This window comes from Nelumbo lutea, chromosome 4, assembly GCF_056320005.1.
Source record: "Nelumbo lutea isolate HS-2025 chromosome 4, American lotus-T2T, whole genome shotgun sequence".
Taxonomy (NCBI): Eukaryota; Viridiplantae; Streptophyta; class Magnoliopsida; order Proteales; family Nelumbonaceae; genus Nelumbo; species Nelumbo lutea.
In genome coordinates, this window is record NC_142687.1 from 86,469,584 (window position 1) to 86,530,531 (window position 60,948).

The 60,948-nt window shown below is 37.8% G+C and overlaps 3 protein-coding genes across 4 annotated transcripts; 1 reads left to right on the forward strand and 2 right to left on the reverse strand.

The window, feature by feature from the left end:
• The first annotated feature begins 19,276 nt into the window (after positions 1–19,276).
• Positions 19,277–24,748, forward strand: LOC148861524 (uncharacterized). Its single transcript, XM_088982333.1, has 5 exons — positions 19,277–19,468; positions 22,298–22,351; positions 23,857–23,880; positions 23,992–24,034; positions 24,375–24,748. The coding sequence occupies exons 1-5, from the start codon at positions 19,292–19,294 to the stop codon at positions 24,518–24,520; spliced, it is 444 nt and encodes a 147-aa protein (XP_088838459.1). The 5' UTR covers positions 19,277–19,291; the 3' UTR covers positions 24,521–24,748.
• A 2,428-nt stretch (positions 24,749–27,176) lies between these two features.
• LOC148861525 (rapid alkalinization factor-like) lies at positions 27,177–27,809 on the reverse strand. Its single transcript, XM_088984764.1, has one exon. It carries the CDS (start codon positions 27,738–27,740, stop codon positions 27,387–27,389), a length of 354 nt encoding a protein of 117 aa, XP_088840890.1. The 5' UTR covers positions 27,741–27,809; the 3' UTR covers positions 27,177–27,386.
• Positions 27,810–42,269: 14,460 nt separating this feature from the next.
• On the reverse strand, positions 42,270–60,748 carry LPA1 (tetratricopeptide repeat (TPR)-containing protein). Of its 2 annotated transcripts, none has more exons than XR_016112877.1 (9): positions 60,343–60,686; positions 59,323–59,426; positions 58,850–58,985; positions 58,236–58,467; positions 57,365–57,522; positions 56,588–56,776; positions 55,909–56,005; positions 55,527–55,623; positions 42,270–42,643 (listed from the first exon to the last, which is right to left on the reverse strand). XR_016112877.1 is itself a non-coding variant. In XM_088984341.1 (9 exons), the coding sequence occupies exons 1-9, from the start codon at positions 60,565–60,567 to the stop codon at positions 42,569–42,571; spliced, it is 1,317 nt and encodes a 438-aa protein (XP_088840467.1). In that variant the 5' UTR covers positions 60,568–60,748; the 3' UTR covers positions 42,270–42,568. The 2 variants fall into 2 exon arrangements, 1 of the variants encoding a protein (XP_088840467.1); XM_088984341.1 differs by having other exon boundaries at positions 55,909–56,009; positions 60,343–60,748.
• Between the last annotated feature and the right edge of the window lie 200 nt (positions 60,749–60,948).

Sequence of the window (60,948 nt, forward strand, 5' to 3'; positions counted from 1 at the left end):
AAGATCACCCGAGTCCGACACCATTTACCCCATCGTCCTAAGACTCAAAATTGGAACCGATTTTGATCATCTGATGGGAGTCATTTTGATCATAAATCTCATTTCACATCAAATCATAAATCCAACACATAGGTATGTAGAGTCTGAAAATCCAAATCCGATGACACTAAGATCATCCAAATCTGACATCGTTTACCCATTCATCTCAAAACCCAAAGCTGGAATCGATTCCGATTGTCCGATTGGGATCATCTCTGATCCTAAATCCTATCCCCTAGAAAATCTGAAATCCAACTCTTTGGATGGATTGAGCTCGAAATTCCAAGTCCAATGATACCAAGATCATCCAATTCTGACACTGTTAACCCCTCCATCTTAAGACTTGAAGCTAGACTCGATCTAGGCCCTCCGTTTGGAATCCTATTCATAACAACTTCGACCTTAGGGCATCCCACGACCAAAACTTCCTCTCAGCCTCTAGAAACATCTTAGAAATCCAAGATTTGTCCAACTAGGAGCCTCCAATCAATCAAGCCAATCACCTAAACTTGGAATGTCCAATTTAGGTAATTGGTGAAATCTTCCACTCTTAGTCTTGATTGATTGAAATGATCTCTTCCAAAGCTGTCTTGATAGCAAATTCTCTCAATCAATCTCCCTCCAAAAATCCTTTAAACCTCATCCATTGATCTTCCTAATCTTCCATTCTCATCCCTCCATTCCCTTCTAAAATCTTTCCAAAAAATCTATAAATACCACTTCTTTCTCACAACCTAAACACAAGCTAGCTCAGGGAGAGAGCTCAATTCCCACAGCCATTACCCACATCCCAAAACCTCTCCACTTATTCTCCAACATCCCTATAGTCCCTCCATATCAGTTTGAAACCAAAGAACACCCTTAGTCATGCCTCAATTCAAGAAAAGACGTATGAAGCCTTCTTGAAGCAAAAATCATGTTGCAGAGATTCCACAGTCATCCAGCATGTTTCCCAACACTTGGGACACATAATCAGTATATATAACCACTCAAAATATTCATATGGTTGACAGATGTACGTGTGATTGGTGCAGTAAGGTCGGATCGATTGAGGAATTCAGCATTACAAACATAACCAAATCAACTATTTTAGATGGTTCGCGATTTAGGAATTTTCATTATTTCGATACTAGTGGTTTTTCTTAACATTTCTCTTTTCCTTTATTACTCGAGTAGTGTAGACGAAATCTCATTTCAGCATTTGTTTTGCATAGTAGTAGACCGTATATGTTAGCTAGAAGTTTACTTTCCATTACTCTTAGACTTATCATGTCTGCACATATGGCTTGCATATGATCACTTCATACTTTTATTTTTCCATCATTTGATCGTTCATTTTTACCTTATCATACAACTACTCTCCATTCATTTATCTTTCACTCATTATTAAGGATCATAGCACATGTCAGTCTTGAGTTTTGCATTCCTTTGTTCACATGATTAATAATTAAACATCTTACCAATTTTTTTGGGTTCATATCACAGACACCCCACTTTTGAATGCAGCGATCCTTCAAGAAACTTGATTTCTAATCAGATTTGCATGACCACCTTTTTTAGCATAGATACGTAGAGACTTCTGTTATTTCTCATTTATCTCCCTTTAAATTACTGGCTTATTTATCATGTTTTGACCAGCCTTTAAGCATTTCCCACGTTAGGTCATATTACCAACCGGTCTCACTGCATCTAGTCATAGGCATCTTTCAATTCATGGTATTAGTATGGTCCCATAACTGTTACGGGCCTTGGGCCTTGAGCTGAATTCATACTTAACCATTTGGGCCTTGGATGGCACCTAAGTCCGAGGTCACAAGACTCCCTACAACTACCTAAGTAAGGTTGCCTACTTCCCAACCCAACTACGGGTAACTTGAATATCGGTGCACCATGGGTTAGTCTTAATCACACATTTGACTTTGGCTTGAGCCAAGGCCTAATAATTTATCGCAATAACTTGATTTGTTGGATCCACCATGGGCTAGACTTAAACCCATATTTGTCCTTTGATCAATCAAAGGGCCTCACAATTTTTCAGAATTACTTGGCCCATCATGAGCTAAATTTCAGCTTATATCAAGCATAGGTCCAAATCTAGGGCCACACAGCTTTCAACTACATCAAAACTTTAAGCAAAACTCCCTTTATTCAAGCATGAAGCGGTTCGGCCAAGGAACCATTACTGATTTAGGCTCATGTCTAGAGCCTTCACATGTTTTGCAGGATGAAAACACTACCAGTCAAAGAAAACATCATGATCCAACTATATTAGCGTCACCCAATACTTCAAGCGCTCCCAATCAAGCAAAATACAAAGTCATGCATGATCCCCTTTTTCTAGTGGTTGTTTATCATCTTTACTTTTATCCCTTTATGTGGCCTAGTCAATAACTTTCATATTCAAATTGTTTTTGCATTTTTTCACTACTTTTCCCCATCCCCTATTAGGATGGACCCCTCTCTTCCCCGAACTCAACACCAGACATGATAAAAACAAAGAATGAAATCAAGGGGAGAGACTCACCTAGAATGAAAAGACCGATCTCACCGACTACACCAATGACTTCGACAACACCGAGCTCTATGATCTCAATGTGCACCAGAACTCTAGAGTTAGGGACGAGTTAAATGGGCCCCTGAGAGTCCTATTTATAGATAGTTGAACCGAGCTATGGATGGTTGAGATTGGTTGGATCCAACGGTTAGCAAGGGCACGATGGTTCGTATTCTAAGGCAAAATTAGTTTAGTGTGTTTTTTATGTCTGCGTAACCTAATGGCTGCATGGCATCCACGCATGCCTGGAACGCTACCTAATTCCTAAGTTGAACCAATCGAGCTAACTTGATCCTGAGCCATTGGTTGCACCATGATCAAAGTCGGAACTCAGACCAAATCACCTCGGGTTAATACTACCCCCTCACCGGACTGATCACACCGGACTAGAGAGTGGGGGGCAATTAATGAGGGGTGATTTGGTCTTCCAATGATATCACGACACATGACATTGTTGAATAATAGAGTGACACCTTGGCACCACGTAAACAGACCTCAAGAGCACTTTGAACACTTCACAATTGCCTTGACGACCTAGGCACCACTTTGGTAGGCTGAATTGCGAACGGCTAGACAAGACTTGCTTCCACTGATTTGACCTGACTTCAGTTAGCTACCTGCCTGACGCGTCGGGCAACCTCCTCCTTAAGTGGGCTATCATCTCCAACTTCCTCAGGATCACGAAGGCATATCAGAAGAGCCAGCTGTCACTCTACTTGCTTTGGGCACAATTGGATAAACATTACCCGCTTACGTAGAGCCCACCTCCAAGCGTGAAACCACCTCTAAACCAAACGGGCCAAAGATCTTGGACGCACTTCATGAGGCTCACAGTAGCTCACCTATAAAAAGGCCTCACCTTTAACCTCACAAGGTACACGCGATTTAGATTTCATATATTCTAGCTCTCTCACATTCTTGTAAACACATTATCCGTTCATTGACTTATGCATTGGAGTACCCACCCCGGATAAATGCATTGGAGTGTCCGCCAATCGAGAGCACCAGATCACACATCATTAATACCATTTATCAGCATTGCCACATAAACTTGCTGCGGAAGCCACCATTTATCCACTTAAAAAGAAAATAATCAATGTAAATTATACATTCGGTAGATAAATCACTCTACATTATGCGATTCAAGGTCTATCAACTGACGAAAGAATTTTCCAAGTTACTATTCATATGGGCTTCATACCTTAACTTTAGAGATGTCATAAGGAACTCTGGCAATGCAGTATTTTTTTTTTTTTTTGAATCCAGAATCATTTGATTGGCTCAAAATTTGGCCTGGGAGATGTCAGGGAACAAGTCCATAGGTGGTAGGACCCGTTTGGTGCGTCTTTCCATGCAGTCTTTCATTTGTTTACAAGTCAGGCAGACTGATTTTTGGTCTATTTCCGTTTGGCTCATGGAACATCTAGCCATGAAAAGCCCATTTTGGTTTGATTTCGGGAAATTCCAAATGAAGCTTTTCACGTCTTTCGTGTTGTATTCTCGCACGGAAAGACATGGAGAAATGCATAGAAAGACATGTATCTGCCAAATCTTCATGCAAAAACTTAATGCATCTTTTGAGTGTCGGAGCTATTAGAAGATTTCCCGAAAAGATGCACCAAATGGGCTCTAAGTCTATATAGATAAGACCCTGCCGTGTTGTCTATACGACACTTATTAGAGTATTTTTGGGCCAATTAGGTTTTGAGAGAGGATGGCAAGTAAAAGAAAGTAGAGGAAGTTTAGTGAAGTATTTTCGATAGGAATTTGTTACAATATAAAAGTTCAGGGTGGTCTTTGTTGCAAGTTAAAGTATAAGGTGTCTTTGTCATTGAACTTGAACTTATAGTAAAAGGGGGCTTTTGTAATATGATTTAAATTTTGAATTTTAAAATTCAAAATTTGAAGGACTTGGCTCAAATGATTGATTTGAATGGCTTACTGTCAGTTTGATTGTTTCCTTGCTTGGAGTTGGATTGACGATGTTTAACCAAATTCGGTATAAAATGCATCTGTCCTTGTCTTCGGGTCACGAATCAACCGATATGAAGCATTTGGCTAATCCTATATATAAAGCCATCCCCCGTTCAGCTTATCTGGATCCGGACTTGGACCCTATGGCATACGAGTAGTTACGATGCTGAATTAAGGGCATAATTGTGTTTTTGAAATATTTTTTTATAAGGAAAGTTTATGATGCAGAAAAGGTATGGTATGGGAAGAGTTTTACCAATCAAAATCCATCTAAGAATGGCAATAAGGCGGATTCAGGGCAGGGATTACATTCCCATCCTCGACCCCGCCCCCACCCCCAAATCACCCTTCATCCCTGTCCCCAATCCCTAACAGAGAAAAGAATCCCCCCTCCATCCCCGTCGGAGACCCAAATCCCCATCTTCTCTCTTTTTATTTTCTCATCATGGCATTAATTTTAAATTTATTCAAATAAAGAAATTTTATTTATTTAGTGCAAGATGTATGAGGTCAAATTTTATAAGTTAGTGAATGTGTGTGCTATTGGTTTGAACATGTAGGGTGTGGTCATGTTCTCTATGGAAGGCACAAAGGACCCATTAAATCATATTTAGAATCATGGACTTGAGGTATTAGTGATGGACAAGGCTTGTAATGCTAGCATTATTCATCATTTTGTAATAAGTGCCATAGGAGAATCATCTAGCTCCTTCTACAAACAAAACCTCATTTGACTTAAGCGGCAGCCACTCGTGGAGAGGAAAGGTAGGTGGAAGGTTAGGAAAGTAGCACAAATCCAAGTTTTCCTGCCTGTAGAGAGTTCGTAGTGGTTTCAAAAGGATCCTCTTCTTTGAATCTGATGTAGGATCTTTGCGATTCAGCAACTTCTCTTGCAATGAAACTCAGTTGCAGATATATAGATCAGAAACAAATAGCAAAGAAGAAGAAACAATAGAAGAGGTGGATGGATGTAAGACAATAACCCTAGGCAATCACACCTAATGATGAGGCCATTCATATCCTAAACTTGGCAATCACAACAAATTCTGCAGAGAAACTTTATTTGTTCATTATCCAAAAAAGCCTTTTGGCTAGGCAAAGACCTACAAAACGGCATAGCCTCCGATAAAGTTGTCAATCTCGAACTATTAGAAACTGACTGAGCCACCAAGAAAGAGCCATTGAAATCTGATCCAAAATACTAGCTAGCTTGAACATTGACCGAAAAAATTCCATCTGCCCAAGCTAAAGAAAAATGTATGTGAGGAGCACTATTCACAGCAACCGGGACTCTAGCAACACCTAGCACCTAAGTTTTCATGTTCCACTATGCTTTGACATTGTATCAATAGCATAAGCAGTTCAAGAGAGCACATCTAAGTTCCCTCATCACATTGTTGACCCTAAAATCACTCTTTAAAACCATGGAAACTCTATCTCCATAGATGACTCATTTGACTCCCTCCAACTTACGATTTCATGATGAGGGTGCTTCTGGAACAATTGAAACCAATTTGTCTCTCAAAATGTTTGGCTGGAAAATTTTTAATTATGAAAGCTTGACTAACAACCATTAATATATGTATATATGTACAGGTAAAGGAGTTCTGTTCTTGTAAATATTATTATTCTTATTACTGGTTGAACTGCAATTTCAATTCAAGTTCCTCTCCTATTAGTATTGACAGCCTTACACCAATACTTGTTGCCATTAACAAAAAAATAATAATTCCTTAATCTACAATATCATCATACAATTTGGTTGGAATATATATATTTTAATGGGCATCTAGATCTAAGAATGATAACAGGATAAATGCAGCAATGACCAATGTACAATTAAAATCATTGAAGAAGCAAAGACATTACTGTGATAGTGAAAAGAATGAGAACAAGGAAGCAAAATACTAACAACTTGGATAAAACATTAATTGATGCATACCTCTTCATGGTACAGATTTGGGATCAATTAATTTGATGCCTTAGCAGCTTGAAGCATCTCCACAATAAGAGTATCATTAGACAGGAAAACTATCCCAAATCAAATACTGCGTACAAGCATGAGGCTACAATTGGATTAGTTTGATCAATAAAAAAGCATTTTTCAACAAGTGAGTATCATAATACATATGAAAGAGTTTTAGCCACAGTTTTAACCAATCTGAGATCCCAGGATTAGAGCAAGCCAAGAGGATGCCCTTTCTGGTCCATGATTTCATGTAATAAGCATACTCAAGTCGCATCAACTCCACCTTTTATGTTGACACGAATCATGACACGTGGGGAAGATGTTGGCACCATTTGATACCACTTAAATTAAAATTGGAATTGGTGCTATCATCATGAACACAACTATAACACTAGATTCACAAGTATGCCCAACATGCAAGGTGCCTCTCTTAAGTATATGACTAGCATTGCTTTTTCCTTCCTGGAAAAGTGAACATGTTTATGTATAAAAACACATAGTATATTTTATTGCATGAGTTAGCTTTCACTTCACTGAAGCATTAAGGATGAGTTAATAGAATAGAATCAAATATCATTTGAACTTTTGATGGAAAGCAAACAAGGTGCAATTTGACAGGTTAAAACGGTTTTACAAGGGGAAGGGGTTATGAAACAGCAGTTTTAAGGGACAAAAATGGGATGTAATATTTCGGCTATGTTTCTTTGTAATTGCATCTTAAAACAACAGTCTTAAGGTACAATTTGACAGTTTTAACCGGCTCCATTTGTTTGAATGCAATTTCATTTGCTCTAATATAAATTGATGAAAAAAAAAAGCAAAATCTGGTCCACTTTTACTACAGGTTTACTTCTACAATGCAAATATGCAAAACAAGGCAAAATTTGAAGCAAAAGTGAAGCAGAGTCTACACTAAAATCATTTTCACTTCCATGGCTTTGCATCACTATAGATGAAATTGCATAGGGGCGAGAATGGGTCAGTTTGCGTCCTAGGTTTTTGCCAGAGATGGAAATACTTGTTAACAAGAAAGTATTCAATGATGGAACTACTTGTTAACAAAGAAAATATTCAAAAGAAGGAAATAGCCACATCACATGGAAATACTTGTTAAGAAAGAAAGTTTTCAAAATATCCACATCACATGGAAATACTTGTTAACAAAGAAAGTATTCAAATCTAAATTTTTAAGATCTTGTCTATCAAAAGATGGAACTATTTTTAAAATCAACGATATTGAACTTTTTTTTTCAGTTTTAATCAATAGTAAACTTTGATCAAGATTAAAAAAAGGATGAAAAATATGACCAAGTGAAACAAGATAAGTTCAACCAACATAAATACAACCAAATGGGAAACCAAACCGGTTTCTTGATGATAACTAAGAAGTTACAGGGACAAATTAGATAAACCAAAGACAAGAAAGAAGAGTATAGTTTGGGGAATTGCTCAATCCAAGTGTAGCAACTAACTTAAATTGAGAGGACTTTCTCAACTCCCAATGCCTAAGGGGGATGTGGGACTTTTGGTTTTCATTTTGGTTCAACCCTCTAGTCCCAACAATCCCTTTTGTCATAGAAGAATTCAATTAAGGGAGGATTGATGAGAAATACTGAAATACCTTGGATATGGAGACCCTTTAATGGGCTTTTGTCCGTATTTTCTCCATGAGAAATCATCTTGAAGCATACCTGCTAGATTGCTACTTATAGCAAGAACTTTGATTGTTTTCTTTATCCTTAGCTTCCTACCACCAATGAAAGAAGATTAAGTGACAACATAGGACATTAAGCAATTCAAGGAAAACTCTATGAAGAAATTAAATGGCAGCATAGAAAATTAAGCAATTCAAGAAGAAAATCTCTATCAGAAATGTGTTTAGCAACATTAATTGATCTTATACATGCATACAAGTCAAAAACAGAAGGAAGGTAAGTATATGAGGAATAATACCTTCACTTTGAGCAGTGACAAACTCCAACCTGTTTGAGTTGCAAAACTACATCCAAACCATCATTAATAGTCACTAAAATTTTCTCTTACATTGAAATAAAGATAGAACACAAGGGTGGTGATTACCTGACATAAGAAATGAAGAGAATGCTAAACAAAGTAAAAGAAACAAAGAGAATGTTAAACAATAGATTGGTTTCTAAAATCTGAATACACCAACCATGAAAAAAAAAAGGAAAAAAAAAAGACCAACTGACCAACCTACAATTGGTGTTTACTGTGTTAATGGAGATAGAGAGAGGGAGAGAGAGAGAGAGAGAGAGAGAGAGAGGAAGGGAGATTCAACACCACCAACATTGAAATTAAAATTTGTCTGACATTCAACACCAAGTAAAATGTTCTAAATTAAAAATAGTTTAACTTCAAAACAACCCTTTCATGGTTTATTATGACATCATAAAACATTCAAGTAGTCTAACTTGATTGAGATTGACTTGTCAAGAGACTTTCCTGCAAAAATTAAAGTAATTATCGATTACAAATACAAATAAGAATCACAAAATTCATGAACATCAATAATCAAATTAAAAAGCATATTTAATACCTCATCAACATCAGAATCATATTCAATTGTGCGGTAGTATGCATCTATAACTTTCGAATGAAGACCTAAAAATAAAATACAATAAAATAAAATTAAAGGCATCAAATTAGATATACATCAAAGAAAACTAATAGTTTATAATATTAATTCCAATACCTTGTACTTCCTTCAATAACCAATTTTGGGCACACATTAACGCTTCCAAAGTTCAACATGAAGTCTACTGCGATGAGGACTCACCAATCTACTAATGGTACTGAAAGCAGACTGGAAGCCACAGTTGAAATGGGAATAGCTAAAATGTCCCTAGCAAACTGCTGCAATGTTGGATACTTGATTCCATTGGACTTCCACCAAGCTAATATATCAAATCTGGATCTCTTGGCAAGGCTTTTTCCTCCAAATAATAATTCAACTCAAATTTCATCGTTGTATCATTAGAATCATCAATAAATGAATAATACACACAAAGAAAATTGGAATCTATAGAATCATTCATTGTTGGACAATGAGATGAAGATGAAGAAATTCACTTCTGTTGATGAGTATTCTTGTTAGAATTTGATCTTGATTGATACTCATTGAGTAAATCACAACAAAGTTGACGAACCCTCATAATTTCATATGAAGAAAAACTTCCATAAAGTCTGAAAGAAATACTCTAATAGCTTCAACTTGAACCTTGGATCCAAAACACATGCTACGACCATTACTCCATGAATGATGCACCAATACTTATCAAATTTCGCCAACATACTTGATGTCATTGTTCTAATAATCTCATTAGAACATGAGAGCCACTGAGATAATGAAAGTCTAATCTCACAAATCAATGGAAAGAACTTGTTTTCCATTGGATATTTAGTCCCAAAAAATATTTCAGTCACATTATAAAATACTTGCAACTTCTCACAAATCTTTTTAGCTAAATCCCAATCCTTATCAGTTGGCAAGCATTTATACAAAGGCTCTTGTTGTTTCAATCGATGAAACACATCTTTATAAATTAAAGCAACACTAAGTATCAAGTATGTCAAGTTCCATCGGGTCTTACAATCAATAACCAATTTTTTTAGCTTGATATTTGCAGCTAACGTGCTGCTTCTCTAAAAACTTGCTTTCTTTTGGGTGATGCTACCCAAAAAGCCACCCTATTTCTAACCCTTTTTATACCTTCTCCAATGATCCCCAAACCATCTTGGACAATCAAATTAAGAATATGAGCACAACACATGTGAAACAATTTCCCATCTAAAATAAATGCACTAATATTAAGCTTATTCAAGATAATCTCAATGAGGAAATCATTAGTGGAGCAATTATCAACTGTTATTATCGACAACTTCCTATAAATATATCAATCCATCATGCAATCGACTAAAACATTAGAAAGTGTTTCCAAAGTGTGTGGACAAAGCACATAAACAAACATAAAAATGCAATATTAATATACTAGTAAGAACAAGTCTCAAATATTTGTTTTAAAATCAAATTACTAATAATACAAAAAGAATTTTGACTATGTATTAAGAAAATTAAATTTTAAAATAGCGTGTTGAAAACTAAATACCTCATAATCCAACTTTGCATTTCCCAACTATCATCAATGAAATGTGTCGTGATAGCCATAAAACCTTTCTTTTGGTTGCTAGTCATCCACATATCAGTAGTTATTGCAACCCTACTAGGATTCTTCTCCAAAAAGTGCAATGTTTTTGATTTCTCATTGTCATATATCTTCAAAATGTCACTTTTGATAGTATTCCGAGAAGGAACCTTAAGTAGAGGTTGAAGACCAGTTGTGTATTTCCTAAATCCACAATGTTCAACCATTGAAAGTGGGTATTCATGTAAAATTATCATGGAGGCTAGGTCTTTCCTTGAAGCATCTTAATCAAAATGATAATTACTAACACAAACTTTCCCATCAGCCTTTCTCTATTCTTTTACTAGAACATGTTGCCTTATATCTTCAGAAGACCTTCTTGGACAAGTCTTATAATGGTCATGCAAATGAGTTGTCCCATTTTTACTATTGCCTCCAAGCTTTTTGTGACACTAATTACACTCCACCTTATCCACCCCAGTCACTTTTATCTTTTTGAAATGATTCCAAACAACAGATGTTAATTTCCTTTTTACACCAACAATAGCATTGGGGCTTGACTAGGTGAGTTTGAATCATCAACCAAATTTTCATTAGAATTTTGAGCAGGAGATTCAATAGGTGACTCACTTGGAGAACCAATTGGAGTTGATAAAGCTGGAGTTTGAGAGTGTTCAAGTTCAACTCCAATTGGAGATTGATGAGAGAGAGTCTGAAGGGTGAAAGCGACGACGACGAAGGTTGGAGGTCGGCGATTCGATGTCCGTGATGAAGACGAAGTCTCTTCCTTAGTTCTCTGGCCTTTGTGACTCGAGTACCTCTTCCTCTCCTCTGTTCAATGTCCGACAGGAGAGTGGGCAGTGGTGACAATCAGCGACGGTGGTCGACAAATCGGCAACGAAGATGAAACTAGGGTTTATTGGTTCTGTGGTTCAGTCGCCCCATGCCTCTCTTGAGTCTTCACTCTGTCGAAGAATGAAGACTTAATTAGTTGAGGGTTAAGGTTTTCTAACTTTTCTTAGATTTTGTTTTAGTTTTTATTGTTGTGTGAATAAATTAATAATTATTATACTTATATAATATATATAATATGATATAATATAATATTATATATATAATATTAATCGGGGATGGGTCACGGCAGGGATTGCATTCCTCGTCCCCGTCCCCGATCGGGGATTCATGGGTTGCCCCATCCCCGACCCCGACCCCGACAAGGCACCCCCTGTCCCCGACCCCATTGGGTCGGGAAGCCCAAGTACTCGTCGGGGATGGGGAAAATTGCCACCCCTATAACCGCCCATGAATTTTGATAAATAACACCTGATTGGCTACCAGGTTTATAATTTCAGTTAACTAGTAAGATGTTTTTCAGATATGATAACTTTTCCATATCATAGTTGAACCCTTTTTTATATTGGAAGGTAGTCTGCTTATCCCTTTTATTTTAGGGTAAAATACAAAAACTTTTCTTAAAGTTTTTGACAATCATAAAAATCTTCCCAATAATTTTACTTTAACAAAACCTCCCTTGAATTTTTTAAGAATTCCACAAAAACTTCGTTGCCTTAATGATTCACATGAAAAACGTCTATATTTACGAAATTACCTTTGAAACGACATTCAATCAATTTGTAAAATACCTTATTTTCCCTCAATGGAACATCTTATTCACATTTGTTGTTTTTTTTTTTTGTAAGAGCAAAAATATATCAAAAGAATATAAACCCTTACAATTGCAGTGGCGCTATTTCCATTTTTTCAGAATATTCCATCCATTTTTCCTACTTGATCGAAAAGTGTTATCTAACTCGATATTTATATACTATTCATCATCTCAAGTTCAGAAGCTATGACGTTTCTGTTGTACACCTTCCTACCCTCATACGTGTTAGAATGGATGAAGGAACAGGAGAAATGCCTTCCTCCCCCCATCCCCCGCCTCAAAAAGAAATACAAGTCAACAAATCAAAAGAAAACAACAGCCTTAAAATAAAGATTTTAGCATTTTAGGAATGACTGGAACTGGCGGCAATGGGAATGATGACCAATATGATGAGAATTTGGAGTAGAATCAACCCCACACACATCCACTTCCTGTTGCAGAGATGGTGGAATTTCGAAAGAGGAAAAAAGAGGTTGTCGGAGTGGAAAAAAATAGGGTAAATTTCTTAAACTACCCTTACTGTTTAACTAGTTGACTAACTCTACCCTTATTATTTAACTATTGACTTAGTGTACCCTTAAGTTTTCTGCCAATCAACTAAAACTTCTCCAACGTTAACTTTCCGTCACACTCAGTCACATATAACATCACATGACCAATGTATTTTTCAAAAGTCCCAAAAATACCCTATTTTCCAAAAACCCCAGCCACTATTGACAGAATTCCATTGTTGTCCAAAACCCCTCGGCCACCACTATTGTCCACGAGCGAACAGTCAACATGCAATGTTCTCCTTCTTGCATAGGGCGAACAGATAATTCATTGCTTGTGAACCCCTGTGCTTTTGCTTTTTCGTTTTTCCTTCCAACTTCTTTCATCTCTCTCAATCCATCGAACACAATGGATCAACAAAAATTTGACGAATTGATCTTCTGCGACCCAACTTGCCTGACAAAACTAAAGTTGGAGGAGTTCTTGAGGTAGATAATGGGGTCGAAGACCGACGAGAATGAGAACAAGAGCAACAGAGGAGAGAGCTAGAGAAGATAACATTCATAGAGCGAGAAAATCTAGAAAAAACGACGGCTTCTCCAAAGTCATGCTCTCTATGCCATAAACGATAGAGAACATGATCAGTGTGCGGGAAGCGATAGAAACAAGGTCGTACGGGCTGAGCCCCTCAAAATTTTCAATCGGCAAAGTTGCTTCTATTGAAATGGGGAAGTTGCTTCCCCACCAGCGATGGAGAATAGAGGGATATAGGAGAGTAGGACGGGAACCAAAGGGAAGTTCTTCGAAATTCATAGTCAATGATAATAAAACAAGGGGAGAGAGAGAGAGAGAGAGAAGACCTAGTGCGAAACTGACTCACACCACTGTTGTTAGTTGGTTACATCCAATAAGGCTTCATCTCTGGTCTCTATGCATTATACAGAAATGAAGAAGATGATGTTCAAGGCTTCGTCTTTGGTCTTTGGTTTTTGTTGGGCAGTGTTGTTGACTGGCAAGTTTAGGACTTGGAGGCATTAAAAGATCACCCTTTTAGTGAACGATTACAAGATATATATACAAAGTTAGAGTTAGAGTTAACTCCTAAACGAAGATGGAAACCAAACCCAAAAACAACTAAGATAAGGTTTATACAAGATAAGGCTCAATACCCCCCCCCCTCAAGTTGGTGCATGTAAATGGGAAATGCCCAACTTGGTAATAAGATGTTCGAATTGTGGCCTGCCCAGGGCCTTTGTAAATATATCAGCAAGTTTCTTGGAAGTCCGGATGTAGGAGGGCCGTATATTCCCATTTTGGATTTCACCGCGGACAAAGTGACAGTCTACTTCAATGTGTTTAGTCCTCTCATGGAAGACCGGATTCGCAGCAATATGCAAAGTTGCTTGACTATCACAGTATAATCGCATAGGGTCAGGATGACCAACACCTAATGAATGCAACAACCCTTTTAACCATTTCAATTCACATGCAGCTGTTGCAATAGACCTATATTCCACCTCAGTCGATGATCTGGACACTGTATGCTGCTTCTTTGTCTTCTACGAGATAGGTGTTTGTCCCAATAAAACAAAGTATCCGGTGAGAGAGCGTCGTGTCAATGGACAATCGGTCCAGTCAGAATTACAATAAGCATACAATCGAAGATCACTGTCAGTTGGAAGAAGATTCCCTGTCCCGGGTTACCTTTCAAATATTGCACCACACATAAAGCCGCCTCCCAGTGTTCTTCACGGGGGGGTGTGCATAAATTGAGCGAGCACATGCACACAATAGGACAACTCAGGACGGGTAATGGTCAAGTAAATCAAACGACCCACTAGCCTCCTGTAAATCTCCTGCTTTATCATCATAGAACCATCTGCCATAACTAAATTATGATTTTGTTCTAGGGGAAGCCCAACTGGCTTAGCTCCTTACAATCCAGTTTCTGATAGGATACCCAAAGCATACTTCCGCTAACAAAGAAAAATACCTTCCTGGCTTCTGGTGACCTCCACTCCTAAAAAATATTTCAAAGCTCCCAAGTCCTTCATGTGGAAGCATTGGCTCAGATACTTCTTGAATTTCCAAATGGCATTGCCATTATTTCCGGAGATGACAAAATCATCCACGTAAACTAAGATATTTAACTGTTCCTACTTACTCGAAGCGTAAACAAAAAGTAATCAAATTGCGACTAGGTAAAATCATATTGTTAAAAGGTTGTCATTAGTTTAGCAAACCAGCAACGAGGGGCCTATTTCAAACCATAAAGTGACTTATGCAGCTTGCACACCTTTCTAGGCAATCTTGAAGCAAATCCAAGAGGCATCTTCATATAGACTTCTTCTTGCAAATCTCCATGAAGAAATGCATTTTGCACATCCATTTGATGCAGTTCCCAATTTTTAGCTGCAGCAACTGCAAGGAATGTACGAATTGTAACCATCTTTGCCATAGGCGCAAACGTTTCATTGTAGTCTATCCTTTCAACCTGTTTGTTTCCGAATATCACTAAACGCGCCTTGTACCGTTCTATTGTGCCATTTGAGTTGTACTATATCTTATAGATCCATTTACTTCCGAGAGCCTTTTTCCTTGGTGGCAAGTTCTCCACTGTCCAGGTTCTATTGTTTTCTAAAGCTTCAATTTCCTTTCTCATTGCTTCTCTCCAACGAGAGTCCTTGACAGCCTCTGAATAACACTGTGGCTCATGACTAGCTGTGACAACTGCTAAGAAAGAGCGATGTCGCAAAGAAAATTTATCACAATTCACATAATGTGTTATAGGATAGGGAGTACCTGAAGAGTAGGATTGGAGAGATGAACTGGCAAAAGGGCTCAGACTTTGGTTGGAACACCAAGTTGTGTGTATGACATAATCCTTGAGACGAGTGGAAGGATGCTTCACTCTATGACCTTGTCCAAGTTGCTCATTCCCTGCATTCGTTTCTACCATAGAACCCCCCCCCCCCTTACATCATATTCCACTTCATTATTTTCACACCTGTCGCCTATACTATCACCCCTTCCTCTTATACTTTCATTATCTTCTTCGCCATACACTTTAGTCTCCACCTGGTTATAATCAAGATCGCCATCATTGTGTTTGACTTGTTTTTCTTCAATAGCATACGGAAACTCAGTTTCTGAAAACACCACATCCCTAGAAACAAAATATTCATTTTTCTCCAAGTCATAAACTCTCCACCCCTTCTTGCCAAAGGGGTATCCCACAAAGACAACGTTTGGCTTTACTGGCAAACTTGTCCCTGGTACGATTTAGGCTTCGCGCATAACACAAACACCCAAACGTTCGTATATGTTTGTAGCTAGGTTTCTGCCCATACAACATCTCATACGGTGATTTTCCCAAAAGAAGAGTGGAGGGGGTCCTGTTGATCAAATAACCAATCGTCATAACACACTCTCCCCAAAACTCAATAGGGAGATTAGCCTGAAATCTAAGGGCTTTGGAAACATTCAGTATATGTCTATGCTTTCTCTCGACATGTCCATTCTGTTGTAGTGTTTCAACACATGAGGTCTGATGTATTATACCTTGCTCAGAAAAATATTCCTTCAAGCAAGTAAATTCAGTACCATTGTCACTTCTAACTATCCTTGCCAATTTATCATATTGGTGTTTAACCATAGTGAAGAAGTTCCGCAACGTTTTGCCCACTTCACTTTTATCATTAAGTAAGAAAATCCAAACAGTTCTTGAGAAGTCATCAACAATAGTCAAAAAATACGTGGCACCACAAGACGCACGTACAGAGTACGAACCCCATAAATCACAATGAATCAAATCGAAAATTCCTTTAGCATTATTTTCACTAGAATCAAATGTACCTCTTGTTTGTTTGGCTTTTGAACAAACACCACAAATCTTGTTTCCACTACCATATCTAATGTTCAAATTATGAAGAAATTTAATTACTTTCTCAGAGGGATGACCCATTCTCTTGTGCCATAACTCGTATGAAGCTTCAACCTTTGCCTTGTGAACTTTGCTTGAGAACACACCTTTGAAGTAGTAGAGCCCAGTTCACTCGCACCAATCACCATCCTCGAAGTGCAGTCATGTACAACACAAAACTTATTAGTGAATTGGATATTACAATCTGACTCCTCTAATAGTTGTGACATAGATATTAGGTTACAATTCAAACGAGGAACATAAAGCACGTTAGTAAGCTTCATGTGTTTGTTTAAAATGTTTGTCCCTTTCTTTATTGCCATGACGCGCTTTTCATCGGGCAATCCAACTTGACAACTAGTCACGATCTCGGGATCATGCAAGTGGTCCAGGTTCCCGGTCATATGGTGTGAAGCTCCTGTATCAATTATCTAATTCATACTTGTCAACTTCTCATTTGTGTTGGGTTTGCAAGAATTCAAGAGATTAAGAAAAGTGGACCACTGTTCATTAGTCAATCCACCGAATGTTGCGCGATCTCCCTTTGTCGCGCAGATTGGTTCAGAGGTTTGTCCTACCGCTTGTGCAGCATTTCTCTCTATACACCTCCACGTCCACGACCAGTTTTGCCTTGTGTTCCTCGGCCTCGTGCTTTCCCACTTCTAGTAGATCTCGGCCGGTCTCCCTACCAGTCTTTCAATTTCAGTGAATCATCTGCGGGCTAAGAAATAGTCCCTTCGAGAAATACGATCTTCTTCTTGGCTTGGAGCGCCTTCCGCATTGCTCGAGCCCATTCTTCGTAATTATCTCCTTTCAATTGAACTTGGGTAATTATATTACCCGGGTTGTTGTTGGCAGTCAAGTAGTACGGTGAAACTACCTTTCTACTTCCGCCCTCACCTTCATTCTTCTTCTCTCTTCCATCCGCCATTATCGATCAACCAAAGCTTGAAGACAATAATCCGGTCGGGTTGTAAAACACAGTAAGCTATTAAAATCAACGACCAGCCAATATTCTCACCTGCTCAAGGGAGTGTCTCGTCGATCCTGTTTAAGACTCTGGCGGGTGCAACAACGTCAGTGACAAAGCCACCTCAAGAGAGTGTCTCGTCGATCCTGTTTAAGACTACGGCAGGTGCAACAGCATCAATGACAGAGCCACCACCTCCGAGACTGGCAGGGTTGAAGAGGTTTGCGTTGGGTCGGAGATCCGAAACATGGGTCGCTGATGATCTGGATAAGGCATTCGGTCATGAGAGTATACGGCAACGACGAAACCTAGACTAACCCAAGGCTTGATTGCCGTCAAAAGTGGGGGGGTTGCGGAACCTGCTTCCGTCTGATAATTGTGCTGATTACGCGGCAGCAGCGTTGGATGAAAGACTGGCTCTGATACCAAGAGAAACTTCAAGCCGAAGGAGAAAGATTTTCTTTTGTATCCCTTTTAGCGAACGATTACAAGATATATATACAGAGTTAGAATTAAAGTTAACTCCTAAACGAAGATGGAAACCAAACCCAAAAACAACTAAAATACATACATGATAAGGCTACGCTAAGATAAGGTTTATACAAAAGGCTCAATAGTTTCCAACAAAAAGGTGATTCATAGCAGTAATGGGAATATTACAAGAGAAGATTGAGGATATGGATGGTGGAGATGGGTTAAATGGCAACGAAGGTATTAGCTCGAACAACTTCTTCAATAGTAGTGGTGATGGTGGCGAGGACGGTGATGACGATGACGACAGATCGAGAAATGCCCCTTCTTCTTCTTCTTCTTCTTCTTCTTCTTCTTCTTCTTCTTTTTCTTTAGAAATGGAGATTGCAGCAACATGCTCATTAAAAACACCAGCAACAGCGAAGAACATCGACGGATCTGCCCTTCTCTTTTTTTTCCTATGTGTTTTGGCCAAACCAAGAAGTTGATCGAGTATCGACGGATCTCCCCTGTTCATCTTGTTGAAGCTCTCCGAAAACTGGCAGATCCGCCACTACTCTTCGTCGCTTGGTCTGACCAAAACACACAACAAAGCAACAGCTGATTTCCTATGTCTGTTACTCTGTCCATGAACCCAACAAACGATGGAAAAAAGGAGAGAGAAAGAGGGAGAAGTCGATGGGGAAAAGAGAGAAAAATAAGGGTTGTGAGAGAAACAAATCTAAAGGGTAAAATAGTCTTTTACCTTTTGTTAACGGGAAATTAAGGGGTATTAACGATACGCAAAATATTTGTCAATTATAGAATCAGTAGGGGTAGCATTAGTCAATTTTCAAACAATAAAGGTACACTTAGTCAATTCACTAAACGATAAGGGTAGTTTAAGAAATTTACCCAAAAAAATAATAGGTCGATTTCAATATAAATGTATGCAAATAAATTTACAAAATGGTAAAATGGGTATTTGGAATGACGTTTTCTGTTTGGGTCATGGACTAAAAGAAGGTTTTTGTCAAGTTCTTTAAAAATATAGGGAGGTTATTGCTAAAAAAAATTATATATAGTGAGGTTATGATTGTCAGAAACTTTAGGGGAGGTTTTTATATTTTACCATTTATTTTATATAAATGTGCGGTGAGTTCCTGTTACTTTCTTTTAACTTTTGAATTTGTTGGAGCAGCTCCCGTCGCTGGAGAGAGGAAGAGGAAGAGGAAACTCAGGAAAGAGAGGTTACGCAGGAACAAAATGGTAGGTTTTCTTGTTTATTCTAGCCCAGATAAATGATCGATCATGTCTATCTTCTTTCTTTAAGTTTTTGTCTGTAGAACTAGCGATCGATAAAATGTGTCTTGCTCTTTAAATTTTCTCACAAATTGCTTGATGCATATTATCAATTGGTACTTGTACCTGATACTGAGTTAGGGTTTTGATAAGTTCTGAGTTCATTTTTTATAGTTCAACGTCTCTGGTTAAAACCATTGATCATTGTATCATGTTTAACTACTTCCGTAGATGCCATCTTTACTCTTTAGGAAGCCAAACCTCACTTTTCTCTTACTTTAACTTCACTGGTTTAGTCATCTTATCATTCTTTTTCTGTATTTACACGTAAATAGAAATTTAGACATCCTTGGTTGGCAGCTTTGTTAAGTTGAATCATGTAGAATTGCCTTTTTTTGAGTGTTGTAGTTGTAGATTGTAAAGAGTTTGAGGAGTAATCATGCCCCCCAATTGCAGAGTGACGGTGGGAAAGGGTTCCTTGATCATTTTGGGGAAATTGATGGGTTACCCCATTTCTGAAGACATACTTTACATACATAAATTACACGTATAATGCATTAAAATCGAAATGCCCTAAGCGCCGGTGTATATTTGATTAGTCTAATTTGAATGTAACTTGTGGCCTATCCTCTATGGAACCGTCAAGTTTGTTTTGTTCCTTGAGCGAATTATTATTCTATTTCTGCTAAGCGCAGATCATGCGGCAATGCTTATATGAAAAACGCTGAATACCTTGGTTATTCGTTTTGAACCAACATATGGATCAATCACAATTTCAGCTCATTAATAGTGAACAGCAATATAGGTTGCACCACGTGATCAGAAATTCCTAGTAATGCTTCATTTTTTTCTTACTTGTAATGTTTATTTCTCTTGATTCTTTCTGATAGTTTTTGACATATAAGCAGTGTTTCATGGACATGGGCACGGGAATCAGAACCTGGCATGTGTCCAGGAGTCTGGCTAAGTGAACCCAAAAAACTAGGATTCATAGACACATCTCACAAATAATATTTTATTTATACATAAAAAATTATGAATTTTATTCTTAGAATCCAAAGAACTTGTAAATATAACAACTTAAATAGCTAAATTACAATTTACATTGACAAGTTAAACTCACAAGCTTTGCCTATTTGTCATGTTGCCGCACTAATTGCTTTCATTGCTTTCCTCATTTTAATGTTAACTGGAAAAGATCCAATAAATGATGTGTTGTAAGTTATGGGTAAACTGGAAGAATACAAATGCTAGGGTCACCTATTGAACAGTTTAAGTGGTTAAACCACTGTTATATAGAGATGTATTGAAAGTGAGGATTTGTAATTTTGGAGAGTCAACACAGCAGACATTTTTTGGCAAATCTGCCTTTGCATTGTAGCTGAGTCCAGCACATATTTATAAGATCCAGATCAATCAACTCATGGTCATGGACACATGTCAGTTGGCGTGTACCCTTCAAAAGGTGGTGTGTCCATGTAATGATTTCTATAAATAGAAACTTTACAGAAATCCCTAGTACCTTTTCTCTGTGATATCATGTGAAATTCCTTGTACTCGATTTTTATGATATTTTAATTTTTAACGTATAAACTAAAACCTTCCTGCTTTTTTTTTCTTTCCCCCCTCTTTCTGAAGATAAGTTGAAGAGGTGCAAGTAAGGGTTCAAGAATTAGCATTTGCTTTGGATTTGGGTAGCACCCTAGTGATGGAGTTCTGTTCAATGGTTGAACCACAATTATATGTTTACAAGTATTTGAGTTGGTCCAATTGAGTTGATTATATTATTATCTACTTACATTGGTGTTATATGAACTGCTTACTGAGAAGAAAAGATTGTTGAAAAGAAAAACATTCCTACAATCAAAAATTGTTTCCCATATCAAGTGTAGTGGCCCGGGAAGGAAATTGAAGTACGACTTATGGAGTTTTTCTTTATCTTATTTCTCTCTAAAATAGGAATGTAGTTGCCACCTGTCCTCAATCACAACTCACTAGGTCAACTGCAGTGATCCCTCGCCTCAAAGTGAATGCACCCATTCAAATATAAAGTGTCAACCTGGTAAAGCAGAAGCCATAGATTTAATTAACAAGTTGCTCTGGTTGGGCAAGTACTTAAATTGCTATTATTAGAAGCATCTTTTGTTTTTCTTTGTTAAAGAGATAAGTTGCTTTACTGGCAGAAAGTATTTGAATCAAGAAGAAATGTCATGCAATAAATGCAACCAGAAAAGGAGTAATGTGGTAAAGCATTTTTAATTATCAAAGTTAGTGCTGAAGGGATGCTCTATTAACACTATTTCTCGATCTTCTAGAACAGACTTGTGATGGTAAAATCATAATTTTGAACTGACGTGAATAGTAGTTAATTCTTGTGATGGCAAAATCTTGGGCTGACAAATGTGAGAATCTTAGTAGTTCTAGTCTGAGGACTGCCATTTTGTGAAAAATTGGTAGTTAGGTTTTATCCAGTACACCCTTCCCAAGACCTTGGATAGTCAGAACCAGCATGGAGTAATGGCTTCTTTCTTCATGGTTGACATGCAATCCGAGGCGTTATGCAGCTTTTCTTTAAATTAGTTAGGTTGTATTCTAAACATCGCACACTTGGGACAGGTCGACCTGATTGCATGATCCCAATCATTATAATCTCTTTTGTCATATCTTTATACGGGACTTAAGATTTTGAGTTTGTTTCAGTTCAGAACTCAAGCTTATTTTATATGTTATTCCAAGCTGTGGCTATTTTTCAAGTATATATGTTCTGTAGGATAATCTTATGAGTTTTGGTGGCAGGATGGACACGATTCAGAAGATCCTAAGCAAAGCACTGCAGATATGACAGTTTTTGTAAGTTCCTTAAGATTTTATATTATGAATACTTGGTTTCTATGCCTCCTTTTTTCTTTGTGGGAGAGGGGGTTCCAAATGCCCATTATCTGGCCTTGAGGATGGACTTGTCATGATTAAGTGGCCCGTCTCAGAATATAAAGGTTCTCCTTGTCAACTGTCAATCGGGTTGAGAGCCTTGAGTTATGTTACTGCATATTTTACATATTCAAGCTATTAGATTAGGAGATTTCCTGTGTGTGTCCCAAATAGACTAAGAACATTGATTGTCCCAAACAGTTGCTATTGTATCTGCACATACCTTTTTTTTTTTCTTTTTTTTGCTTCATGGGACTACACAATGGGGAGTAACCCATCCTCCACTCCCTTAAACCCGCCAACCCTGGTGGCAGCAAGATTTGATCCCAGGTCTCTGCCAGGAGTCAGAGATCCTACCAACTGAGCCACCATCAGTTGGTGTGCATTTTCAATTTATGGCAACCTAAAAGTCTTTAACTATTATTTTTGGGTCCCCAAGGGGAGTGGTCCAGTATAGGATAGCCAAATCATGGTGTACTGTGTACGGGTGCCAAATGGGTCGGGTTCAGTTGGGAATTTATTAAATTTTTAATGGGCCGAAGCCCTAACCTGAACATGATGTAATTGAAATTCTTCAAATTGGGCAACCTGAGTTGCAGCCCTAGTACCGGGCATATATCTATGTATACCTTGTTTATATTTTATTCTTTCAATAATGATCAACAAAAATGATCAGTTACCAATAAAATAAAGATAAAAAGTTTAAACATTAGGAAACTAATTATTGAAGGAGACTCCAAGCTGTTTGTGGGTTGAGGAAGCAAAGTTGTGGAAGTACAATAATGAAAGAAAGAAGTTCAGGTGGTTGACAAAGGACATGGAAGGTGAGGCTCCATTGGGTCAAAAAGTGCTAATTCTTTAGCAGATGCCTTAGCCAAGCAAGGGGTGGGGAGAGATCAATTCTTTTGGGTACAATTGTAAGAAAAAGGAAGAATTTTTAGGGGAGAGAGAAGTGATTTTATCAATCATAACTTTGTATTTTCACTCTATACTCGGTTTATATTTCGTCATTGATAAAATTCAAAGTTATTGATAAAAAATAAAATAAAATAAAGATATGATTGATGCAAAAAAAAAAAAAGTGAAAATCACATTCACTTGAGGTTCAAATTTATTTGGACTTTGGAGAAAAAACTTGCATTGCCTGCGACTGTAGTCACTTAACAACTCAGCAATCCCAGTGAAAAATAAACACAACACTGCTTTCAATAAATCAACACATTACATCAGTTAGTTTTTAATTTCAAGCGGTTTCATGTTCACATTTCACTGGGGATTGCTGAATTGTTCTGCAACGATGGTTGCAGGTAATGTTTTCTCTTGGAGAAAATCCTTGTTCTGTTTGTATCATGCATATGCTTACTTGTTTATTGGGTTTATTAGAGCATAGCTTTGGGCTTAACCGTATATTTTACTTGTTTTTCCAGGTGCAAAACCTTCTTCGACAGATGGTGAGTTTCTTATCCCATGTGTTTGCACTGCTATTTACACCTGGAGTCCCCATCACCTATATTTCTTTTAGACTGCTCATTTGTTACTAAAATGTAGTTGTGGTCTTGCAGCAATCCAGATTCCAGACAATGTCTGATTCCATTGTCTCAAAGAATATCCTTTTCAATATAAATTCTATTTTCTCAAAGAATACCAGGGGCAACTTCATTATTCTGATGGACATGGTAAGAAGTCTGGTAGATAGGTAACTGCTTGGTGTGCAACTTGGGTCAGGTAAAAGGGCCATTAGCCTATGCTGGTACTGGCTCTCGGGGCATTCTCCTGAGATATGATATAAATGTGTTGCATATGCCGGGTGGGGGGTGATCACTGATCAGGGCTGTAATCCAGTGGGTCTCTCCCTGATGACAAACAAGTAATTTAAATTTAGTTTTTGGCACTGGGAATAATGTGAATGGAGAAAATGTCCTTGGTTTCTTTAACTGCAGTGCACTCGATGAGATGGGTCACCGAATAGATGAGCTGGAGCAAAGCATCAACGACCTAAGAAACGAGATGGGTACTGAGGGCTCTCCTTCCCCTGTGGCTCCTCCTAAGCCAAATCCGGAAGAGGCCAAGTCATCAGATGTCCCTGCGTGATACACTGATACTAGGATCGTACTATGTGAAATTTGAAGGACCGAGTCCACCAACCCAATGCATTGTTTGTTTGTGTTCACAGGATTCTTTGAAAATTCAGTACTGCTTTAAAGTTTAAGCCACACATATATGTGCCAAAATTTCTGGAGAATCCACTCCCAACGCTTGAATAATATCTGTTTGTCAAAATTTTGCAGAGACAAAAACTAAGATTTGGAATTTGGATGATGTGCTAATCTGTGATTAGGGCCTAATAAGTTTTATAGGTAGTATCTGCCAATTGTCAAGTGCCCATTTGGCTATGAATTCAGCCAAGCAGACTACACTCGACTCAGTCGTAGGCGACACGATCAAACTCCCCCATTTTTCAATATCTGAAGCATGAAGAGGAAAGGAAGAATTATTTTTGGCCTAATTAGGATGACCTTTGTCTGATATGGGAGAGTACACATGAATATGTGGGGTATTCCATTTCATGGTCAGATTGAATATTTGAACTTTTCATACAGCACATATGGCCAACCAGCTGATCAAAGTGGAGCATGAGTAGCAGAGCATCCAGTTGGTGGGCCACCTGTTAGGTGTGATTTGAAATGGAATAGGCCCAAAAGTCGAGAGTTCCAGGATCTTTCCTCAAATCCTAACTTCCACGCATGTGGCGTGTGAAGTTAGAAAATTTTCCGTTCAGCAGAGGCCTCATGGGCCAAGGCTGGCCGTTGGAAGTGTCGGTTGGCCCGACATGATCCATCTCTCATGCCCTACACAGGCTCTCTTTTCGTGCAATTGATTTAGGTACCCTGCCCGCATCTCTGTATGTACTCCTGATCTGACGTTAAAATAGGCTATGCTGACGTGTTATCCCTACTGAATCAAATTCCGTAGTCAGCAATCACAGCGTTGAAATTGGAATAGAAGTTTTAGTCCAAAATTAAGGCTGTGTTTGGTAAACATTACTGTCTTTATCTTAAACGTTTAGGGTTTGATCAAAACAAATTGATATTAGGCCCCGTTTGTTTACTGTTATTTAATTTAATTGCGGTATATTGGGTCTTACACTTAAACAAAGTTTCCATAAGAATAAAAGTTACTTGGGCAATTGATGGTAAAAGCAAACTCGGTAGAAAGGGGCATTACCGGCATAGTAGTCCAGTTTTGAAATGGCCCAATTTTCTGCATGATAACATAAGAGTACATAACTAGAATTTTCAGCCCAATTCTAAATGGACAGAGAAGCAGCCAAAAACATTTAAATAGAAGGCTCTCCAAACAGAACTCGTCCTCAGCTTTTAATAAGAAGAACCTCCCCCCTCGCTCTTTAAAAAAGCTTTTAATTTAATTTATTGAGGAAAGTAGAAAGGACTGATCAGTAACAACTCATTTTGTGAAAGAAAAGACTAAACAACTAACAACTAGCTCTGTAAATAATTTGATCATGTAAGAGCCCACTTTTAATAATTGAGTGGGCAATGTGTCAAATATTGGCCCCACTGATAGTTGGCGTTGATTTTGTAGGTGTTATGCCTCCATCATTAACAACCCCCACTACCACATAAAGAAATTAAGCAGCATCTTTCCTTTTCTTTATCAATATTAAGCATCTTTCCTGATTAGACCAGGGCCAGAGAAATTTGCTTGAGCCTTGAGTGAAATCCCAAAGCACAGATTTTTTTAAAGCAAAGGATATCACAGAACGCAATAGCAGCCGTCGATTCTTGACAAACATTGATTGTGATTTTGTGATTTAATCTAAAAAATAAATGATTTGTGGGTCCATTGCCTCATCACCATTACAGATTTTCTTTTTCATTGTCCCCCATATCCATGATGAATGACGGATTGACAGAGACATAGAAAGTTTCCATAAGGATGAGGTGGAGGTTACCAATTACCATTCCTGATCACAAAAGAAGGAAGAGATTTTCAAATTTTCAAAAATGTTTCTTAGAACTATTTTGCTGCTACACCTTCTGTACTGTCTAAAATCTAAATATAACCCAAAACTAATATATGCGTGTATCCTACTTAAATTTATCTTCGTATTTGTGGTCATTATTAGATTTAGATCCCTAATTTTGAGCTCTCCACGCATCAACCCTATCACCTCTGCTCCTGGAAAATAGTCAAAACGGCTTCTTTCATGGATTTTACTTGCCAAAGCAAGCTTACTTCTTGCTTAAAAACTTGAGGAAGACGAATTAATGGTGTCCACTGTCCACTGTTCTGTTCCTGATTTCTATATAGATTTGCTTAAGATGGAAAAAAAAAAAAAAAAGAAATCCACTTTTTTCTGCCTTTTCTTTTTCTTTCTCCACTCTTCCTATTCTTTCCTTCACCAAACCTTTTCCCCTCGACTACAGTAGAAGAAGGAAGAGAGAAGAATTCAAATTTCAAACAGAAAAACAAGTTCCAGCACAAACCCATAACTAAAAGAAATGGCATTAATTCTATGGTAGACAGACCCGCTAGATAGAGGGAGATGGACATCAATGAACACATCTCTTAATACCATGAAGAGAAAAACTGTTTTTTGAACTGTTCTATATGGATTTTAGACTGCCTAAACTCCAAAAACCCATTAATCCTTTCAATGTGCAGAGCAAAAGAAAAGATGATCTATATCAAATTATAAACAACAGAAAACAAAAAAGAAGAGATATGTAAGTGAATAACAATGATGAAAAAAAAAGAATGTTTTACACAAGCAGCCAATTATAGTTATAATAACACCTCCGATATAATTCAAATCAAACACCCCCCCTCCCCACCAGCTTCCTCCTCTCCTCTTCCTCTTGTATAACAATTAACAAACACCCCCATTAAATCCCAGAATAAGGATCAAAGAAATAAGTGAAAGGAAAATACAGAACTAGCTCCGGCACCGAGTGATGGCGCTGCAACCTCGGTTGTAGGGATTGGCTTGAGCTCCGGGTTTGCAATTGTAGTAAGATGCACCGCGTCGGGAGCAGGGTACAGTGTTGCGCTGCAGGGCTCCGTAGCTGATGTACTGGCTGGTTGCTAGAATGCGGCGGTTGATCTCGGAATCCATTTCGAACTCGTTGCCGCCGACCAAGCACTCCTCCATGGAGCCTTGGCAGGTCGATCTCGTCGGCAGCCAACCCAATTGGTACTCCCCGCTGGCATCAATGGTGGTAGAAGACGAGATAAGTAGAGCCGTGACGAAGACGACGAACATCACGAAAAACCCAGAAGAAGTCGCCATTGTCCTGTTCGGTTCCAAGCTCTTCCCTCTTCTCTCTCTCTCTCTGTCCTTCGCTGCTGCTGTGACATGAAGGATGGGCAGCCAGAAAGAGTTATAATGTAGTTCTACACAAAAAAATTGACATTCATTTGTTGATTATTTACGAAAATGTCACTTGATTTCTTCGTTTAGATTTCCTTCATGGGCACCCACTAACTAAATTAAATAAGAAAAAATGTCAGATGTAAAATTAAATTAAAAAATTATAATTGGTAGGTGCTGACTGCTGATTAATTGAATCAACACTGATGGGTTGGCTCTTACAATAAAATTAGACTTAAATTATTAAAATCGGAAAATTGAATTCAAGGATGAGGTCAGATTGATTCACTGTCTGAGGGGCAATTTCGTAATAAGAATGAAAAATGTGGTTGTTAGATGGTGGGCTTAAGAGGGGGATTTAGTTGACCGAAGATTAATATTAAATTGTCATAAAAAATTATAAAGAAAAAAAAAAAAGAAGAAAGAATTGGGAAGAAGGCGGCAATGGCATCTAGGGCTTGCGAGTTGCGCCCTTTCCCGAATCCCAGATCCGTCCAAGAATCGGTTAACCGAAACACGTCTGACATCTCCTCCCATTATACCCTACCTTTTCCGTTACCGTTAACACGCTCGCCGTCGTCGCCGTTAAGTTTAAATCCAACTTTTAACTGTTTGAACGGATGGGATGTGCAAGTGTACCATGGATCTTCATGCTGCTCAGTCAATCCTCCGTACACGTGGAGCTAATCGTTCAATCACCAGGGTTTTGGTGCTGGATATTGAAGTGGGGACTGTGGGTGTGAATCCAAAATCCATGATGCGGGAAATATTTTTTAGATAACATATATTTTTTATATCATAGTCGAATACGTGTTAGGATAGACGGTCTGGATCTACCAGAGTGTCATAAAAAAATGAAAGAAAATTGTAGACCCCAAGATGGCTTGTTGGATGATGATAAGCATCTGATACAAACAAACGTATTTCTTTTTTCCGGGTGGGGGACAGCTACCGTATGAATAGTTAAAGACCCATATCTGCGCGACACGTGGAATATAACGGGATGGCTAAGACGACCATGATGTGGTGGATCACAGTTGGCAATTTTTTTGGGTAAAGAGGAGCTATAACAGCGGGCCCATCCCCCAATGGCCCAACCCATAACCATAAGCCCCTACAAAATACATTAACACACTTCTACGCAAACACACTTGATGCATTTTGGGTGATTTATGATTTCTTTTATTTCACATTTTGTACAAAAGATCTATAGTAGTTTTAATGAACAAGAAAAAGGTAACAAAACAAGGGAGAAAATAATCCAAAGATAATTTTGTTATATAAATTAATAGGTAAATTGGTTGGTAAAGGTTAGTTTTGTCATTAAAAATAAAAATAACGGATATCAACCAATTTTATTATTTATACGTTTATATGTCATACAAAATATATATTTATCTTGATTTTGATGAAGGCTATAAGAATTAAATCCAAACATCATAAATCATATATGATTTGATTAATGCATATTTGTCTAACTATAGCATGTGCTCTTATAAAATGCTACTTGATATAAGGTATATATATCAAATTAAAGTGTATAAGAGGAGGCTCTTAGAATGTTGGAAAAGTCTGAATAATTTTAAAAAATGTTAGAAAAATGAAAAAAAAATCAAATAATAACCTAAAAGTGACTAGACCTGTTCATAGGTTGGGTCGGGCTTTTACTTTGTATTAACAGATTTTTTTAAGGTCCAAGTCTAAAATTTAGCCCATATTGTTATTACTATTGAAGCGGCTGAATAGAGGGAGAGAGAGAGAGAAAGAGAGAGATTATAAAGAAAAGAATAAAAAATGTATATATTAAATTATAAATATATATATATATATATATTTCAATAAATATTATATTATTTATATATTTTAATATATAATGCTGAGTTAGGCCGAGCTGGGCTCAAGCTGGGCTTTTTTGACAAATCTTGAGCCTGGCCCAAAATATAGTCGGGCTTACTGTGTTAGGCCCGAGGTCTAATTGCATGACCAAGCCCGATCGGGGTGTGGGTCGGGCCATTAGGCTACCCAGCCCATGAACATGTCTAACAGTGACATTGGAGGGTCTCAAAAAAGTTAAAAAGTCCTTCCGCCTTTCAAATTGTCCCTATTAAGGTAAGAAAATTAGTGGCATCAGATATATTAATCATTAAAAAGATTTAAATCAATCACGTTAAAGATGTCACAAGATTTTATCTACAGATCAAGGCAGATTTTTTAATTTCACTACAGATCTATGAATATTTAAAATATCAAATACCCACATTCTATGCATCAATACTTGTCCATAGATTGGCAACAATTCCGAACTAGCACCTATCCTAACATTGGGCCTAAAAATTCTGACCCTGAGCTAAACCGTCATTATCCCTCTTATGCAGATAAAATAAAAAAAAATAGTATTGATTATATTGATATACATTCTGCCTAGTTTTTGATATAAGGCTTATCAATATTTTGATCTTTGGCCTTTTTGGCGAGTGGAGAAGAGAAAGGGGATTAATGGATAACTTAGGGAAATTATTAATAGAATATTTAAAGGGGTTTGTTTTGAAGTTTTTGGGATTAATTAAAAGTTAGAAGAAGTTATAGATATAAATTTCGATAAGAAAAAGGAGAAAAACATGTAATAAAATAAAAAAGAGGGAACGGCGCGTTATCCGCGTAAAGAAGAAAAGGCGACGTTGGGTGTTGTGTCGTGTTGAGACCTGATAGTGGGGCCCAGCGCAGATCACTAGGGCGGTGTTTGCGCGTCTACAAAAATGGAAAAAAAGAAATTATAAAACTTTGGGCAAGCCAGCTGTCGTCGTATATTAAATTTATTACTATTAATTAATGCAAATTACTATCAGAACAATTAATCGTTTCACGTAAGTGGAATTAAAAATTTAAAAAGAAAAAAAGAAATTCATGCACGACTGTTGCTCAGTGGATGCTGACCGCTCGGGCCGGAGGTCAACATGTCAAATGAGAAGTTTGGGTGTGTTTGGAGTTGAGTTGTGAGATTTTAGGGGAATAGTTAATTAACTGGTAAGCCGTATGTAGTAGTGGATTGGATTGGATTTTAGCTGTAGAAATTGAGATGCTTGGTAAAAGAGAAATAGGTTAACTTGTTTTTCCCACCGAGTTGGTTTACATCTATTTTTAATGATCATCGTTTTTTATATTCTTTTAACAATTTTGATTTTTTCATTTGTTATTTGTTTTCTAAAATCTTCATTTATAATACAATACTCCCTTATTACAATTTATTCAGTTAAAATCGGAATAAAATGAATCAAAAATTTTAAAACCAAAATTTATACAAAATTAAATCGAAACCAAAAAAATGAAAAACTAAAATAACCAAAAAATTGTATATTTTAATATATAATTTGTTATACATATTAATATATTATATAAATAATAAAGTTCAATTAATTCAATATTTTTGGTTAACCAAATTTTCAAACCTGAAAACCAAAATCAAAATCAAAAATTTCAGTTTATTTTTTCAGTTTTAACTGAACAATGCACAATTCCATTAATCTGTTATTGTTCCCAATTGTACAAATAGATAAAAATTTATGAGGTGGGGGGAATTTGAAAACTTGCCCTTTTTTCTATTATTTTGTTGTCTCGGCTTTGCATCTCTATCATTTGGGTGGATATCAATGAATTTGACTTTCTCCAAATTTGCACCGTACAAATTTGTATTTGTATTCCAACCAAACGCAGTTTAAGGGAATTAATTCAGTGACGGTGGCTTTTAACTAATGCTCAATTGGCTATGAGTACAAATATAATGTTTGGGTATATAGTATACAAGGTTTTGCATTGTACATTTTTGTATTTATGCTCTCTAAACTGAGCATAAACCTTGTAATATCAAAAGTTTTTTTTTTTTTTTTTTTATCTGTGCTACAACATTGTAGGCTAGGGTGTCAATTGGATTGGATTTGGTCCAATCGAATCCAGTGAATATTTTGGATCGATCCACTTAAATGTCTGGACCGTTCAATATGTTCAAATTGGTTTTAATTCAAATCTGGTCCATTGATACTTAATTATATTCTTATCTTCTGTTAATGGATCAGATAGTGACTTAATCCAACCCAATCTAATATAAATTCATTACAAATGGATCAGGTTCAATCTAATCCAATAAATACTTTCAACCATTAAATTTAGACTAGTCCAATTCAATATTTTTTGTTGGTCTGTCCAATTTGTCCAAATTGATTTTAGTTTAAACGCGGTCCAATCCTAAACCGGTACATTGATACCCCTAATTGCGGGACCAACGTCACCCTTAGAATTCACGGAACCTAACATATAAAGTTGTATTCTCAACTTCTCACCATCAGTATGATAATGGATGTTCTAACACCAGTCAAAGTCAAAATTCTTAATTCTTTCATTTTACGATATTTCTCATTCAGATTCATGTAAGACGGAACAATTTAGATCTATTGTTTTAAGTTGGGAGTCATCTAGCAATGTTCAAAAGTAAAAAAGTAAGAGTGATGTTGCAAAGGGCTCAAGGTTGAAGGATGGAGAATTTTTAGCTCAATTCTGAACCATTGATTAAGTGGAAGATCACACTGATCAGGAACCACCACCATCGAAGGGTAAGCGCGTCTTATTATTTTCATGCAAAATCATGTAGATGATATTTTGCATGCATTAAACTAAGTCAGTAGTTTTGTATTAACTAAACAAGTTAATACATGAAAGCTCCAAAAACATTCTAAAATTGATGTGATAGAGATAGAGCAAACATAATTGAATGGTGCTTACATACATGATGATATTTGGTACATACACAGAATGTTTAGATGGGACCTACCAATTAAAGGGGTGGGTGCCCATACCCAGTACCCTTGTCTTATAATAAAAAGTTGAGACTGAGACATGAATATATATAGAAAAACAGGTTGGGAGCTGCAAAGAGCACACCAATAGAAAAGAAGATACAGGCTTTGATTCAGCAATTCTAGCCAAAAGGATGGATACAGCCTAAATGATAATACAGCCATCAATGTAATTAGCAATTAACCGACATCCACGAATCATGAGGATAAACCAACCAAACCCAAACGCTTAAATGAGGGTCTGTTTGGTTCATAATCAGAATAGTCTATTCCTATAATTTGTTTGGTTCAGATAAGAATGAAAATGAGAATTAAAATAAGCAGAAATGAGATTTCATTCCTAAGGGAAGGACATGGAATGGTCATTCCCTTAAATGGGAGAATGTCATTCCAGCAGGAATAAGAATGGAATTCTAATTCTATCTAATCAAATAGTTGAAATCGAAATAATCTGTTTCGATTCCTTCCATTCCAGACTTCTATTCCTACAAACCAAACGGACCCTGAATATCTACGATTTCTTTCAAAATATAAAAAAAGGGATAACTCAGCTCAATGTGGGGTCTGAGGAAGGACGGATGCAGACAACCTTACCCTTACACATATGAAAAAGCTGTTTCCAAGATTTAAACTTGCATCGCCCAAATTATAATAAAGCAATCCAACCATTGCGCCAGAGTAGAGTCGAAGCGTGTGGGTACTGGCTACAGGGCATGGACGATCTTCACAAATGACAAATGACAAATGACAAATCACAATCAGGTGGGGTAGGGCCCTTTTTAGCTTTGACCACCACTGTGGATTTGCACGCGCATGTACCATGCATTCACCACCTTTTCGTGTTTGTTTGGACTAAATGAGTTGTTGGCTTCACTTTGATTCAATGTTATTGTATCATGTTCATTATAAAAGAAAGAGAATTGCTTTATTTTTTTTAATAAAATATCAATATATACCTTAGCAATGGTTCAGCAATTAACATTATCTAACTAGTAATTAACCTTAAAACAAGAAGCGACTTTTATTGGGTTTAGGTTAGGATCAGTTTTAGGGGGGGTTCAACAACTCCTTTCTTTTATTTCCCTCCTTAGTATTACATATTCCACTTGACAGGGGATTAAGGTGGGTGAGGACAGAGAGGTAGAGGTGTCGATTGGACTGGATTTGGTCCAATCCAATCCATTCCAATGTGAATTCATTACAAATGGACCAGGTCCAATTTAATCTAATGAATAATTTTCGATTATTTTGGATTGGTCTAATTCAATGTTTGGATTGTCTAATTTGTTTAAATTCATTTTCATTTATATTGGTTTTAACTTAAACCCAGTCCATTGACACCTATATTCTTATCTTATATCGATGGACTAGATATTGGCTTAATCCAACCAAATCCAATATAAATTTTATTACAAATGGACCAGGTTCAGTCCAATCTAATAAATATTTTAGACTAGATTGATTCAATCCACTATATCTTTTCCAATCAGTCCAAATTGATTTTGGATTAGATAGGTCCGTCCAAAACCAGTCCATTGACACCCTTACAAAGCAGCATGCATGTGAGATCCATTAACCTTACAATGGAAATCCTACAATTTTGGGGATCTGATCATATACCTTCATATTCAAAGGGATGTCAAGTGACCATTTACTATTGCTCACCAGTGGTTCAATAACAATCAAACAATACTGAGTATTGTATCGGACTAGTTGAATATGGATATAGATACAGATACGCTTTGGAAATGCATGAATACGAATGAAAGATATAGAAACGCTTGGATACGCTACGGAAATGTATACAAATCACATAATTATATTAATAATACTAAACTAAAAGCTGAATTATCTATGAATAAGATACAAAACATGAGAAATGCATGCTTCAATAGGATTTTTATATAATAACTATGTTTTTCATTTTTAACATATAATTATATGTAAAATAATATATATATCAACTAAGGTATATGAAATATATTATTTTTATAATTTTTAGTTTTTACTAAATTTTTTGAAAAATTAAGTCTTAAATTATTTATTCTGGTTTTCATAATACTATTTTTTTTTATTTTTATTAAAGATGAAAAACAATATAAAAGTAGTCAATATACAATTTTATCAAACTAGGCATGGACACGCCTCCATGTCGGTGCATCGGACCGATACGAAGACATATCATGCCAAAACACATGACTCATGGGATACGTATCCAGTCATGGATACAAATTGCCCGTATTGAAAGTATCGTATCGATACCCAAAGCCCAGGCCCAATATAGTGTAAAATCTTCAAATTGGAAACCCAATTTACAATCATATGCTCGTAATAGTCTTCAATGCCATAGATATATCATTTATGGATTCGACTATGATACTGGATGAAAAGACATGATATTGAAAAAACTTACAACAAATCAACTGGAATCATAAAAGTGATAATTAGGTGGGTTTTCATTAAAATTCATGGAGAACCTTTCTAATATCATATTTTTCCGGTATCATAAATTTTCTCATCATTCATAATTTCATATATCGAAACCGCAAGAAGATGTTGATAGTAGGTGATCCTCACTACAGTTGCAAGAAATAAATTAACACCAATTGCTACATATGTATGTGATGCAATTAATTCTTGCTGGTTATAGAATTAGGGCTCCATCCAGCAATTAAAATATATAGTAATGAAAATTAAGCAAGGGTATATATGCATGTCATACAGAAACAGCAAACTCAGAAACATATACTTTATATGACAACGACGCTAATGCAAACTGTTTCATAAATCATACAGACACAGCTAATGACAATCACAATAAAACCAGCTCACCACCCTTCCTTGTACAAGGACCAAGAAGGAAGACTAAGCACCACCTCCTTCTCTCTGTACAAGGAAGACTGGAAGAGCAGTTGCTGCTCTCCTATATCGTATTTTCTTCTGAATGAAATGTAAAGGACAACTAACTAGTTCGGCATTGAGATATTTTGCTGCAACCGCGGTTGTAGGGATTGGCTTGACCTCCTGATTGGCAGTTGTAGTAGGATGTACCGCGTTGCGAGCAGGGAACGCTGTTGCCACTCTGAAGTGCCCGATAACTGATGTAATCGGTAGTTGCTAAAATGCGTCGGTTGCTTTCAGAGTCCATGTCGAATTCTTTTCCACCCAGGCACTCAGCGATTGTGCCTTGGCAGCTGGTTTTCAGTGGAAGCCAATCTAGTTTGCTATAAACCCCACTAGCCTCAACGCTGTAGGGTGAGGGTGTTATCATCAGAGCACTGATAATCAAGGTGGCGACCACCATACAAAGCCCAGAGGAGTTTGCCATTGTTGTCTACTCCAAGCTTCTCCGCCTATCTCTCTGTGCAGAGAGGAGGGATGGGTGGTCTGGGTTTATAAAGACATTTGGGTTTGGGATTTGACATTGGTTTAGTGCAACATTTGCACACTTGCCACTTGACTTGGTTATGGTGTAAACTCTGGAATGAGTCTTTCAACAACCACTGTTATTAATTTCCTTTTGCTTGTTCTAACAAAGTGGGGAAGAACAATAAAAAATTTAAGGAAGAAATAAAGAAAGATGGGGTGTAAAGATGCCCAATTCAATGATAAGGCTACAAACAGCTTAAATTTAATCCCAATTTTGATCCATTTATAGTATCTATCAGCAAAGTTGTTTAAAATGTTGTATTTTTATTAAATTTTATTAGGTTCAAGTTTCATATAACTAATTTTCAATTAACTTTGTCCAAAAACCATAGTTCCAAAGTCCCTTTGTTCATTTATTAATAAATACCCAATTACAATCTCAATTCGATTCAACATAATGGATAAGATCCAATTCGAATTTGAATATAAAGGTATTAAATTTGGGGATTCATTTGGCAGCCCTATTCAATGATTCATGAACTCGATTCCATGCAGTTTCATCTTTGGCTGTTGTTCGGTCTATTTTTGGAACGAGGATGATGATAACTTTTCATGGTGTTACATGTAACATAAGCTTATCAATGATCTAAATCACATATTATTAACTTTGTTTAGTATAGATTGGTTAAATTTGATATTCAATTATATTTGTGGAAGGAGAAAAGGAGTTTGAAATACTACTGATGAATGTTGTTAAAACGTCAGATTATTTGGTAGGGTTAGGTTTGATTTATGTGATTAAACCAAATAGTAGTTTTGCTTTTGCAAATTATTGCAATTACATGAAACAGCAGAAGGTGACACTTGCACTGTTGGTAAGTGGTCCAAAAGGTAAGAGGAATTGTAGTTAATATGACTTCACTTAAAATTGATTAATAACTAATGTAAGGATTGGGGAATTGATATTGGAACAAAAGTGCACCAATTTTCATCCAAATCCATTCCCTCAAGAATTAGCCTGACCAAATGGTACTTTACCCTTGATGGATCCATGTGGGGGGCATCATGTTCGTAACTTTTTGTTTCATGGGTCTCATTTCATCATGTCTGTAGGGCGAAAAACCCAAGAGTTGCACACAATCGTTGTTTAGGGAATTTGTGGAAAGTTGTCGATCGACGGCAAACTAACACAAGAAGTACTGTGGTTATTCTGTATCCTCCATTCGTCTCCTTCATGGAGACTCTTCTAATAATTTTAAAACAGGTCCAATTGATGCATAATTATAGAAAACCTAAAATCTGACCTTTTCAAAACCTACTACGAGAATTGTGTGTGTGTGTGTGCGAGAGAGATTAAATAACAGGTTTAGGTGAATGTTTGGTTCAGAGGTCAAAGTCCGTGATTTTTATTCAATTTCATATAAAATAAAACAATTTAGATCTCTAAACCTAATCTTGAAAAGAAAAAGTAAGAGTAAGGTTGTTTCATGCAAAATCATATAGAATGGAAGAAAACTCGCTCTGATAACACGACTGTAGCTACTAGTTTTGTATTTAACTATTTATATTGGACGATGGTAATAGAAAATTGTATATTATTAGGGCTAGAAAAAAACATTCAAAAAATGAATGTTGTAATAGACCAAACAAAATCCAATCATGCATACGCATGCTGATTTTTGGTGCACAGAATGTTTTACATGGGACCTACTAATAAAGGTGTGACGTGTCACTGCCTTTTTAGAAAAAGGGGGTGCCAATTGGGTGGACTGGGCTGGGTTTAATTTCAACCTAGGCCTAACCCTGATAATTGGGCTAAGGCCTGAGACTTGCATCAAGCCCAATCTGTTCAATCCAGGTCCAATTCACAATGAAATTTGATGTACTTGGGTTGGGCTTGGTCCAGGGCTAGGATTTGGTTGCTCAATCAGCCCAAACTAAAATTTGATATAAAGTATATATGCATATATAAAATATGTATGTATGTATCTATATATGTATGCAAAATTGTATTTATGTATATATGTATATATGCAAATTTGTGTTTATATATGAATGTATACAGTCGGGCTGGGCTCCAGTTGAAATAAAATTGGACCTGATTTGATTAGGGTTCAACGTACTAAGGACTAGGCCTGGGCTCAGCCTGAAACATAAAAACCAAACATTTGGACTCAGGCCCAGTCCGATGAACAAAAATCCAAGCTCAGCCCATGTAAAAATGCTGGTTGGATCAGTTTGGGCTTGGATTATACCCATGTAAATTGCACCCTTAAAAAAAATGAGAAACAATGGGTTTGATTCAACAACTCTATCCAGAAGGATGCAACATGATACCAACACTGTAATTAGTAATTTCTGCCCACAACCACATTGAAGGAAAAAGTAGGGATACAAACCGAACATAGCTTTAATGTTATTATATGATATTCATCTCTGTAGTTTACAAAAGTTATAATTTTTTATTTTTTATTTTTGGAATAAAAATATCAACACATACCTTTTAACTGTAAACATTTATTTAATTAACGTCCTTAAAACAACAACAATAAATCACTGGGTTTGTGGGTTCATCAACAGCTCGGATTGGGTTGGGTTTGTGGGTTCATCAACAACTCCGATTGGGTTCGAGTTGACCGCAGGTGGCTTGGCTTTCAATACAGGAATATATGCATGTCTTATACAAACTAACAGTAAAACCAAAACAACGACTTCAAATGCAAATTACTATTTCATTATTCATAGAGACACAGCCAAATGAAGAGTGTCACAGCAACACCCACCAATTGAACCCATCACAGCCTTCCACGTACAAAGGGACCAAGTGTAGTATAGTTCCTTCCTTCTCTTACATCTTATTTCCTTCTAAATGAAATGCTAAGGAAGGAGGACAACTAACTTTTGCATCGAGTTATTTTGCTGCAACCGCGGTTGTAGGGATTGGCTTCAGCTCCTGTTTTGCAATTGTAGTAGGATGCACCGTGATGTGAACAGGGAATACTATTTCTCTTGAGTGCCTCATAACTGATGACCGAGTTATCTGCTAGAATGCGACGGTTGATTTCAGAGTCCAAGTCGAATTCTTTGTCACCCATGCAGTCAACGATTGTGCCTTGGCAGCTGCGCCGAAGTGGAAGCCAATCTAGATTGAAAACCCCACTGGCTTCAACAGCACTGCTGGGGGATGATATTATCAGAGTGCTGATGATCAAGGTGGCAACCACCATGCAAAGCCCAGAGGAATTTGCCATTGTTGTTCACTCCAAGCTTCTCTGTCTCTGTCTCTCTTCAACTTGTGCAGAGAGGAGGGATGTGTTGGTTTGAGTTATAAAGGCATCCATAGATCTGACTTCGGGATTTGATATTGATTTAGCATAACTCTGGAATGATTCTTTCAACAACCACTGACATTGATTTCCTTTTCCCCATTCTAACAAACTGGGGCGTCATATAAAAAATCAAAATAAAAATAAAAATAAAAATAAAAGTAAAAGAAGAAAATAAACTATGAGTTACAGATGCTCAATTGCTTGTTTCTTGATTACATGTAGTCACTAGTCAATCTATGCAGGGCTGTCAATGGATTGGTTTGGCTAGAATCCGAAACAATCCAATAATATAATACTTTGTTCGCTTTTCAGTAAGTTATTTATCCAAATAAATGCACTTATTCGGGTAAGTCTTTTTAGGAAAACATTTACCCAGGTAAATGTATTTATCCATGTTCTTTTATTTTCCATGTAAATGAGGCAATGTCCATTTTATCCATAAAAATCCATTATTAAAAGAGGCATTTTTGTCTCATTCAAGTGTTGACAACTTTTCCCCTAGGTGGAAAAGTTATTTACCCACCTAGGAGATGGGTATCACTAAACCGGATAAGTGATACCCAGGGAAATAAATTTTCCCTGGTCCCCATATAAATTTAAAAAGATAACATGTGATTCTTGGTCTATGGGAATCAAAATCCCATTGACCAACTCTCCCCCTCCCAAAATCCAGAAAAATAACGCCCCCTTACTATGTATGTATGTATATATAGTTTGGGTCAGGTCTGAATTGGTTTGGGATTGAATAGAATCAGTTCCAAATCAATAATAATTGAGATAATATATTAAAAACCGGAATTGACACATCAGTACTGATCCTGGAACCAAAACCTACCCAATCGGTTTGGGTCCATCAGATGATACCTAACCCATTGACAGCCCTAAATTCATGGCCAATGATTCATCAACTCAATTCAGTGCAGTTTCACCTTTCGCTGTTGTTGGGTCTATTCTTGGAAGGCGGATGAGGATAACTTCCATGCTGTGACATATAACATAAGCTTCTCAATATCTCATATTATGCATTTTCTTTTATTGATAAAAGCAGCTGTTAAATTTGATATTCAATTATAGTTGTAACAAGGAGAAGAGGAGCTTTGAAATACTATTGTTGTTGTTAAAACGTCAGATTATTTGGTGGGGTTAGGTTTGATTTATGTGATTAAACTAAATAATAGTTTTGCAATTACATTAGAGAACGGAAGTTAAGTGGTCCAAAGCCAAGAAGAATGTTGTTTTATAGTTGACTTCACTTAATATTGGCTATTGAGTTAGGGAATATGGAAGAAAAGGACACCTTTTTCCTTCCAGCAAATTCATTACCTCAACAATGTTATTATATTAACTTAAAACAGGCCCAATTGATATTAGAGAAAATCTTTCATTAAAATTGACCCTTTCAAAACCTACCTATAGGAAATATTCTTACATAGCCATAATTAAACAATGAGAGGACACATTCCCCTCCATATTTTCTTTCCTTGATCTTTCTAAACCTACTACCAGAACTCAGAGAGAGAGAATGTTTGTTAGTACATCAAACTTTTTTTTTTCGGGTATTAATTTTGTAGGAACTTTTGGATACTCAATCCATCCGGACCCTAATAGGACCTAATTACCAAAACACTATAGGGTTTCAGTTTTGTCCTTGGAATACCTGATGCCTGAGCCTAATTATATTTAGCATAGGTACCCACTCTCATTACCTAATTATAAACCCATGTATATATTGGAAATTTATGGTGCTGGAAAGACATGATACGGGAAGAACATGAACTGATAAAAACTCTTATGAATTTTAATAAAAATCATCTAATTTATTACCACTTTTATCATACCAGTTGATTGGTTATAAGTTATTTTGGTATATAATCAAACCCTAATAAATGCATTTTATGTGTTTTATAAGAAGTAAAAAGGATTAACAGAGGATTCAAATCCTTCCCCTTGTCTCCCATTATAGAGTCCAGATTTCCTACTCACTTTTTCTACCCACCGTGTATTGCAGCCACACATCTCTCAATTCATAATAGAGATGTATGATTGCAATTCACAACGGGTAAAGAGTGGGTAGGAAAAGTGAGTAGGAAATCACGTTTGCCCATTATAGGCGTGTCTTCACCACTAACCTACCACATCACTTATGCTTAAGAGGGCCGTCAAATTTCACTTGTGTATGAATTTGAAGAATTAGGAGTTAAAATTAAATGGATTTGAGAATGGAAAGGAAAATTTTCACGGCTACCCTATCTGTTTGCATCCCTAGATGTCATGCTAATAAGATCTACCAACTCAATCTTCTAGGTTTATTAGATAATCAAAACCTATTCAGGGCCCTCAACTAACAGTTTTAAGCTTTTTCAGTTGAACGGTTCCTTGAGAGGGTTGATGAACCTCATCAAGGAGATTTCCCGGGAGTCTGGGACCCATTGAGTGGTAGGGCCCATCGCCCTGCATCTTTTCCACATAGATGAGATATCCATTTCTTATTTCCACATTATTCTCTGGAGGCTGGAATTAGTCGATCTGTTAGTAATGTTGTTGATTTTCTGACACCGAAAAAATAGCTCCTGTTACCAAGAACCATGAGGCCAAGCCTGAAACAGCCCCAGTACTTGATTGATTAAGTAAACTGATACACACTCGTTGAAATACCACCAATTAGAGGCCAGCCCCAGAGCGAGATAATGCATGTAGCTTCCAAGTAGACGTACGTTTAGCCCATTGCCAAAAGTCAAGGAGAAGAATTTTTGTGGCTCCGTATTGATCCATTATAATGGACGTTCATTCAAGAAGATGCTCCCCTGCTCATGTGCACATTCAGGAAACATTCAATAGTTTACAGTTCACATAAGAAAGAAATCTCCAAGTTCCAAAATCAGTGCACTCACGCAAGCATTCAGTTTGCTTCTGTTTACTCTTTTTATTATTTTTGTGCTTGATAGATTACATAAACAGACTAATCTCAAAATATCTACAAACATGGTAGGAGGAATTTCAACATCAAAGACCCCAATTACTCCTCTATCTTGATAAAATTGACTAGACGACATTAAAGATTGAAGGAGCTATTGATGAGGCAAATTACAGAAACCTTTTTTCTTGTGAAATGGAAATTATAAAGCATGATAGACAGTTCCTAGTGCTTCATTTGTTAACAAACAAATCTCTATGAAATGCGGGGGAAGCACAGAAAAAACTTTTATCTTTCTAGCTTGCTTAGAAAAGCTTCCATTGGTGGAACTTCCTTCACAATTTGTTGCCAATCGGGCATCCCCTGCCAGATCAAATGCAACCAATTACCAACAATAGCATGGTACATTGAGTAAAGTTTAAATTTAAAAATTTCATATACCACCACTAGTCTAAACAAGAAAAATGCATGGTCAAAGGGATTCTCTTAGGAGAAACCCATGATGCAATTATTGATCCCTGTGGAGTAATTTCCATTTTTAATCAAGAAAGCTGAAGAAAGATGCCCAACTGTCAGAACACTATGGTTATAATGGACAGAGATCAATAAAGTGACCCAGATCTTTCCTTGAATGGGTAAAAGATAAAATTCTATGCTACCTATTTCACTAAAATTAAATAGGTAAAAGATAGCACTATGGTTATAATGGTGCCTCTGCGTCACCATTGTGAGTATGTTTTCTTTAGGTCTATTTTTTTGGAGATTTAAGGTCAGATGGTGCAGTCGGGCCTCCCCAACACAACCATGGATATCTAGCCTTCGTGGCAGGTCAAAAGTCTCGGCAACAAAGGCAGCATATTTGCTGCGATATGGCCAGTTTGTGGGGAAAAAAGCACTGGTTTTTTGCTCAATGAGGCTGTGGGTATGGTGCTTTCATGGCTTTCTGTTCAAAAGGATATTGAAATAGCAGACTAAAATCTATTTTTTTGCCTCTCATTTCTATTACTTTACAGGATAGTTTTATTTCACCTTCTTTCTGGAAGCTTAAAAGGACTCCCATCAATACCTCTTTGTAGTACATGGGTAATACTTGTATGGATAGACTTTTTGGCATATTCACACTTCACCATTTTTGAAATAAACAAACAAACAAAAAAATGGTCAAAAGGATCTAAAGAAAAGTTTAACATCTATTGTTATCTCCATGTCATCCTAACTACTTTCACAAACCAAGCTATACTATATTTGTCAAATTTTAAGATGAGGATACCTTATCATTTATTTCTCAATTAGGTAACTTGTATGCTTTTTCATCTTTATCTACTCTGAAGTCTTGATGGAACTGTTGATAATAACAAAACTGTGAATAACCCATTTAGGCCCATTAAACTAGTGTATACCTGGGGACCTCGCAAGATGGCCCATTATGGCTGAAAAGGGGGTAACCAACATTTATAAATAGTCAATGAAACAATGAGAAAGGCGTTGAGCCATTTCAGAATCTTTTGCTCTCTCTCTCTCTCTCTCTCTCTCTCTCTCTCTCTCTCTCTCTCTCTCTTCTGATTTCAGGAGGCAGTCTCCCTCGAAGAAGACTCCTGTGGTGAGCAGGCTCTCATCAATTCTGGTATCCATGGTTTCAAATGTCGCCAAATGTCGCTAATGTCGCCCGACATATGTCGATGTCGAGGCTCACCAACATGAAAGTGGATGGTAATATAAAAATTACATTATGTCGGTCGACATTTCCTATATTTCAGAAATGTCGACCAAATCGATCCAAATAACCAAAAAAAATACAGTTTTTCCTATTATGTCGACAGGATGTCAACTAATGTACATTAAAAATATAATGTATTAGTATATTATATTAATATAATACAGTATATTAATATAGATTATTCCATTAATAATTTCTATTTAATATTTCAAATAAAATATTTATAAAAAAAATTAACAAAATATAAAAACAAATGAATAAATTAATTACTTTATAATATAAAACATAAAATATTTTTCAAGTAATAAAATATTAACTAGTTAGTATTTTTTAAATATTTATTAAAATCAGAAAATGTTTATTAAATTTTATAATAAACCATATTCTACATTTAATATAAAAAATCAGAATAAATTTAATAAATTTTACACTAAATCATAATTTATTATAAATTTAGTATTAAAAATCATAATAAATTCATTAAATTTTATAAGAAATCAGAATTTATCATAATCTTAATACTACAAAAAGGAGAATCAGTTTATTAAATTTATAATAAAACATAATGTATTATAACTTTAATATTTAAAAAATCAGAATAAGTGTATTTCTATTTACTAGTGTGAAATAAATATAATAAATCAGAATTAAAAATAAGAAAAGAAAATATCAGATAATCTTGTAAAAACATCAAAATACATAATAAATCAGTAAATCGTCATTTACTAAGTTGTTATTGATCTTAGTTTCTTAGCTTTATACAATGGTTGGGAATAAGATAATAGTCTAGAAATATGTATTAATGCTTCTTTTATCATTTTACAAAATATCTTTGCATATTTCCACGTATTTCATAATGTTTCCACAATGTCTCTAATTTTTACAATATTTTCCCTCGACATTTCCGACATATGTCCTATATTTTGGTAAGCGACATTTCCATCGACATCGACATTTTAAACCTTGCTGGTATCAGAGCTTGAGATTTTGTCCAGAGAAGTGGCTATCCATGCCACATACCAGATCAGCGTCAATAGAAGAGAGAGTGGACCGAATTGAGGTCGATCTACACAAATTCTCTGACGACCTGCGAGAGATCAAGGAAGCGATCTCAGCGGTGATGTCACAGTGTGAGAAGATGAATGCATGATCAAACAACAAAGAAAATGGTGACGAGAGTTCCAGCCAAGACAGCTCTCGCCGATTCGGCGGAAATAATCACTGGCAAGTCAAAGTGGACTTTTCGGCTTTCAGGGAGAAGATCCTCTTTCTTGGATCTACAGAGCAAAGCGATACTTTGGTATCCAAGAGATCGCGAGCCACCAAAGAGTAGCGATCGCTTCGGTGTACTTAGAAGGAGAGGCAATCAACTGGTTTCAGTGGTACAAACGATCGCATCCTTAGATGACGTGGAAAGAATTTCCAGAAGCCCTCTGTATCCATTTTGGACCTTCCTCTTCTGAAAATTTCGATGAAGCTCTACCAAAGCTACGACAAGTAGGCACTGTGCGGGAATACTAGGTTGCATTTGAGCGACTAGCAATGAGAGTGTATGGTTGGCCGGAGAATGCACTCGTAGGATGCTTCACTGGCGGTCTCCGAGATGAAATACGGGTAGAGATGAAGGCCATGCAAACTACCACCATGTTCGCAGCCGTTGGACTGGCTAGACTCCACAAGGACAGGCTAAATAGAAACCGAGGCACAGAACCAATCTTGAAAACTCCACTCAATCGTCCTGAAGGTTTGGCTACCAAGGCAACGACAATACCAACTCAAACGATTCCCTTGAAAAAGCTCTCATGGTCAGAAATGCAGGCTCGCAGGGAACGAGGGCTCTGCTACAACTGCGACGAGAAATTTTTCCCTGGACACAAGTGTAAGCGACATCAGGTGTTCACCTTACAATCGATCCTGAGGGAGACTATTAAGATGATTGGGCCGACGACAAGGATGAACCAAGCCAGTTAGGGGAACCAGGAGAGCCGGCCATTTCCTTACAGGCTCTGACAAGGACATATTTAGCCCAGACAATGCAGGTGATGGGCCGGCTTATGGGACGACGGATCGCAATGTTAATCGACAGTGGTAGTACTTTGAATTTTGTTACCGTTGTGCTGGCTAAGCAGTTGGGGCTAGCAATTGAACCAACCATCCCGTTCTACATCCATGTAGCTGATGGTAACTGTATCTGGTGCGATGGAGTATGCGAAGGGCTCAGGTTACAGATGCAAGGGTGTGAATTCCGAGTGGATTTGTACCCGCTAGAATTCTCTGGGGCTGATGTGGTGTTAAGGTTTCAATGGTTAAAAGAGTTGGGTTCAATAACGTGTGATTGGGCCCACCTCACAATGGATTTCCAGAGCCAAGGCAAGCGATGTAACCTTAAAGGTTGGGAACCCGAGCCAATACAACAAGAGAGTTAAACCTTATTCTGGAGGCAAGAACTGGTGCAAAGGGAGCTATACTAACGAGCCTGGGCGTGAGTCAACCAGGCCCAACCTTCTCCGGGAGTGACAGTGAAACCATTTATGAAACATAGGAAACCGAACTGCAGTTACTACTCATTGGTTACTCAAATGTTTTCCAAGAACCCTCTGGCTTGCCACCAGTGCGGTCACATGACCACTGGATTCCAATCAAACCAGGTGCTATGCCTGCTAATGTGCGACCGGTATCTGCATTGCCAAAAAACAAAAATAGAAAAATTGGTGAAGGAACTCAGGCACAAAGGCATGATACAGCTTAGTAACAGTCCGTATTCAGCACCTGTCCTCTTGGTTAAGAAGAAAGATGGCATGTGGCATTTTTGCATTGACTACCATGCCCTAAATAAAATTACAGTCTGGGATCAGTTTCCGATACCCATAATTGATGAACTGCTGGATGAGCTTGGTATGGCTAAGATTTTCTCCAAATTAGATTTACGGGCAGGGTACCATCAAATTAGAGTACATGCTCAAGACGTCTATAAAATGGCATTTAGGACCCACAAGGGCCACTATGAATTTTTGGTGATGCCTTTTGGCCTCACTAATGCCCCGTCTACTTTTCAGTCCTTAATAAATGAGATCCTTCATCCGTATTTGCGGCGTTTTATTCTGGTGTTTTTTTATGATATTTAGTTTATAGCACGGATCGGAAGTCTCACATGCAGCATTTGCGCTCCACCTTTGACATTCTTAGAGCCAACCAGTTGTATGCTAAAAGGTCAAAATGTGATTTTGGACAGATGCAGGACACATTGTCACCACAGGCACAGCTAGAGTAGATCCAGACAAGATAAATTGTATGTTGCAGTGGCCGCCCATGACTATCAAGGATCTTAGGGGTTTTTTGGGCCCTACTGGGTATTACAGGTGATTCATTAAGGGGTACGACACTATGACGGCCCCACTAACAAACTTGCTCAAGAAGAATGCTTTCCAGTGGTCGGAAGAAGCGGAGAACGCCTTCACGACACTGAAGATGGCCCTTACAACCCCTCCCATCTTGTCCCTACCAGGTTTTTCAAAACTGTTTGTAGTAGAATTGGATGCGTCAGGAAAGGGCATAGGGGCAATATTGTTACAAGACGAAAAGCCCATTGCCTATTTCAACAAGGTTCTCTCACCACTGGCCCAAGGTAAATCCACATATGAAAAGGAGTTAATGGCGGTTGTGTAGGCTGTGCAAAAATGGAGGGGGTACTTGCTGGGTTGAGCTTTTACCATTCGCTCCAATCAAAGAAGCTTAAGATATCTAATAGAACAACCGGTTCTGAATGAGGTACAACAAAAGTGGCTATATAAGCTGCTAGGCTTTGACTTCACAATAGAGTACAAAACAGGTCCATCCAATCTAGTTGCGGATGCTTTGTTTGTCAAATGGTAGTTTCTAAGCTCACTTGTCCATTTATGAGTCAGCTGAGGGAGGAAACCTCTAATGATGAGATGTAAATCAGTCCTCTAATATCAAGATTAAACTTAGTGATTAGCAGAATAGAACAGATCTGAATAACTGTATAAGAGAGGAAGATGGTGAAGAGAAGAGGTAAGAGAAGAAGAAGTCGAATTAATCACCCATCTCCTCTAACCCTATTTTATTAATCTCTAAAAATTGATGATGACAAGTATACCCTTAAGTGAGCGGCATAAAGAAAATAAAATAAGAACAAATAACAGGCCCATTAAGTGAGGCCCATCAACATAAAATAAAAGATAAAATAAAGGATATCACATGAAAGGCTGTTAGGGCCCATTCGGCCCAGTCTCTTTACACTCCCCCTCAAGCTGAGCATAGATATCAATCATGCTCAGCTTGCTTATATAGTGTGTCAATTTCCCCTTGAGAACTCCCTTGGTCAAGATATCAGCTAGTTGCTCTTCTGATGTGACAAATGGTAAACAAACTTCTCCTGAAGAGACTCTGTCATGTTGAACAAGATTGTGCAATGTTGATAGTAGCTTGGTTGTCACAATAGAGCATCATTGGTTTCTCGTAGTCCACCCCCGATTCCTCTAGAAGGGATCGTAGCCATAATAATTCTAACACACCATGAGCCATTGCCCTGTATTTTGCTTCAGCTGAGGATCTAGCAACTACTAATTGTTTCTTACTCCTCCAAGACACAATATTCTCAGCAACCAGAGCACAATAACCAGAGGTGGACCTTCTGTCATCAATACATCTTGCCCAATCTACATCAGTAAAGGCTTTCAGATTCATGTGACCATGCTTAGCAAATAGAATACTTTTCCCTGGAGTACCTTTCAAGTAGCACAGAACCCTTTCTGCAGCAACTAGATGAATATCTCTGGGAGAATGCATAAACTGATTGATAACACTGACTGCATAGGAAATATCTGGTTGAGTCATGCAAAGGTATAACAGCTTCCCAAGCAGTCTCTAAAACACTCCCTTATTAGACAAAAGTTCACCATCTGTGGCAGAAAGCTTATGATTAGGACCAATGGGAGTGGAGATGGGTTTAGCTCCAAGTTTACCAGTTTCAACAAGAAGATCAATGACATATTTGCACTGAGATATGAATATACCATCCTTAGATCGAGCAACTTCAATGCCCAGGAAATACCAAAGATCTCCCAAATCTTTGATTTCAAATGCAGAGTTGAGAAATGCTTTTAGTTTATTGGCCTCTTCAATCAAGGTCACCAGAGAGTCATTTCTCTTCAAGAACAGTGTATGATCAGATTGTGTTTGAATGTAGCCAAAAGAGACAAGAGCAGCCCGAAATCTCTCAAACCAAGCCCAAGGAGATTGCTTGAGACCATAAATAGATTTGTGTAATTTACACACATTGCCTTTCATTTCTTTCCCATACACTCTCGGAGGTAGAGACATATAGACCTCTTCATGCAGTTCTCCATTCAAGAAGGCATTTTTAACATCGAACTGGTGTAGAGGCCAGTCAAAAGTAACTGCTAGAGAAAGTAAAACCCTGACTGAAGTCATCTTAGCTACAGGAGCAAATGTCTCAAGATAGTCAATGCCATATATTTGGGTGTAACCCTTAATAACCAACCGAGCCTTAAACCTCTCAACAGAGCCATCAGAGTGATATCTAATAATAAACACCCATTTACAACCCACTGGTTCCTTCCCTTCCGGCAAGTCCACAATATCCCAGGTATGATTCTTATGCAATGCATCAAGTTCAGTCATCATAACTTTCCTCCATTTAGCTTGAGATAAAGCTTCTGGTACAAACTTGGGTATCACATGGGAAGAAACAGAGGCAAGAAAAGAGTAGTAGGAAGGGGAGAGAAGGTTGTAAGATAAGTGTTTGGAGATACAATGGGTTATACACTTCCGCTTGCCCTTGCGAAGAGCAATAGGAAGGTCAAGGTCTAGAATAGTCTGAGATGGATCAGTAGAGGGCTGACCTGTTTCCTCAGGAATAATGGGAGTGGCAAGATGCTCTTCTGAAGGAGTGGAAACAACCCACACATGTTTGAATCCCTGACTTTGGTACCACCTTTTGAGAGCAGGAGCAGAAGCAGGAGGGGGAGCAGGGACATTAGAGGTAGGTCCAGTGGAAGAGGTGGACACCCCATGATCGGACTCACAAGCGATGGGAAGAGGAACAGCTGGAGACATAGCAAAGTACCCATCAAATTTCTCCCCCTCAGGAGGAATACTAAAGAAGGGAGTCAACTCTACAAAGGTGACATCCCGAGATACAAAGCGGGTGCCATGAACTGAATCAAAACAGCAATAATCCTTCAATGTGGAACAATATCCCAGAAACACTTATGAGCCTTAAGTTCAAACTTGTGCCTTTGGTGACTATGAATATGCACATAGCAAGTACACCCAAACACACGGAGAGGAAGAGAAAAGAGATCCTTATCTGGGAAGAGAAGACTAAAAGGGGTTTTAAAGCCAAGGACCCGGGAGGGCATACGGTTGTTCAGAAAGGTAGCAGTAAGAACAGCATCTCCCCAAAACTTTATAAGAACATGGGATGCAAATAAGAGGGATCTGGCAACCTCAACCACATGCCTGTTCTTTCTTTCCGCCACCCCGTTTTGTTGAGTGTAGAAACAAGAACTTTAATGAATAACCCCAAAAGTTTCAAGATAGGTGGAGAGGGTTCTCTCAAAATACTCATTAGCATTGTCAGAGCGGAATATTTTGATACGGGCATTCAACTGGGTGAGGATGAGTTCATGAAAATTTTTCACAATAGCCAGTACTTCATCCCTAGATTTCATGAGATAAATCCAAGTGTAACGTGAATAATCATCAATAAAAAGGATAAAGTACCTGTAACCCCCCATGGTTGGCATGTGATATGGCCCCCACACATCATAGTGAACAATATGGAAAGGAGAAAATGATCTTTTATTGCTAATTGAATAGGAATGTCTACAATGCTTTGCCAGCTCACATGATTCACAATGAAGACTCGATAAAGACACTCCTTTAAACATATCTGGGAACAGATGACTCAAAGCAGAAAAGGACAAGTGACCAAACCGAAAATGACATAATAAAATTTTGTTAACAAACTCTGACACGACTGACTCTAAGGCAACTCCATGAGGTGGACCCAAAGCTTGATCTGGTGTGTCCAGCAAGTATATTCCGTTCGCCTCATGGCCACTCCCAATCATCCTCTGAGATTGCAGGTCCTGAGAAACACAATGAGTGGGAAAGAAAGTTATGTTGCAATTCATTGACTTTGTTAAGCTACTAATAGATAAGAGGTTTGTATTAAGCTTAGGGACATGAAGAACAGAAGATAAGAACAGAGTGTCAGAGGTCTTTATATCACCTTGACCAGAGATGGGGGCAAGGGACCCATCGGCAAGGGATATTTTCTCTTTCCCAAAGAGATGATAAGAGCAAAACAGGTTAGATAGGCTAGTCATATGGTTTGATGCACCGGAATCAATAACCCAAGGGATTTTATTATTACCTGAAGCTAAAGCATGATTCGCAGAAGCACGGGTACCTGAGTGAGCAAAAGCCGATGAAGATGATGTACTGTTGGAAGGGTGAATTGAAGAAATTGTAGCTTCCAGGTGATTTAGGAGCCTCCCATACTTCTCAAAATCCAACTTCATTGCAGCCAATTGCTCAATAGTTGATTTTTCTTTGCTTTCCTTACTTCCCCCTTCAAGCACTGTAGCAGCATTAGCAGTCTTGGATTTTCCCACCTGACGGCCCTTCTTAGGGTTATTATTGTTCTTAAACCTATCAGGAAGAAGTTCAGGATGAAGTTTCCAGCAGGTGTCCTTTGTATGTCATGGTTTCTTGCAATATTCACACATCTGCTCTCTTTTCTCAGTAGGGCCCTTCGATTTCATTCCCGCATGTGCAAAATGTTCTGTAGATGGACTCTGCAACTGCACCTGCCGCCTACTCTCCTCACTACTTATCATAGCATATGACTGTGAAAGAGTAACCTCATCCCTGGCCAAAATGTTCTGTCTGATAATATCAAACTCGGGGTTGAGTCCAGTGAGAAACTCAAACACCCTATTTCTCTCCACTAGCTTTCTATACATTTCAGCATCCTTTTTACTCTCCCATACCACTGTCTCCATAACATCAATTTCCTGCCATAGGGATTTTAGTATAAAGTAGTAGATTGCCACACTCTTCTCCCCCTGTCTCAAGTTCTTCACATCACTTTTCAATTTGTATGCTTCGGCTACATTCAGTTTCTGTGAATAGGTCTCAGTTACACTGTCCCATATCTCCTTAGCCAAAGATATCCAGAGATAGTGTTGGCTTATATGAGATTGCATAGAGTTGACTAACCATCCTATAACAGTATAGTTCTCTTGTATCCATCTTTCAAATTCAGGGTCTGTCTCTTTGGGTTTCACCTTGCTGCCTGTGGGATACCCGAGTTTTCCTCTACTACAAACATAGATTTTTATAGATTGTGCCCAAGCAAGATAGTTTGTCCCATCTAGCTTAATTGTGATAACACCAGTCAAAACAGAATCTACTAAAGCAGGTCCAGAAACTGGCACCTGCTTGAACTCACTTCCGTATGCCTCCATTAATCAAATGAAAATCAAAGAACAAAAAATTTTGACTATGTAAACTTACTTGAAGTCAAACCAGAACTTGGGTGCTTGAAAAACTAGGGTTTTGCTCCGTCCAGCAAATGGGAGGAAGAGAGAAGACACTGTCGCACCCACCAAACTAACCCAAACTCTTCCAAACCTGAACCGCCCTCCTTTAGCAGTCACAAGACACCTTCCAAGCACAGAGCGCCACACCCAAGCTTCACCTTTCCTAGTAACCTCGAAAATCTCTAGTCGGCTAGGGTTTTGAGCAGTAGCAAAACAACATCACTTCTTGGCAAAATCTGGCCAGAACTAAACTCTCCAAACCCTTCTACCAACTAGGCAAGTGATTCTCTATACTATAGAGAACCTATCTCTCCATACACTGTCTTGATTTTAGAGTGTACAGGAACAAAGAAAAAAGAAGGAAGAGGAACTGAACCTGCTCTGATACCAAGATGTAAATCAGTCCTCTAATATCAAGATTAAACTTAGTGATTAGCAGAATAGAATAGATCTGAATAACTGTATAAGAGAGGAAGATGGCGAAGAAAAGAGGTAAGAGAAGAAGAAGTTGAATTAATCACCCTTCTCATCTAACCCTATTTTATTAATCTCTAAAAATTGATGATGACAAGTATACCCTTAAGTGGGCGGCCAGCTTGGCAGTTACATGAAGAAAATAAAATAAGAACAAATAACAGGTCCATTACGTGAGGCCCATCAACATAAAATAAAAGATAAAATAAAGGATATCACACGAAAGGCTGTAAGGGCCCATTCGGCCCAGTCTCTTTACATGATGCTAGCCTCATTAAGATCAGAAACCAGATTCTAAATGGGGAACAAGTCCCACCTGGTTTCTCCCTTTGTAATGAAACTCTGATGCACAAGGGCAGAATGGTGTTGCCAAGTAACTCAACCCACATTCCGGCCCTCTTAGAGCATTTTCACACTTCTCCAGTGGGTGGACATTCTGGCATCCTACGAACCTATCGTAGGGTATCCTCTCATTTTTATTGGGTGGGGATGAAGAGACAGATTCAGGAGTATGTTGCCATGTGTGCAATATGTCAGCAGCATAAATATGACAATCAGTCCCCGGCTGGGCTGTTACAACCTATACCGCTCCCGGAACAAGTATGGGATGAGGTAACTATGGATTTCATTACTGGTCTATCTCCTTCCGGCGGAAAGACAGTCGTTGTTTTTGTGGATGGGCTGTCTAAGTATGCGCATTTTGCACCACTATCACATCCATATACTGCAGCACAAGTGGCCAAAATTTTTGTCCAGGAGGTCTCCCATTTACATGGCACGCCCAAGGCAATTACCTCTGATCAGGACTCAACTTTCATGAGCCGTTTCTGGGGTGAATACTTCCGGGTGCAAGGAACGAAACTCCATCACTCCACCAGCTATCATCCACAATCCAATGGACAGACAGAGGTGGTGAATCGTTCCCTTGAGACCTACCTTCGGTGCTTTACTAGTGACTACCCCGGGAAGTGGGCCAGGTGGCTTCCGTGGGCGGAATACTGGTAATAACACTTATTTTCATGTTTCAATTGGCATGTCACCTATTCATGCTCTATATGGAAGGGAAACACCCTCCCTACTAACTATCCTATGAGAAGGGATCAACAGTTGTGGCTGAAGTAGATGAACATCTAGCAGACAGAGATGCAGTCCTTAAGGACTTAAAAGCCAACTTACTAAAGGCGCAACAACAAATGAAGGCCCACTATGATAAGAAACATCGAGATGTTCAGTTCGAGGTAGGAGACTGGGTTTATTTGAAGCTGAGGCAAGCAGAGTAGCTTGGCTAAACGGTCCTCTCAAAAGTTGGCTCCCAGATTTTATAGTCCATTCTGTATTGTAACCAGGGTGGGGAAGGTGGATTATAAGTTAGACCTCCCTAGCTCTTCCAAGATACACCCAACATTTCATGTATCCCTATTGAAGAAACATTTAGGGCCAGTCCCTTCGGTTTCAGCTTGCTTACCAGAATTTTCTGAGGAGGGGGTTCTACAGCCGGAAATGGATCACATTGCTGACTTCAGGTGGATCCGAGATGGCAATAAGTCAGTTCAGCAAGCCTTGGTGGTATGGAAACACCTTCCACCGGAAGACGCCACATGGGAAGACTACTGTCAGCTGCAACAACACTACCCCAGCATTAACCTTGAGGACAAGGTTGTTATAAAGGGGGGCGGAGTTGATGGAACTGTTGATAATAACAGAACTGTGAATGGTCCATTTAGGCCCATTAAACTAGTGTATGCCCGAGGACCTCGCAAGATGGCCCATTATGGCTGAAAGGGGGGTAACCGACGTCTATAAATAGTCCATGAAACAATGAGAAAGGCATCGAGCCATTTCAGAATCTTTTGTCTCTCTCTCTCTCTCTCTCTCTCTCTCTCTCTCTCTCTCTCTCTCTCTCTCTCTATTTTCTGATTTCAGGAGGCAGAGTCTCCCTCAAAGAAGATTCCTGTGGTGAGCAGGCTCTCATCAAATCTTCACAACCTAGAACAAGCCACAACTTCTCATCTTACCCAAGATAGTATTGACATTAGGTAATGTTCCTTTTAGATGGGAGATAAAAGCCTCGGCATAATGGTTGGGTTGCTCCATTGCAACCTGGTGACCAGGTTTCAAAATCTTGGAAACAGCCTCTCTATATGTGCAAGGGTAAGGCTGCATGCATCTGTCCCTCCCAAGCATTGGCAGGAGATTCATGCACTGGGTTGGCCCTTTTCTATAAAAGCATTTATCATTCTAAGAGTTGACAAATTTTAGATGATTGTAAATTGGAAACTTGATGGATCATTAAATAAACTTGAAGATTAGTTTTGCAAATCATGACTAATATTCTTGAAACAAACTTACTCATCCACTATGTCTTCTGCTACATAAGAGTAACCTATATTCTTATTGATTTTGCATGCCATCTGTTTTCATTTAACCACATAAGAAACAAATTCCATGATTTATATTTTACCTTCCCTGATCTTCTAATACGACCATCCAGGCGCAATATTATGTATACATCCTCACCAGGAGTAACACCTTCTGACTTTTGTTGATCACAAATCCACCTGAAGGATTAAAATATTTCAATATCTGGAAAAGGGAAAAATAAAACTGGGAGTAGAAAAGTTAGAAATCAACTGATTCCGAACATCTAGATGGACCCAATAACCGAAAAGAGAAAAATAATTGAATAAGTCAAGGACCATTAGCTTCAACTTCTATTTTGTTTAAAAAGGTGCTATCTTTTCTCATATAAGATCTAGAAGAAAATAAAATGGTTTTGTTTCAATCACACTACAGAATAACCATTTTAGAGCAAAAAAAAAGGTGAGGGGAGAGTAGCATGTCACCTTTCCCATTCAGCAGGTGATACAACCTCAGCCTTAAATCGCACCTCTGCTTTCAACCGTGACTTTGCAATAATAGATTGTGCACGCTTCTCAAAATCTTCCTACCGTGATAGCATTACATAGTGTCAAATTAGTAATAATGGTCAAATATTAAGAACTGTCCTGGTTTGCAATAAATTGTCCAAAATTTAAATGAAAGGCCGTTACCCAATGTTGGGAGGGGCAGACTGGGAAATTTGAAAGGTTAGGCATCACTATTGCAACTGGCTATGTTTGGGAAGAAAATTTGAAAGGTGTTGATGTACATAAGAAGCATATGCATGCTTTCAACCAACACATATAGACATGCCAGCCACTGACCCACAACATAATTTGTAAGACATAATTTTAACTAATATAAAGTCTATTGAGTTTCTCACAACATACAAACAGCTTTTTGATTTATAAAAGAAGTAGAATGTAGCATACTTCTTAGCATCATGACATACAACAATTACAGTATTCAATACTTAATCTATATACTACATGGTAATTTATCTAGAGATCTGATGATTAACAGGATAGAAATTATGAGAGCTAAATAGTGATGCATTTTTCTCATCAACCTAAATAGTGATATAATATTAGCTCCAGGGATGAAATATTCAATAATCATATAGATAGAACCCATATATCTTACTCCAATAGAAGGAAGAGAAGTAGCTGCCTTTGATGAAACACCAAAGCCTTTTCTCTCAGTTGGCTGTGTTCGACCTTCACCCCAGATGACAGGAACTAAAAGAACTCCTCGCTTGAGGAGCTCAGTTCTGAACCTTTCAGCCTTCTGAATAGCTAGAGAAACAGTCTCTTTTTTCCCAGCTAAAATCACCTAAAAGCATAACTTATTGAGAATGGAAAAATGTACAGATTAAAAATGTAAGAATGATCACTTATTGCAGCATGTGAAAAGACCAAGAATATAACCACCCTTATTATATGAAAGGTGTCTATCAGACATCTAAACACAGTTTTAAGGAATTTTTGAAAGAAAAGTCCAGCTAAATTTTTTAACCTTTTGTGATTTTGCTTTCTATTGGGAAATTTCATCAAATTAGACAAAGGAAAATGACGATTTTTCTTTTACTTGAAAATCAAATACATTCCAAAATAATTTTGAACCCTATGGATCATGAAAATTTCCTGAAATGTATACAGATAATTAAGAGATAAAATTCCATAAAAGGCCTATGAATTTGAGTTATAATCACAACGGTATGGCTGTGTATAAAGTAAAAACTGAGAAGGCGAAGAAGAATGACCTAAATAGTTGAAAGAAGGATTGGCTTGGTGGATGACAATGATATAATCTTCCTAATGAGAAATTATATTATTTGGTCTTTTCTGAAAACAAAAATTCTGAACGTAATGATAACAGTTATTGCATTATAGAAAGGGAAAGGAAAATGCTGATACTAACTGGCCTAACAGTGTCTCTTAGCTGGACAAGCTCAACAACTCGATTAGTTGAAAGCTGCAAAGGCAACCTTGAGAGTGTTTCGTCCCTGGATATTTGTGCTAGCTGTTCCTCCTCTTTCTTGTTGTCCCAGAAAAATAATGCCACAAGTACTATAATACCTGTAGAGGTACTGATTTAGAAGCTTAGTCAATTTAAGAAACTACTTGTTATTTTCATTTCTCAAAACCATGGAATCTTTTTAAAATAAGTCCAATAGAACAATGTAGCTTACATTTCACTTGTTCCAGGCTGATGATAGAAAACCATGTGAAAGCAGTATAGTTAAAGGCTTGAAGTGTCACCTACTGAAAAATTAGGAATCTTGAAGGCCTATCACTGAGGCAACCAACTAGGGAAGTATATAAATTTAGGCATCTTAGTGCTTGGAAAAAATGCAATATGGCCCCTCTATATATTGAAATGAGTATGTGTAAGTCATTTTGGGTCCGCAGGACGGTATCCTGAAAATCAGGTATGTTATACTTTTCATTTAATTATTTGATTTATATTTTAATCGTTCATATGTGTGTGCATTGTCTACAAATTACCTGCCATTTTATCCAGATAATGGCAAGGGCATGGATGGACAAGATGTCAGAAAAGAAATTTAGACTGAAAATTGAAACATCCGACACAGTATGAAACGCTTATACAGCTATCTGGGTACCATAGGTTGCCCGAAAACCTTAGCGTACATTGTGAAAGGTATGACAGAGGGTAAAAACAATGAATCTCCGAATCACTACATCTTTTTGGTTGTTTAAAATTAATATTTGTCTTTTTAATGCTCCACTACCACCAGCCACCATCCCAAAACGAAAAAAATATTTACCTACAATGTTAATGGCTGCATTTCCAGCAGTTTCCCAGAGACCTGGAGCTCCATCACCACCTTTAAGTGCACGGAACAATCTAGGTACTGTGAAGAATGTTCCAATTCCTGCACCCGCAGTAAATGCAAAATAAAAGAATCTCCTAACCCCACGAAATGGTGCTTGGACTTCACTGATGAGTTTGAGATCTCTCCTGAAACTGTAGCCAATGTCCTCTCCACCAAGCCTAGCCTGTAATTAAGGCCAAGATTTATTAAGGGCTTAACACTTAATGGATAAAAAATTAGTTAAAAGGATAATACAATATATCATTATGAAGGTATTAAAGAAACCCTGGTACCAGTGAGATAGATCAAGGAAGTTCTATGAACCATGCCAAGCATGTGGAGCACATTGTACTAATTACTCAATACTTCAACATAGGAGACTTTGAGCATCAACCCAATAAGATTACTGGATGTCTTCCTTGTAGATCATTTCCTTTTCCAGGACAGTTTTACACAACTTTGCTCTCTTTTCATGAAAATCGGCATATCTAGGATGCTAAATTGGATGTGCATAAATTAAATTAGGAAAGTAGTTACAAAGTAGACTTTTGTATAAAACAGTACACCTCCTCTTGTAGTTCTTTAAATTCGGGCAAGGCTCTGAAGGAGGCCAAGTCTGGATCATTAAGAATAGTGCCAAATTTGAGATTGTATTCTCGTAAAGCAGTACGCAGGCAATCTGCAGCCTTCTTTCCTTCACCTCTAGCTCAAGAAAGGAAAAAAATAAAAGAAAATCCATCATGTCATATAAGAATTCTCAGCTTCAACTTAAATGATACCCAACTCCAAATTCTCTTAGGAACAGTATGTGGCAAGAAATGAAAGTAAATTGAGATATCTGACTGGTTTTCCATTATTAGAACTTAATTTGTACAAATGTGCAATTTGCAACTCATCCAAATATCAGTATTTTAATCTGATTGTAGATGACACAAGTGATACTTACTTCCTCATTCATTTTAATGTAGATAAGTTGAGTTTTTAACCACTGGAGGAATCAATTAACAACTGATAAAAACAAAAAAGTTGAAAGTCCTACCTGTAAGCATGACAGCAGGCTTTATTATAAAGTGCAGCCTGAGCTTCCATTGGGTTTGGATTTAAAGTAAGCGCTGTTTCAAATTGAGAAAGGGCATCTTTTACCTGGCACAACCATCAACATGAGAAAGGGCATCTTTCAAATTGAGAAAGGACATCTCTTAAGATGCCACAGTGCATGTTAGTTAAACTTTTTGAGAATGCATTGCAATTCATTCATTGTTTAGAAAAGTGTAAATAACGGTTTCTATTAGATTATTATTGGATTAGAATGTAAAAGAAATATATCTGAAACATTATATGTGATCACAAAATTGCTTTTTCTTTCTTGGGAAGAAAAGACTCCCTTTATATCAACTTAAAAATGTTCATTTTGTTGGGAAGTGTTTAAAGAAATCATTAAGTCTGCCGCTATATGTTTCTTCAATTTAGTTCCTGTTTTGTTTTTTATTTGATTTATAACACCATCCTCTAGCCGTTGTAAAAGCCCTATCTGAGGGAGAAATTTGGTCCAGAAGATTAAATTCACCAATGTTACATTGCTTGCAACTACCTCGGAAAAAGTTTCAGAAAAAAAATAAAAAAGGGTATCAGAGAAACGGTGCATTCCTTTATAATCAATGATTTAATAAAAAGCACTACCACTCATTTCTCGTTATAGCTCTAAAGAAAGTTTATTATCAATATGAAGAAAAAATATTTACGCCAGCCCATGAAATCATAAATATTCGCAGTCGGAAAACAAGGTAGATGTTTCTTCTTTTTGGTAGAGAAAGGAAAACCAGATGAATGCTTTAAAAGTATAAGAAGAAACATTACACCTAATAATTATATAGAAACTAAAATTAACCAATCCAACCCTTTCCACAGGGCATCTGTTAGGAATATATAGGCATCTCATAACTGAGCAGTCGAAGGAATGGCAATTGTGAAATAGGAGCAGCCGGGAGCAGAAAAGATGAATTTAAGTGAGCAGGCTAAGATGTAAACTAAAAACACTGGTAAGGGAAAGCTAAATTACCCGTCCTTTGGAGAAAAGGGAGAGACCCAGATTGACGCATGACTCTGCAGTCTCTGTTGTGGTTTCCGGTGAAGACGAAGGGGAAGAAGAAGAAGAAGAAGAGCATGAGACGAGAGAAACACGACCAATCCTTTGGGATTTTAGATGGGTTCTGTTGGGAAGCCATGTAGTTGGCTTTGACAAGTAGAGCAGATGCTGCTGCAATGCAAGAGCAGCAACGGCCATTTAGAAATCATGAAACAGAGCAGCTGCCTGAAAATTTTAAATCTGGGGAGGGGGAGAGCCGAGAGGTGGGGGAAGCAATCTCCCTCCTTGTGTACGTTATCCAGTCCTCGCTCTTCACTGGTTGCTACTCGCTTTTAGGGTGTTCATGTTGGATGGCAAACCGACCAAACCGGCCGGATCCAATCCGATTTGGTCGGTTTTTCAATAAGAGCAGAGGTGTGAAACGGACCGTGCCGCCCCCAGGGATAACTTGGGGGTCGGCCCGGCATGTCCATGGTCCAAGCCCGTGCGGGCCCGGGACGTGCTGGGCCTGGGGTGTGGGCCGAGCCTAGGCCGTGTCACAGGTCGTACCTTGGGCATGGGCTGGGCTTGGGCCGTGCC

Coding starts and splice junctions, on each gene's coding strand:
- LOC148861524 (XM_088982333.1), top strand. CDS start 19,292: ATGATTGTCAGAAACTTTAGGGGAGGTTTTTATATTTTACCATTTATT. Junction 22,352..23,856: donor CTGCAGATATGACAGTTTTT/GTAAGTTCCTTA, acceptor TTGTTTTTCCAG/GTGCAAAACCTTCTTCGACA. Junction 24,035..24,374: donor TGATTCCATTGTCTCAAAGA/ATATCCTTTTCA, acceptor ACTGCAGTGCAC/TCGATGAGATGGGTCACCGA.
- LOC148861525 (XM_088984764.1), bottom strand. CDS start 27,740: ATGGCGACTTCTTCTGGGTTTTTCGTGATGTTCGTCGTCTTCGTCACG.
- LPA1 (XM_088984341.1), bottom strand. CDS start 60,567: ATGGCCGTTGCTGCTCTTGCATTGCAGCAGCATCTGCTCTACTTGTCA. Junction 57,523..58,235: donor TGCAGCCATTAACATTGTAG/GTAAATATTTTT, acceptor GTACCTCTACAG/GTATTATAGTACTTGTGGCA. Junction 55,624..55,908: donor TCACCTGCTGAATGGGAAAG/GTGACATGCTAC, acceptor TTAATCCTTCAG/GTGGATTTGTGATCAACAAA.